Source organism: Beta vulgaris, chromosome 6 (genome assembly GCF_026745355.1).
Source record: "Beta vulgaris subsp. vulgaris cultivar EL10 chromosome 6, EL10.2, whole genome shotgun sequence".
Taxonomy (NCBI): Eukaryota; Viridiplantae; Streptophyta; class Magnoliopsida; order Caryophyllales; family Amaranthaceae; genus Beta; species Beta vulgaris.
Window position 1 is genome coordinate 54192047 of NC_079207.1, and position 67926 is coordinate 54259972.

Genomic DNA, 67926 nt, shown 5'->3' on the forward strand with positions numbered 1-67926 from the left:
TATAAAATTAGTATTAGACTAGCACAAAAGAAAAAAAGAGAAGAGCAGAAATTCCTGCAAAGGATCAAGTAGGAACAAAGACCTCATTTGGCTTATTGAAGAAGATCACAAGATATAAAGACACCAAAACTTAGTTCACATGTATACCAACACCTCATAAAAATTTCAGCACAATACAACAAGAAAATCTTGCTGCCTAGAACCAAACATCTTATTCTCTCTCACTCGCTAGTTCTTGCGAGATTGCAGGGCTTGGCTTCTTCTTCGTTTTTCTTAAATTTTTCTCTTTAAAACCTTGCATGTAAAGCCTGATTCATATTCTATACATAAAGGTGCATACTGGGAAGGTAAAAGTTCGAGCTTTAAGAGTCGGGAAGTTCAAGAAGTAAGGCCATTTCCTTCAACCAAAGAAACAGTAAGTATAGTGAATGTTTGGGTTGATTTAAGGTACTTCCTTTAGGCATTTTCTTATGAAATTTGGTGTGAATGTTCCTTTGTGTTTTAGGAACAAAAAGAAGCAAGAATCGTCCCTTGGGGAGAAGGAGAAGTCGAGTTATTGCTGTTAGAAGTGAAGGTACACATAAAACAACCCCTTTGGAGTACTAGTTAGATACAAAATTTGGGAAACCTATTGATAACGATTTTAAGGACGATTTTCTTGGTTTTTGGTGATTAGTATCTACTGTATATTAGTATTAGATAATAATTAGTCATTGCATGTTTATAAATTAAGTGGAAAATTTGTTCTTTTACTACACTAGAACTAGTTATGTGATTTTTGATGTTTTTCATGGAATTTTGTGTGTGATTGGAATTTGAAGTATTTTGGGATGATGTTGGTTGATGAAACAATAGGTTAATTGATGATTAAGAGGTTGCATGTTAGTATTCATGATTAAAAAGACATCTTATTTGATAGTTGATTTTTACATTAAAAAGGTGACTAAACTACCTTAATTTTCCATGTTCTTATGAGATTATGTTTAGCAAATGATAAGTAGAAGTTTTAAGGGATTATTTCAAAGGTTTTTATCACTAAGCTACTGTATTTTAGTATTGGAACTTGTTTAAAGTTCTTTCTTATTCAATAACACACCAAAGTAGGAGAATTATACTTTAAAACCGCATTTTAGAAACGAACGTATGTTAGTTTGTTTGAGAATTTGGATAAATAATTTTCTTTACAATTGATGAAATTTCCAGTAGGTTTAAGGTTGAAGAACTTAGATTATTAAGTTAATGTTCAAATTGGGATTCAAGCTAAGTACATCCTTGTTTCCGAAATCTAAAACATCCTTTTTACTTAAGATAACTCAAGTTCTTTACTAGAGGGACTGTATGATCAAGTCTTAATTTTGATAAGTGTTGTTGTACCTCCAATTTATCATTTAACTACTGTCATAACCACCTTCAACCATTCCTATTGAAGTAATAAACAGTTTTCTTGTTTCGAAATTGTGATAAATGGTTTTGAATTCCTTTTTGCGTATAGAAGAGGAATGTGTGTATATGTGTGAGGACATGTCCTATAAAAGTTTGCAAGCGAGTAAAAAGTAGGAGTTTAACTCCGAATTGTGTGGAGGTTTGCATTTTGATGCACCTCAATGTGTGAACTCTTCTTCTTACGCATTACTAGAAAAACCATTTTAATCTTGTGTTGTATTGAGAAATCGGTGATTAACTTGTGAACATTTGGAATGCGTAAATTATTAATATGTGGTGTTTCAAAACCATGTATTTGCAAAAGAAATCTTGGAGTGTGAATACAAATTATTTTCAGCCACCATAATTAGTTTTTGGAGTTGATATGTGTACCAGCGTAAGCTGCTTTTGTTCTGTGAACCTGTCCTGGTGGGGGCAGACTTTTGTGCAGGAAATAGCAAGCTAAGGTAGGCTAATGGAAGACTGTTGTGAAGTCATGTCTCGACAATCATATGGGAATCAAGCTTGAACATGATCATATTTTTGCAACTACAACTCTGTTTATGTGATAAATATTTGAGAGTATATTATGATATTACTTTGGACCTGTAATAACTAACTTATCTTTTGGTGTGATGAATGTTTCTTTTAAGATTAGCTCATAGAGTCAATTCATCCTTATTAATGGGTTGACTCCCGCAAGTGACAGCCTCCGTATCGTTGATTATGATTTTAGCTTCCGCGAATGCTAGAAAATATAGTTCTTAATTAATTTAAGGTCGGTTATGAAGGGGGCTGTTACATGAACCACCTAAATTCATATAATTTCCTTTAATTTGAGGAGAATCATAAGATGGAGACGCACTATTATTAGATGTTGGAGTACCACTATCTACCGGTGGCGTTGAAGTACATGAATTATCTTAAGATCGATTTCATTTTCTTGAATATATATAAATTGTCGAAGATCGGGTTCTTTTTTCATTGCCTTTGATTTTTTTGATCTAGGTGTATCACTCATCATTTCCTATATTCATTATTTAATACAAATTAACACATATAAACTAACTATTAAACTATATGAAAATCAATCAATAAATTACCATCATAAAGAAACTAAATCATCATAGAAAAATATAAATTAATTAACACTACCTAAATTATACAAATTCACATTTCACAAATTCAACATTCACAAAAAAAACTTAACAACAAACAAAGTGCATCAATCATTTATCACACTTCACAAATTCGAAAATTCACGTATGTATGCAAATATTACAATTAATATCAACCAAATAAGATTTTAAATATGCATTTTAGAAATTAGAAAATAAATAATGTAAAATAATTAAAATTTAAACTTTGTTAATACTTGATGGCTGGTCGGAGGAGCGGTGCGGGATTGTGTGCCTGCGGCGCGGTGGACCATGGTGACCTGGTCGGCGTGCGGCCCGTGGTCGACGGACTCTGGCGTGGCGGCGTCTGAACTCGTGGATGTGAAGGCTGCCTGAAGCAGTGAAGCTTGAACTGGGTAGTGGAAAATTATAATTTTTTTTTTTGTAGTGTGAGATAGGTGTGTTGAGAAAGGAAGGAGAAAGTGATAGTTTTAAGAATTAAATGATTTTTAATTTTTAATTTGACTAAAAATCTGATGAGAATTGGGAGTTAGGAGTTAGGACCACTGCAATTGATAAAAAAAATAAAGTGTGCAAGTGGACCAAAAGTGACAGACAATTAGACTGACAAGAATACAGGTGATAGAACCCATTCATTTTTAATAGCGTAACTTGCTAGTTGCTTCGCTAATTTATTTATATATTTCTTTTTTTTTTTACGAAAAATCCTTAATTTTTTTTCCAATTCGAGGGGTCACGTGACCCTACTTGACCCATATTAGCTCCGCCGCTGATAGTAGATATATGTAAATTGCAATAATGAAAATAATAATCCAACTTCATGGATGGAGGAAGGGGATGACGACCACTATTAATACATATAACGGGTTTTGTGGATATGAGAATCAATAAAAACATATTAGATGAAATGGCAAATATATATACTCAATTTTTATCAAAAGGTTAGGGGTTCGATTCAAGACACCATCATGTTTTTTTTCTGAAAAATCCTGAGGGATGTTTCACATAGCGCAAATTTTTTGCACACCTTTTAATATATTTGTACAGATTAATTAGTATTCTTCAGTTATTGCCACGCATAATTTACTTTCTCTATTATTGAAATTATTTTTCTAAATTACGTATTTTGTGATTCATTTTACATTTAGCCTTTTTTTGGGAACGATAGATAAGAATGAAAATATACATATTGAAGGTTTCGAAAATAAATTTGTGAAATTGAACAAGGAGAAGACATGTGGAATAAAATTTTCCTTGATATAAAATATAAAAATTATTGTCAACTATTCCAAATATATACTATTAACCATTTTTAGAATTAATTACTTTCTCCGTTCTTTGTTACAATTCTATTAGAACAAATATTTTTACATATAGATCAAGGAAAAGTGCAAAAAGTAGAGAGAGAAAGTAAGGAAAAAATGTAACAAAAAAATTGAAAGAAAAAAGTAAAAGTAAGAGAGAGAGTTAACTAATCCATCCTATGAGCAATGATACTCCCATATATGATATTGGGCAGATTGTCCAATACCATGGAATTTCAGTAATTATTATGAAAAAAATTAATATTGAAAAATTATAAATTAATAAAAAAATACATATATTTTTATTTGGAGATTGTTAGTTGAAATCTACTTGATTTATTATATGTCGAGTATATCATATTATAATACCATTTTATCATATTAGTTAGCTATTATATCATATCATGGTTGCATCTAATCATATCAAGTGAATGTTATATTATATTGTATTGTATCAAGTTGCTAGCAAAATTATCAAAATAACATGGTATGGGATAAATTGTCCAATATCAGGTATGGGAAAATACTTTCTCTCTATCCTATAAGTAAAAAAGGACTCAATGTCCCCATTAAAAAATAACCCTAAATGGCATAATGTCCCAATTAAAGAGAGTGGAGGGAAAACCTTGGAGCATGTACAATGGGATGGTTTTAGCTTGATCTAGCAAATAGTAAAACTAGCTTCACTTAGTTTTGTTATTGGGACACTTAGCCCTTTGGGTTGGTTTGTCTTGATTTCCAGACCATATGCACCTAGGATGGAGTGCACAAGACAAATGAGGAACAGATGCGTGGCAAAGCAACTGGGTAAAAAAATTTGTTGGGCCCTTGTGAAACGCAACGCTTGGGAGAAAAAGGAGAAAGAGAGACGGAAATCTTCCCTTGAAACGTTGCACTTAGCAACACACTAAGCCCAAGGCATCAGCTTGCTGTCAGTGGCCCTGACGCGCGTCACAATCCCACCGACTAGCAAGTGGTAGCGCGCCACGTGTTTGTTCTCTGCAACACTCTTCCAATTAATATTTCAACGGTAATTTTGTAACGTTATAAATTTTGTAACGTTAAGAAAATGAGGTTATAATTTAAATAATAATTACAATAACCGCTATAAAATATCTATACTAATATATTAAAAGGCGTTCCTAACAATGTTTATGTGCCATGTGGCACTCTCCTCTAAGTTCGAATGCAAATGCTCTATTTTCATGTCAAACCCTTCAACTAATTAAAAAAATAACTTTGTGTAGTTACAAGGTATCGAACACGTGACCTTTGAAATGAAAAGTGAGAGGTTAAACCATTGATCCAACATAAAATCATTATTTACTATTTCAAAATAAAATATAATAAGGTCTTGTAATTATATCTCATTAAGAGACTTACACAAGTAGTTAGATACCTAACAAATGAATGGTAATGATAATAGATTATTGTAGACACAAACTCTACTCCAATTTCTTGTATTCTTCAAATTATGGCGTTAAATTTTTTCTTCAGAAGACAAAAATTTACGGAAAGAAAGAACCCGAGGCATCGCCCGGGACACTCACTAGTTTTTATCTTTAAATTGCGCCCAAATTTCATATACTTTACCAAATTTCTTCCCAACCTTTTTTTTTCTAATTAGTCTCTCCTACCTAATATTACTTATACGAAGCCAATATTATGGATTGAAATAATCCTAATTACTCTCAAAATAATCCAAACCACCCACAAAATTCCCAAAATAATTTCCAAATCGATCCAAGTGTGCTACAAAATCCGGAATTCCAAAGAATGTTTATGATTTTTCAAAGCCAATCGAATTACCAGCATTCTCAACAAGCTACACAACAATCTCCTCAAAGTTCTAATCATCTATCCCAACAACAAGCTCAACCATCTTTTCCTATATCCCAACATATTTCACAACAACATGAACAACCTCATGCAAACAACGATGTAGTTGAAATCCAATCACAAGAAATTCAAAAGACTCCTTCTTCAAAAAAAAGATACAACACCAAAGTTTCAATGGCATGCAGATGAAGATCATGCACTCATTTCGGCGTATCTAGAGTGCGGAGGAGATGTGTTGAAGGGAACCGACTAAAACGGTGATGGTTTATGGGGTTCAATATTTGAGAGTGTGGAAAAGTCATGACGACTCAATAATCCAACTTTACGCCCAAGGACATTCAAAGCTCTTACTAGTCGTTGGAAAAAAATCAATGAAGATGTGAATGCATGGGTCGGGATATATACCGAGGCAAAAAGGAAGAGGGGTTTCGACTACAATGAATAAGACATCCTGACTGAAGCCCGTGAGATGTGGATAAAAGTCCATGGGCCCTGATTCACATTGGAGCATGCATGGAATGTTATAAAACACTACTACAAATGGGCAGATGGCACCCAAATGAGCGACGGAAGCTCAAAATGGTCTGGTCCAGACGAAAGTGTGAGCTCAAAACGTCATAATGGCGTCAATAAAGTAAAGAGTAGGAGAAAATCCCCAATATCCAGTTTTCCATCTCCATCCTCTTCAGAATTTACGAGGATAAGTTTGGGAGAAGACTTGCTTGAGTATCAAAAGGAGAGTGATGCCTTAAGATAATCAACGAAAAAGGAAGATAGATATTTCAAAATTTGGAATACATTAATGGCTAAGTCTTCACTTGATTCGGATGAGATAGAGATGTAAGAAAAACTTAAGCTACAATTTACGGATAAACACTAGGGGAAAAAACATAAAGGGCTGCGCAGGAAGGGCTGCGCTTTTCGTAAAAGCGCAGCCCTACTAGTGAAGGGCTGCGCTTTTTTAAAAAAGCGCAGCCCTACTAAGCAGAAGGGCTGCGCTTTTTTAAAAAAGCGCAGCCCTTCACTAGTAGGGCTGCGCTTTTTTAATAAAGCGCAGCCCTTCTGTAGGTAAGAAGGGCTGCGCTTTTCAAAAAAGCGCAGCCCTACTAAGTGAAGGGCTGCGCTTTTTTAAAAGCGCAGCCCTTCTGCTTAGTAGGGCTGCGCTTTTTTAAAAAAGCGCAGCCCTTCCTGAAAAAATTTGAAATTTCGGAATCGCGGGCTTTGAAATATTGAGCGGGGATTCATCAAATATATTATCCCTCATTCTCTCTCCTCTCTCACGTCCCTCATTATTCCTTTCCTCCTTCTCTCTCATCCTCTCTTCTCTCTCATCCTCTCTTCTCTCTCAAAAACTCCCATATACATTTGCGACAAAAACCTTGAAATGATTTGCACTAAACATGGCGACGGAGTCCGATTGCCTATTGTGATACCTTTTCGGAAGCGGAACGGGCCAACGAGTCAAACTCACCGCTACGCTGTGATGTTTAGGCTTTTTAAGCCATCCGAGTTCGTTTAAGCCTCCAAATAGCCATTTTAAGTTTTTCCGAAATTTTTTTTTCCCCTTAAATTATGTATTTGGGTTTTGTTTTATGTATTTAAACATTATTAGGTTGTAGTTCTTGTATTTTCAGATCTATAATGTTCTTGTATACTTCTCTTTGTTTTGATTAATGTTCTTGTATACTTCTCTTTGTTTTGATTAATGTTCTTGTATACTTCTCTTTGTTTATTTTGATTAATGTTATTCTTGTATACTTCTCTTTGTTTATTTTGATTAATGTCCTTGTATACTTCTCTTTGTATATAATTTCTTGTATTTTCATCTTTGTTTTGATTAATGTTCTTGTATACTTCTTGTATACTTATTGTATACTTCTCTTTGTATATTAGTTTTTGTTCCTTTTTTTCATTTTCGTTTCATTCTTTTTATTGTTTTGGGTTTAGTATTTTCGTTTCGTTTCGTTTCGTTTCTCTTCTCTTCTGTTTAATTTCAGAAAATGTGAGATTATGAGTAAAAAAATGACAAAAAAAATTTTTTTTTTATTTTTTTTTTTGGTAGGAAGGGCTGCGCTAGTTAGGAAAAAGCGCAGCCCTTCTAGCCCAGAAGGGCTGCGCTATCCTAACTAGCGCAGCCCTTCTGGGCTAGAAGGGCTGCGCTTTTTCCTAACTAGCGCAGCCCTTCTAGCTTAAGGGCTGCGCTTTTCTAGCGCAGCCCTACTTAAAAAGTGAAGGGCTGCTACTGAAAGGGCTGCTGTCAAAAAGCGCAGCCCTACATGCCTTTTTTAGCGCAGCCCTTCTTCATTTTTCCACTAGTGAAATATGTTTAGTTAGTGTTCATGTTTTTAATTGGTTTTAGTTTGCAATTTAGTTGTATCGTATTTTAATTATGAATGTGTATGTGTCGTAACTTTTGATTATGAATGTATCATTATCATTATTATTATCATATCATCATCGTTTTCATTATTATTCTACTTATTATTGTTGTTGTTGTTGTTGTTGTTATTATTATTATTATTATCATTATTATTATTATTATTATTATTATTATTATTATTCTACTTTTTATTATCATCATTATTATTCTTCTTTTTTTAATTATTAATTATTATTATTATTATTATTATTATTATTATTATTATTCTACTTTTTATTATCATCATTATTATTCTTCTTTTTTTAATTATTAATTATTATTATTATTATTATTATTATTATTATTATTATTATTATTATTGCATTGAATTGTCTACTTAATTACCTGACATTGAATAGTATGACACATAGTGTCGCAATGAATTGTCTACTCCTACATTGCATTAAATTGTCTAATTACTATTTTTATGTACATATGATGGAGTTTTCCTATATAATAGACTATAGAGCATAACTTCAACCATAACATCACAACTCCATCCACGTTTTCTTCTCAATCTCTTATTTTCTAGAAAAAAACACCACTTCAATCATCATATCTCCAAAATGAACTATGATTCAAGTTATTCTAGTTCAGGTTTTGAATTTTTTAATTACATGGTTCAATATTATATATAATGGAGTCAGTATGTTGATGCTGAGCAACAAAACGAACAGGAATATGATTGATGAAGATGAGCGTGATACTTATGAAAATTACCGAGATCCGAACGAATATGAACAAGTTCCAGCTCAAAATAATGAGGGGTCATCTAACCAAGCCGGAGAAAACTCATTCATTGTGCACAACGGAAGACTCGAGGCGCGAAATTCAGGTGCATACATGGAGAGAAGACCCGAGATGCGAGACGGGGAAAATCACATCTCACTAAAAAATAACTTGGTTGAAAACATATGGTGTAAGTTTGGACCTAATCGTCAAGTTTATTAACTAACTTTTATTTAACTGTTTATGGTTTAAGTATTTCAAGTTTCATGTATTTGTGTGCTTTAAATTATCTATCTTTATGTATCAAATTTCATGTATATGTGTTTCTTAAATTATCTATCTTTATGTATCAAATTTGATGCATCTGTGTTTCTTAAATTATCTATCTTATGTCATGTGTTCGCTGTTTTTAATTTATAATGTCAAGTGAGCGTAATTTAATTTCACATAAGCTAATTAGCACATGGTTACTATAATCTCAAGTTAACGCTAATAAAATTTAACGTACGCTATTTAGCTTGTAACGTAATTTAATTTAACATAATCTAATGAGCTTTTATTAATTTAAATCATCTATTTCATAGAAATATTTAAACATTGAATAAGAGAGAGAGTATATGGTGGGGTATGGTAAAAATAGGAGAGAGAAATAGAAAAACCAAGTAAGACCAACCAAAACATTATGAGAAAAAAAAATGACTTGTGGGAGTTTTAGTGTGGTGTGAAGTGTAAGAAGGAGGAAAGGAGAGAGAAAGAAAACGAACTCAAAGACCAACCAACTCACTGCTCATGCTCTTAGAGCATGAGCAATGGGGTTGGTTTTGGTTGGTCTAGCAAAAAATAAAGTTAGCTTTACTTAGTTTTACTATTGGAGCAATTAGAGCAATTGGCGCTTGGAGTTGGTAGGTCTGGAATGATACACCAACTATGCCTTGGATGGTGTGCATAGCAACGAATGGGGTGACGCCATGTATATCAATATTGTTTTATTGTTACCGTTTATTTTTTGTACAAGATTGCTTTTTTTTTTAAATAAATTAAAAAATCAGCTTATAGTTCTTTTAGAAAAATTACATTACAACTATAAAAAAAAAAATTATCTATAAACCGAGCCTAAATTTGATATATTTTACCATATATTTTCACAATCTACTTTTCTTTTTAATAACTTTCTCCTACTTAAAATTATTAAAATGTATATAAATTGATTAATATATCACTAATTAAAACATGAATAAAAATTATCTACTCTATATAAGAATAAAAACATTTTGGAAAGGAAAGAGAGTATATGATGGAGTATACCAAAAGTAAGAGAGAGAATTCGAAAAGAAAAATAGGACTAGTCCACCCATTGTAAGAAAAAAAAAAGTTGGTGGGAAGTTAGTGGGATGTGACTTGTAAGGTGTAAGAAGGAGGAAAGGAGAGAGAATGGAAAAATAAGGCTATGTTCAGTTCATCTTATTTTTGCTTATTTCAGATCTAATCAGATTAGATCAGATCAGAAAAAATAAGTTCATATCAGATCAGATCAGACCAGATCAGTTCAGATCAGATCATGCTTATATTTAAAAACTCATTATACTATTAAATATCTTTCATTACATATTAGTAAAAATTATACTAATTGAATATTAATAAAATACTCATTGAGACGAATCAAACAACACCCCACATGACTATATTTTTTCTTATATATTGAGAAAAATCTAAAAGATTCTCTCTAATTGTGAATAGTGTCAAGATTCTAAGTGAGAAAGATAAAAAAAAAATACAAAGGGAGTATTACTATTTACTAGTACATTTGTTCAGAAGGATTATTATTGTTGTTGTTGTACTTATTAATTATTAATATTGGTAATTATTATTAATCTTGTTGTTACCATTATAAATGTCATTGTTATCATTATATTAAGTTATTTTGTTGTTATTAAATAATAGAAAATTAAAAGCCACGTGTTAAGAACATAAGATTGATGCAAAATAAGAAATATATATAATATGATAGCTCAAATCCATGACAACGAAACCACTATGTTTGGATTACATTTCCAAATAATCTAAATGTGAGATACAAATTATAAATTTAGATTCGGTACACCTCTTCCTACCGAATTCCAAATCTCTCTAGTTATTTGAAGTTGCACGCTATTTATTTCTTTTATGCACAAGTCATAGTTGTTTGTATATCTTATTTTATTTTATATGAAAAAAAAAAGAGTTGAGTCTGCCGAGTTCCAAGTGTGAAACATTTTTTTTAAGGGAAAGTGTGGAACATTGTATAAGTGCTCTTATAAATTAATGACTTGAGTTATATAATTATTTTTAGTAATAATAATTATTATGATTATAATTATTATTGTTGTTCTTATAATAATAATATAATAATTATTATTATTATCTATACAAATATATTAAAAGGCGTGCGAAAACAAGAAACTATGCCACATGGCGCTCTCCCTAGGGAGTTTTAGTTCATGTAATCCATGTACAATAAAAAATTAAGAAATTGCGTAGTATAGGGTTTGATCCCAAGACCTCAAGTACATATACTAAAGTTCTAACCACTAGGCTAAGTTGTATTTAGTGTTATTATCATAAAGTATTATATTAATAAATGAAATTTTTTCTTACCCGGAGCATAGCCCGGGCCTAATAACTAGTTATTATTAATAAAAGTTGTGTAAAAGTTGTAATAGAAATAAAATGATAATAATAGTAATACTATAAAGAAGATCTTATAATGTATTGCATAATAATGAATTACAAAGTAATAATATATTTTATAAAAGATAAGATCTTGTAAATCAGATCAGTTCAGATCAGATCAGATCAATTCAGATCAGATCAGATCAGAAAAAATAAGTTCAGATCAGATCAGATCAGAAAAAATAAGTTCAGATTAGATCAGATAAGTTCAGATCAGAAAATTTCAGGTGAATTAAACATAGCCTAAGACCAACAAAAACTCAGTCACCCATTATACATACTCTTAGGGGTGATTACTCTTGCTTGTAGTGTCACACAATAAATACATGTGTCCGGGCGTTGGGTTTTGGGGCCAAAATATATAAAATAATTAGTTTCCACCCATGTTTTGACTTTGTGTTGGAAGCCTTTCTTATAGACATTTGGGAACATGTTGCCTACAGTGGATATATGTGCATTTGGCCTCTTCCAGGGAGTTCATTAAAGATTCGCCTATAACTCTTAAGAATAAGAAAAATTCTCGATATCACAACGCATGATGACAATTCAGTTGAATTTTAAAAAGTATGGGGATGAGGGTGCGAATTAACCCGAAATCTCAGACTTTCGGATTATTGGTGTATATTTAAGATAATTCATATTGATTTTATGATAATAAATAACCATCAAAACTTGTTTGACCACCCTAAAATAAGTAAATCTCTGTTTGATTGTTCAATATATTTGGAGTTGTGATAGTGGTACTGAAACAAAGAGTGTAAATAAGATAATTAAAAAAAAAAATTGAGACACTATTTGATTGCAAGTGGGAATTTTTCAATAATTTTCTACATTATAGTTCTTTCAATTTGTATTTTTATAATATAATGTATCTTTATAATTCTACTAGTCGATAATTATATATATTAATGGTCAACATTTTGCATTATTATGTAAAAAAAAAATCAATTGTAGCAACTAAATAAAAACAGAGGGAGAATATAGATAGTGCCAAAAGTGAAATTGAAACAAGTAGTTTTTCCTTTTTTTAAAAAAATAGGGAATTTTTTTTCACTTGAACTTGCAGACATTAAACTAAATGTAGAGAGAAAGAGAATAAAAGTGAGGAAAAATTGAAAAAAAAAAGTGGAGAAAAAGAGAATAAACATACGAGAGGTGGTGCATTAATTACGGAGACCAACCTACCACTTAAAGACAAGAAAGGTCAAATATCGCTTTAAAAAAACACGAATAAATGACAAAAAATTCCAAACTTTTATATAGTTGTTCCAATTAACGATTTTGCACAATAAAGCCAATTTGACCTGATATTTTTGTTACTAATATTTAGAGATAAGTATTATCATGTAAGATGATATTGAATTTGCTTCTATGTATATGTACGTAATATAAACTTATTTTAACTAATCTATACTTATAGACATACCAAAACTTTGATACAACCACACAATTTTCATATTGGGAATTGTTGAGATAACAAGGAAATCCACTGTTGAGATGATAGTGAAGTCCACCGAAATGGACTTTCACCCTAATTGCAATATTCACCTGGTACAACTTGTGTTTTTCGATATTCACCAGGTACCCTTGTGGTTTTGAAAAATTCCTAACGTGACCCTACCGTCAACTGTACGTTAACTATCACCTAAAAAAACTGAAACTAATTCTACTCTTACTTAATTTTTCTCTCCTTCCACATCCACCCACAATAGCACCAAAACCACCACCCCTACTTCCCACTAAGATCGCCCCCTTCCCCTTCCCCACCGCCAAAAACCTCCCCCCTCCTTTTCCAGCCCCGAAAACTCCCCTTCCCTAGCCCCAAAAACCTCCCTTCCCCTTCCCCATCGCTGAAAACTGCCCCCTTATGTTGCTTTTGTTGACAGCTGAAGCGTCCCTGCCCCTCCCCTTCGATTTTCGAAATACACGCGATCGAAAGAGGTAAGTTATGCACAAATACAACCAAAAACGATTCGAAGGGGGTGGTGGGAGGAGTGGGGATGGGTAGTCTGCAGGATGGGGGTATGTGGGAATGGTGTCGGTGCTGGCAGGAGAGTGCGGGGTTATTGGCAATGCTGGGAGGAGGTGCATGTGGTTGTTTGAGGTGCTAGCGGGGGTGCGTGGCTTGGTGATGATGCTGGCAGGGGGCGTGGGATTGGTGGAGGTGCTGATAGCGGATTCGCGGGGTTGTGGCGGTGATGTTGCTGCTGGGGGGGATAGAGAGATGGGGTGGGGGGGTTGGTTGGTGGTAGGTTTATGGTTGGTACATTAGGGTTAGGGTTTAGGTAGGCTAATTAGGGCTTAATTAGAGTTAGTTAGGTTTAATTAGAGTTAATTATTATAAATTAGGTTTGTTAGGGGTTGATTTAGCTTTACTGACTAACGAAGTTAACAGTCGTTAATCATTAAGGGTATTCTAATAATTTTTCAAATCCACAGGGGCCACCTAGAGAATTTTAGAAAACACGAGGGTACCAAGTGAATATTGAAAAACCTCAGGGAACCTGGTGAAAAATCTGTTCTTTCATTTACCTCATTTGTTGAACTTGTGCAAATATATACAGTGAAAAATTTGCCTATAAATACCGTCATTGTAAGAAGTTAATTTGCTCATTCAAGTATAATACATTATATTGATATATTTCTATCAATACATTCTCTCTATATTTCTCACAACACATTATCAACACAAATTTGCTATCAAAAAGAATATAAAAAGTATCTTTAAAATCTTTGCATCCATCTTGTTTCAAGTTCTAATATTTATTCTCCAAACCCAACCCTTTACTACCCGAACATGGATCAACAAAGTAACAGGATTAACATTGTTTTACACAATGTTTCCATCTCGGGTGTTTATTTTTGGATAGAGCGAAACAATGTGCCATTCACTACCAATCCAGCGACGGGGATTGTAAGACAACCCCGACCCAGTAACCTCAACGACGGTACAAATACCCATGCTAGAGAGAACACATAAACCCTAGTTCCAACACCAATAATAACCCTCCTATACAACAACTGAAAATCAACCTCCACCAAGTAATAAAAGAGATAGGGATGAATAGGAAGGAACTAGTAGTAAATGTCACAATGCTACTAACTTAGAAAATGAATAATTTGATAATAACGCCACCTTCATGGAGGGAAGAGACATTTTATTTTATGGTTTTTTTATTGTTCTTGAACCGCCTCTATGGATATGTTAATCTTTTTTTTAACTTACCGTCTATATAGACAGCCTAGTGAAGTAATAAAATTGTTAGCTATTATATGTGTAATAATGTTCTACGTATGCAGGAAACAATCATCGAGAGCACTATTATATATTACTATCTTCTTTTTTTTTGCATTTGTATTTACATACTAACCTTTGTTTCTAAATAAATGCAACATTTTGACTTTCACGCTTGCTAACGCACAACTTTGACCATTAATATATCTAATTATGTATTTGTAAAAGTTATAAAAAGTTAATTTTGTTGAAAATATTCATTGAAAGAAATCCAATAATTTTTTATATGATCATATTTATTTTTATATATTAGTAAAAAAATATGGTCAAAATGAGGTGTGTGAATAGTGCAAAAGTCAAAATGTTGCACTTATTATTAAATAGAGTAAGTATATTATATCACCATTTAACTAACATGTATAATAGTCGACCAATTTAGCATATATAAATTGCTCTAACATATCTTTGCCAATTAAGAGATCTTACAATTTTATTACATTGCATATTTTTAACTATAGATGAACTGCATATTTAGGGATAACCCTTTATAAAAGCGAATTACCAATCCTCATTTTCACCACATATCTCCTATCTTCTTCCAACTTTTATCTAAACTAAGGAATTTCTTTTTTCTTCATCAATCTTTCGGCCACCATGTTCGACGCCAAAGACAACCGTCCTCCACCCTCATCTTCTTTTTTTTTTTGAGGAGGATTTTAGGAAAATAAGGCTCTACTTATTCCTTATAGCCGGTTTATTTTTCTTTTGATGGCATTTATGATATATCTCCTAATACGCAATTAAGAGAAAAAAAATCTATCTTCCGGGTAAAATAACGAAAAATGCACATGAATATCATTTTTTGTATCTTAAAGTGCATTTTAGGAAGTTCTTTTTCTCTCACTCATTCTATTTTTTTTTTCATTTTTGACATTTTTTTATATTTATTTGACTCCATAAATGTTGTATGCTATTTTAGTATTTTTTTTTGTATGTTTATATATTATTATAATGATATAAATCAGGGGAAGATGATATATATGATTTATTATCATTTACTAATTCAAATATTTACATGTTTATAGTAAAAAAAATGAGAGATATAGTGAAAAGACAATTTAACATACTAGATCTATGTGGGCAAAAGAGTTTAGAACGGACGGTGGACGCCCAAATGAATTTAAAGGCCCAAGGACTAGAAATTACGATTAAAGGTGTGACCCAAACAAAGGGGTGTAACTACATCAGCGACAATAATTAAAATATCGGCTGAAAAAGAAAATGCAAAAGCCTTATTATTCATTCTCGGGCATCATTTACATAGTTTAAAAATTAAATATCTACTTGTGGAGGATACCAAAAAATTATGGGATAGCCTAAATGAAATATATGGGCATCATAAAAAAATGCTACTCCTAGAGGCACATTTTGACTGGACCAATCTAAGGTTCCAAGATTTTAAAACACTCAGTGATAACAATTAAACATTGTTTAGAATTGTATCATTGTTAATATATTGTGATCGTCCCATTACAGAAGTGTATATGATAAATAACACGCTCTCCACTTTCCATGCTAATGATATAACATTGGCACAATAATTATACAGATTCGAAGCTTTCAAAAAAATACTATAAGCTAATCTCAGTACTACTTATGACTAAAAAAAATAATGATATTTTGCTGAAAAATCATAGACATACGGGGTCTTGAGGCACCCATGAATAAATGCAATAGAAAGGTGTGATCCGCTGAAAGCGAGTGTTATACATAGAGGTAGACGCGTTGATTACAACGGTCGTGGGAGAGTACATGGTAATTACTGTGGTCGAGGGCGTGGACGTAGCAGAGGCCGATTTTCCCCAAGAAACAACAATTTTATAAGTTCTGATAAACATTGGAGATAATCATCTAGAGAACAAAGAAAGACATCCTATAAAGGAAAAGACACATGCCACAGATGTGGCATGACTGGGAATTGGGGTCGCAGATATCGTACTGCCAAATACTTGCTAGAACTATATCAAGCTTCAATAAAGAAAAAAGGAAAAAATGTTGAAGCTAACTTTGTTAATGAAGCTAATACAACCCATGCCCAGCCTTGATGCTTCAGATCTTTTCATGAATGATGTTGAAACTGAAAACTTTGTCCTTGGAGAAAGTAGTAATGCATGAATATGCTTAGTTTGTTTAAATTGCTTCAATATTCACTTAATGTATTCCCTCTTTGATGATTAATAAAATATGCATTTTCTTATACTGATCATCATATTTATTATTTATGAAGATATGAATTTATTAGAAGTTGGAACCGAAGAACAACATCTTCCCGACAGTGGGACAACACACACCGTTTTGAAAAATAAAGAGTATTTTTTAGAACTTACAATATTTCAAACAAATGTCAGCACAATCTCTGGGACATCCAAGCTAATTGAAGGCTCTAGGAAAGCCTGCATTATATTTTCAAATGGACAAAATTGATAATCAATGATGCATTATCGAAGAAACCTCACAAGTTTCAAAGATGTACGTCAAAATGGTTACCATTTCGAAATGTGATAGTGCACCAAGAGCAATTTATATGCCTCACTACAGGAAATGCAGCAAGAAATACATTTATGAAAAATTGTCAGCAATTTCCTCGGTACTATATCGCATAGATTTACGTCCGACTGAAATTAATATGATATCTAACCAGAGGTTAGATAACAGAAAATCATTTACTCTATGACATGACAGATTAGGCCACTCCATAAAGAATGTCAAAATTCCTCGGTCAAATGAATTATCATGCTATGCATGCTCACTTGGCAAACTGATAAGCAAACCATCTATATATAAGATTGTCACTGAATCTCCAACGTTTTTAGAAAGAATACAAGAAAATATTTGTGGGCCTATACACCCTGCATGCTGACCATTCCGCTACTTCATGGTATTCATCAAGAAATCAATTCTGGACCACACAATAAAGAGAATAAGATTAGACAATGTTGGAGAATTTACATCCCAAACTTTTAATGACTATAGTTAATTACAAGACCATTAATAATGACATCAAAATTGTCCTTCTTCTGCTTCGGGTCATGCTATATTACATGCAGCAACATTGATAAGATTAAGGCCGACAACCTATCAGAAATTCTCACCAATACAATTAGTATCATGCCGAGAACCGAATGTCTCACATTTGAGAATTTTTGGGTGTGATATACATGTACTCATAAATCCGCCTCAACGTACAAAAATGGGTGCAGAAAAAAGGATGAGAATATATGTTGGATTTGATTCCCCATCAATTATCAAATATTTAGAGCCAACTGGCGACATGTTTACTGCTCGATTTGCCGACTGTCATTCTAATGAATCAGTATTCCCACCGTTAAGGGGAGAGAATAAAAACATGAAATGCATCACAATTGTCAAATTTGGACCCGAGAATAACTGCATGTGGACAAGAAGTCAAGAAAAGTATTCATTTGCAAAGTATTGTAAACCAATTGCTGGATGCATTCACAGATACTAAGAAAGTCACAAGGTCACATGTATCTAGGGGTGTTCGCGGTTTGGGTTGGTGCGGTTTGGGATGTAACCCAACTCAAACCGCAAATATACGGTTTGGCATTTTCCCAACCCGAACCGCACCGCACTTTTGCCCAAACCAACCCAAACCAAACCGCGCAAAACGGTTTGGTGCGGTTTGGTTTGCGGTTTAACCATTTTTTCCTCCGTGACATTAATTTTTTTAATCTAAGAGTAAAAAAAATGTTAATAAATATAAAGAGTCCAAATAAATAGGAAGTTTCATAATTAAACATAAATAATAATTTATCAAAAGTGTCTAATTTATTTACCTCAAACTTATTTTTTTTTAGTTGTATGCCACCTTCTCAAGTGTATTTAAAAAAATTAAAATAGATAATTTTTTTTTATAAAAAAAAGATCATATAAGATTGCGGTTTATGGTGCGGTTTCGGTTTACAAAAATTAAAACCCAACCCAAACCGCAAACCGCGGTTTGCTTGAAATCATAACCGAAACTGCAATTTTGAAACCGCAAACCAACCCAAACCGCGAAAAAACGGTTTGGTTGCGGTTTGGTGCGGTCCAGACCGCACACTGAACAGCCCTACATGTATCTGATGAGAATGCCCCGACACGAATTGAAATTCATAGTGACAATAAGGTCATTGAAAATGAGTCAATAGCATGTCAAAAACGTGGTAGACCACCCGATTCTAAAGGCTCAAAACCGAGAAAAATAAAAGGCAAGGCAAAACAAAACACAAAATCGATATAAATCCTCCAACGGAGCATGGTGAAAAAAAAACAAAGATAAGCATGTTCTAGAAGAAAAGGAACATGAAAATATAGACAACAATGAAACTTCAATAATTATGTTTCTACAAAGAAACAATGGAGTCAATGAGATTTTGTCTAGAATGAAATCTTTGCTTACTCAATAACGATCGAAATGACATACGATGAAAATGATATAGAGCCAAATACAATAGATGAATGTCGTCGTAGAAAAGATTGGCCAAAACGGAAAGAAGCAATTCAAACAATATTGAAATCACTTGAAAAACGTGAGGTATTCTGACAAATAACCCAAATACCAAGAGGTGTGAAAGCAGTTGAGTATAAATGGCTATATTTGAGAAATAGAAAAGAGAAAATTGAGTTTAGTAGATACAAGGCAAGGCTAGTAGCCCAAGGTTTCTTGAAAATGCAAGGGATCGATTATGATGAGACATATTCTCCTGTAGTTGATGCAACTACACTAAGATTTTTGGTAAGTTTATCAGTTTCAAAAAGATTGCAAATGAGGTTAATAGATGTAGTTACTACATACTTATATGGGTCACTTGATGCATATATTAATATGAGAAGTCCGTGATAGACTAAAGATACGAGAAAATCACATGCCCAAAAATATGTTTTCAATAAAATTGAAAAAGTCACTCTATAGGTTAAAACAATCTGGAAGAATATGGTATAATCGTCTTAGTGAATACCTATTAAAAAATGACTCAAAAATAATCAAATTAGTCCATGTATATTCATTACTATCTAAATCATGATTCGCCATCATTGAGTCTATGTCGCTGATTTGAATATTATAGGAACTCCTAGAGAACTTGAAGTAACTACAAAGTACTTGATAAAAGAATTCGAGATCAAAGGTCTTGGGAGGAATAAATTTTTCCTTAGCTTGCAAATGGAACACACTAGTGGAAAAACCCCCACCTGATGCAGTCAAAACTGGCCTTTCGGATGCAGTTTTGGTCCGCATCAGGTGGTGGCGCAGAAAGTCAGTAAGTCAAAATACTGATGCAGTTCTTAAAATGACTGCATCAGAAAGTCAATTGTTGGTGTTAAAAAAAAGCACAGTACTGTGCTTTGTATAAAGTGCTTTTTTTTAACACCAACAATTGACATTATGATGCAGTCATTTTAAGAACCGCATTAGTAAAGCACTTTTTTGTGTGCTTTGTGTCCTCTTAGATCCGGTCCATATAATAAAGAAAATTACACAAAATGAAAATCAGATTTAACAATTACAACTCCATTTACAACAATATAGTACGATAATCACACAAAAATTCCAACTTATAGCACGGTAATTACAATAATATATGTACGATAATTAAAAAAACACAGAGGAACAACATGAACACGGACTATTATTATATATAAAATTACAAAAAATATGTGTACAGAAAATTAACAAACATACCATCCAAATTTATATATGTATAAAAAATTACAATACATATCCAAAACCAACAACTACAAAAAAAAACCAATATAAAGCGAAGCGAAAATGACGAGGCTAAAAACGAAAAAGATAAAAAAATTAAGACCTAAAACAAAACTAAACCAGATAAAAAAAACGAAAAAATTAAGAGCCTTTAACCAAGAAAATCGAAACGAAAATTGAAAACAAAAAAAAAACTCAAACAGATAAATGAAAAAATCTAGTAAAAGAACGAAAAAATGAAAAAACGAAGAAATCTTGTAAAAGAAAAACGAAAAAATCAAAAACGAAAAAACGAAGAAAAAAGACAAAAACGAAGAAATCTCGTAAAAGAACAAAAAAATCTGGAAAAACAAAACAAAAAAACGAAGAAAAAAGACAAAAACAAAATCCTAGCATCAAAACTCAAACGAACCACTTTCGTTCTTCGATTCTTCGTCTCTTCATTTCTTCATTTCGTTCTTCGTTTCTTCATTACCCATTTTGGCTCTTCATTTCTTCGTTCATCTTCGTTCTTCGTTTCACTCTTAATTAGGGATGCATAATAGTAGAGAGGAAAGAGGAATGAGGAGAGAGGAGACGACGTGGATGATGAGGAGTAGAGAGTATAGAGGAGAGAGAGAGAGGGGGGAGAGGCAGAAAATTAGGGTTTGGGTCTAAGAGTGGTGATTGGGGGTTATGAGGGACGAGAGAGAGTTTGGGTCATATTTTTTCGTGTATGGGCAGTAATGTGTTCGCGTGTTGGGCCGTAATTTTTCGCATGTTGGGCCATAATTTAGTGTTGGTCCAAAGGCTACAAATGTGGGTTCGTTTGCGAAAAATAACGAAAATCTGATGCGGTCCACTAAACCGCATCAGATTTTAAATAAACGGCATCAGATTATTTAATCTGATGCGGTCCACAAGAGGACCACATCAAATTGTATTCTCAACATTCCTTCCCATTTTTAATGTATATTTTCGGATACGGTTTTACAAAAATCGCCACTGTTACTAAGTGACATATAAGGCTTTTTCCACTAGTGACAATTGAGAAATGAGATTTTTGTGAAATCTGAAATTGTATTCTCAACTATATAGAAAAATCTGAAACGGTTTTTCATGGACAATGCCCACCCAACAAGTTTCCCAATGATAGTGTATTCCCTGAATGTGAAAGATGATCCATTCAGACCACGACAAGTAAACAAAGAAATTCTTGGTCTTGAAGTACCATATTAGTGCAATATGTGCCTTAATGTAATTGGCTAACAATACTCGACTTGAAATAGCTTTTTCAGTAAACTTGTTAGCTAGATATAACAATGCACCAACAAAGAGACATTGGAGTGGAGTTAGGCACTTATAGCGTTATCTTTGAGGAACACAAGATTACCAGTCGAAACCAATGCGTCAGCCATCGAATATACAAATGTTGGGTACCTATCAGATCCAAAAAAGGCTAAGTCTCAATCCAGATATATGTTCACTTATGTAGGTACTGCAATATCTTAGAAATTTATGAATCAGACTTTGATTGCTACATCATCAAATCATGCACAACTAATTACTATTTTTGAATCTGGAAGGGAATGTGTATGGTTAAAGTCAATGATCAAGAATATCCAAGAAGAATATGTAATGGAAACAATAACAACTCCAACTATCATTTACGAAGACAATACTGCATGTATTACCCAAGTAACCGAAAAGGTATATCAAAGGAGACAAAACTAAACATTTATCACCAAAGTTCTTCTTAACTCATTACCTCTGAAAGGTAGGGAAGATAAACATCCAATAGATCCAATCATGCGATAATCTTGCAGATATATTTACCAAATCCCTAATGGGGAAGAAATATGAAGAATTAGTTCAAAAATTGGAATGCGTCAACTTCGTAATATATGCTAGACTAAGGGAGAGTATTATATGCACTGCACTCTTTTTCCCTCCGATCAGATTTTTATCCCACTGGGTTTTTCCTGAAAAGGTTTTTAATGAGGCGATTAATTTTAAGCATATAGGATACATAGAAGTTGTACTCTTTTCCCTAGTTATGAATTTTTCCCACTGGGTTTTTCCTAACAAGGTTCTTAATGAGACAACATCTATTATGAGTAAAGGTGGGCATGGGTCGGGCCAGCACGCGGGCCGGCACGATTTGGGTCCGGCCCGGCATAAGCGGGCCCGTTGTCCACTACATGGGTCGCGGGCCTGTCACGGTCAAGAAATTTTATTTCAGGCCCGCACCGGCATGAGCCCGCGTGGGCCGGCCCGCGGGTCGAACGCTCCTTTTCTTTGTTTAGCCTTAAACTATCAAAAATACAAAAAAATAACATAAAACACGGGCCAGGCCCGCAGCAGGCACGAGCTCGGCCTGCGAGCCTCTGGGCCTGGGCCGGGTCGTGGACAAAATTTTGAAATTCCAAGCCCGGCCTGACATTTCCCCAACCCCGCGGGGCGAGCCCGTGAACAGGCCCACCCTTGCCCAGGTTTAATTATGAGTTATCGGTGAACATTCAAGGGGGAGTGTTGAGATGACAGTGAAATCCACTGTTGAGATAATAGGAAGTCCTCCGAAATGGACTTTCACCCCGACATGCATTTAATGCATGTTGGGAAAGTTTCTTTCATTTGCCTTGAGCTTGTGCAAATGTAAACATTGAAAATTTTGCCTATAGATTCCGTCATTGTAAAAAGTGAATTTGCTCATTCAAGTATAATACATTCTACTGATATGTTTATATCAATACCTTCTCTCTATTATATATTTCTCACAACAAAAATATCTATTTGTGTAGGCCTAAACGTGGGATATGTAATATCAAGTTTTCCTCATAAGTGAAGGGATGGACCAATTTTAATTCATAATTAGGATCGATTTGCTCCTTATTAAATACTCCCTCCCATTTCTTAATCCCACGTTTGCCCAATGTATATTTGGTATTATCATTAATATCTTTAATTACGTACTATTAAGAATTATAAAAGTTTGATTTTGGTAATGTACACAATGAGACGAATCAACAAGATCCTCATATGACTATGTATTTTCTTATATATTGGAAAAAATTTAGAAGATTTGCTTTATTTATGAATAGTGATAAAATTAGAAACGAAAATTTTATTGAGGGAAAGAGGGAGTACATTTTTACTATTTTGATCTCATTGTTAGGCTCTCTAGTCTTGTTTTTAGGTTCTTTGATTTTTGTGTAAATGAGCGACTTAGAGTAATGATATAGATGGGATTCGATCCCAGGTCATGGTACCACCCCCAAAAGACTTCATCAAATAAGCCAGATGACATCCACTTTATATTCTTTGAATTTATTTTTAACATCTCACCATTTCATTTTAAGTAATAAAGTTTAGAATGTTCCAAAATCCAAATGTAACACCCCGATATTTCTCTATTTCTCAGATACTTTTTTTAATATAAAACTTAGAGATTATCAAAGCATTATCGCCCGTGTGATAGTATATCGACTTGTTCAGAATTTTGAAGCGGAAATAATAAATACTTTGGAAACTTCATAACCTAGTCAACCATAAAGTCAACTCCAAAACCAGACCAAATGTCAAACCAACATAAAGTCAAATAGTCAAACCATAATTAGAATCAAACTATAAAAGTATTTAAGACTAAACACAAGCTCTCCACAAATCCCAAACCCATGATGCATCATCTTAAAACTTGCAATGGAAGATGCATATATTATTATTGATCTTGAGAGACTGCTCACCATATGGGTCATCACAGGATCAATAAGGCACAATCATGATCGACATACACACTAAAAGCACGTAATCAGCAAAGTTGAATACTGCATCGTAAATAAATGTAAATCCTAACATGATATTAATAAACATTAAAGTAGAGATAAATAATAATACAATATCATGACAGACTAACTATACTGAACTTGACTTCACAACCAATAAGTTAATGGAAAAATTAATTTTAATAAGTTAACCTTTGCGAGTTTTTCTTAAAATAAGTCAACCTTTCGATTAACTATAAATAAGTTAACGTTGTATCTACTTTTGCTACAAATGAGTTAAATCACAATGTCATCCTATTAAAATGTGACCCGTATTATAATTTCGACGTCATTAACTCGTTTACAGTAGAATTAAATACAAGGTTAACTTATTCTAAGGTAATCAAAAGATTGACTTATTTTGATGAGATCCAGCAAAGGTTGACTTATTAAAAATAATTTTTCCTACACTAATTCAATTTAGATTGAATAGGCAATGGAAAGAGTTTGTGCAGACCAAACCAGTCTTCATTTTAGAAGACAAAGTACGAGCGCGACTTTATACTACCATGACGAACAATATCGAGGTACTAATTAAATAAAATAGGACATGGTGATCAATCTGGTCCTAAGAAATCCATGGGATACCACCATGTACTCCAACTCATACTAGTCCAACAATTCAGACCTGTAGAAGTTTAAAGCTTATTGCTATTTGCTTTCCACTTTATGTGATTAATACACTAGTGGAAAAAACCTCATATGTCACTTAGTAACAGATGTGTTTTTTTATAAAACCGCATCAGAAATTCAATTAAAAAATGAGAAGGAAATCTAGAAGGAAAATCTGATGCGGTCCTCTTGTGGACTGCATCAGATTAATAAAACTGATGCGGTTTTTTAAGAATAGGATGCGGTTCCTAAGATTGCATCAGATTTTCTTAAAAAAATGTGCGGCCCATTTCCCTCACTTACAACCCTAGCCCACATAACTATCCTCACTCAACCCTAATCTCCCTCCTCCTCACTCAACCCTAATCCCCCTCCTCCTCACTCATGGTGCCCTCACTCCTCTCTCCTCTCTCGTTCTCTCGTTTCCTCGTTCTTAAACACCACCACCTTCGTTTCCTGGTTCTCAAACACCACCACCAACGCCAAGCCACGACGCACCGCCAACGCCAAGCCACGACACAACGCCAACGCCAAGGCACGAAACCGCCAATGCCACCAACCACGAAGGGAAACGACCGCGTCCTAGTCTTCAACAGCGCCCATATCTAGTCTTCACCTCCTCGAAACGCAGACCACCACCTACTCATCGCGATTTTTTTTTCATTTTTTAGTTGATTTTGTTAATTGTTGTGGTGATTAATCATGTAATTTCATGTTATTGTAGACCTAGGTTTAATTTCGTTTAATTCTCGTTTAATTCTCATTTTTCGTTTCTTATTTTTCAGTTAATTAGTTTATACTTTGTAATTCTAGATTTGATTGACTTTATTTTTTTCGTTTAATTTCATTTGTATAAATTAAAACCACTAACTTCGTTTGTATAAGTTTCATTTAATTAGTTTCTTATTTTTCATTTGTATAATTTCATTTACTTTATTTTAGATTTTCGTTGCTAAATTACCCCATATTTTTTCTGCTGTAATGGCCCCATGTTTTCGTTGCTGTGAACGGAAGCTGTTGAACTTTTTTTTATTTTTTGAAAAATACACAATCTGATGCAGTCATTCTTGAAAACCGCATCAGATTCTTACCATACTGATGCGGTTTTGGACCGCATCAGTTTTTTTGTTAGCTGCTGCGGGTCCATCTGATGGCCAACCCAAAATCGCATTCGTAAACTGGATTTTGACTGTATCAGATGGGGTTTTTTCCACTAGTGATAAATTATTTACTTGTTATGACTCACAAAGTAAACAATCAATATAATCATCAAGGATACATGAACTTATGTTTTTATCTTAGGATTAGATAAGGTGATCAAAACTCAACAATCCAAGAATAAATCCATTATTGGTCTCATAACATTATTTATTTGTAGATTTAAATCAAAAATCAACCAATATTTCATAGGTGAATAACAACCTTACCAAATAAGACCCTCGGTCCTCATAAAGTAAATAAAATAATCTAAAAGGAATAACATGATCCAATAACAACATAATTATTAATCCATTATGTGAATTAATAAGATAAAGTTCTCAATCCCATATGCTTGCATCAATCATCCATACAAACATAATACAAACAACATATGCTTCACACAACGATATAAAACATGTAATTTTACTTGAATACGAAACATATATGATTTAGAAATAGTTTATTTTCTATACATGATACTACATCAATCTTAATGTTAGGACATGATACTAGTCTACTAACACATAGGTATGTAAGTACCTTATTTAGACAATATGCGAGGCCACTTTAACAACCTTATAGTTTGCCTAAAGAGAATTTTCCGCCTACCAAATAGTAATAGAACCACTAATCAATACTCAAATAAAATTTCAGCAAATTTAAAATATTCTAAACCTTCTTTAAAAGTGTTTAAAATCCTTTTTAGTCATTAAAATTTCAACTATTGATGTCTCCTAGTATAGTACTACTATAGTAGTCATTGAAACTCCCAAAAAAACAAACAAAACTCCATCATAAGGATACTAATAAAAATTCTAGTAACTTATAATATGTTTGAAACCCTTTAAAACATATTTAAACATAATCATAAACATAATAGTAATCAATTTTTATAAATTATAATATAATACTATAATTTTTAACTCATAAAACCTTAAAAATCCATGTTTTGATGCTTAAAACCTTTACTTAAACAAGATTAAGAAATTTAAAATTTAATTACTTTACTACTCAAATCATATAATTTGAAATTTATATTTAAATCACCAAAACTACAAACTTTAATCATGAAAACATTAATCAATTCTTAATATATAAACTTAACATTACATAAAATAGAGGAGGAAGAGAAATAACCAAAGAGAGAGGAGAGAGGAAGGATGACGCTAAGGAGGAGGGAGAAGAGCGTCGGTTGGCTGATGCTGGCGGCGAATCATGGCTGCCGGTGGTGGTCTGGTGGCCGGTGGTGCTGTTGGGCCGAAAGAGGAGAAAATCGAAGGGGAGGGGGAGCGCATGGGAGAAGAGAGAGAGAGAAAAAAAAGAGAGGAGAGAAATTAGAGTGAACGATTATTTGTGTGGGAAAATTTGGGTTTAGTTGGGTTTATATAGGTCACCCCTTGTGGGCTTAAGAAAATATTTATGGACTTTTAAAATAATTAATTGGGTGCTTAAGTGGAGTTAAGCTCCTCTAACCCATTTTAAAATCCTTTACAATATAGCTCAAAGATGTTTAGACTATTAAATAATTTTCAAAGTATGACTAAATAAAATATTTGATTATTTAAAATTATTAAATAATCCCTTTGACTTTCAAATAGTCAATCCTATAAGAAATTAATTATTTAAATACTAAAATATATATATAAATTACATTAAAATATAGTTATAAAATTCATAAGATTGTAGGGGATTGCACCAAAAATGCAGATTTCTAGCTCATTTTAAAGTCCTCATATATCTGTTTTTAGGTATGACAATCCATTTAAAAGAATGCATAATGTATAATTTGTTATGTTTTTAAACTTCAAAGTTTCGTTTTTTTATTTGAGAGATTTAATACTTTGATTTCTTTATCAAGTATTCTAATTTTACTAATTATTCTTTGATTTCATTCTTAACATCTATGAGTTTACTTTAGGGATATTATTTCAGATGATCCTAACATTTAGATCAGATAATCTTGACATTTTCACATCTATCGCAAATAATCTTGAACTTATATTTTGTTATTAAACTTGAAGGAATGTTGGACTACGTTCAATTATTTGACATTTATAATTAAAACCCCCTTTTTAAAAGAAAAAAGCAAAAAAAAATTGTGCTCTCATCTTATCTCTCTTTTGTAGTAAATTGTGGTAGAAAAAATATCCAAAATTTTCTAACAATACATTTTTATTTAAATTATAATCTTAAATTACAAACATCTTTGTTATCTCAAATTATATAAACAAACTAGTTATTGACCCGAGTCATGCCCTAAATCATTTAACAGCGTGAACTTGAAGTGTTAAATCAAATACTTGAGAGAAGCGGAATAAAAGAGTTATAATCATTGAATTATGCTCGTAAAGTAATCTTCCAGTTCCTTTTTAATTTTCTACATAGTAAACTATAATATGAATTATGATCGATATAACCCGCGGATTCAAGAGAGTACATATATATAAATATATACTTTATTACAAAGATTATGATACAATCTAGTTTTTGAAATTTAGGTTAATGTGTAAAAATATGACCGCTGCATTTAAATAATGTAGTGGTGTTAATTAGGGAGTGGGACGTTATAATTTTTTTTGAGAGCTTTATCTTTTAAAATATAATAGTACTGAGAGGTCGAACACGCTATTATTAGCATTGAATTAATCAGTATTAATATATACATTTAGTATTTAATTGTTTCAAAGAGAGAAATATTATAGGATAATATGGATTTTAATAATCCAACCTTTAAGGGGTCTTCTTAAAATAGTCCCACTTATGAGTTACTAGTCTTACATGCACGCAATGCGTGCGATCATGTGTGATAACAAATGAAGTAAAAATAAAATTAATTGGGTAAAAAACTGTTTTTATATTTTTCTTTCTCAAAAAACTAATGTTCAATTTGAATGTCTTACTTCCCCCCTTTTCCATTCAAATGAAACAGTTAGTTATCTTCTTTTCTTCTTCTTTTATTCCTTTTTTTTTTAATTTTTTGGTGTCCCCCATGTCTTGCCTTATATAGTAGAGATTTTTTTAATAATCCAATCTTTTGGGGATCTCATAATTGTCTTAGGTGACTGGTGACCTGAACTTTAGGTAGTTTTTTTTCCTCCTCTTACACACTTCTCTACCCTCCTCCTTCTCCCACTGACCACCACTGTTTGGCCACCAGAACAACACCCTTCCACCCCAAACTACCAGCTCACCACACTCCACCACCCAAAAAAAACCTCACCTCTCCTGGACGAAAACAACCCACCTGTAACACCCCCAAATTTCTCTCTTTTGGAAAACATATTTTAATATAAAAATGTTGAGAAACTTGAGAGTATTAGCGCCACGTGATAATGTTAAAGACTTTAATACTAACTACTAACTGAACTTTAACTAATGCAGTTGAATTAACTAAAATAACTTATTTTTATTGAAATAACTTTAGTGTGCAACTATATAACAATTGAAATAAAGAAAATAAAATAACAACTCATTGACTAATTATGATTCCTCACTAGCTCCCCCACATGAAGTATGCATCCAAGCAACTTGTAATTTTGCTCGCCAGAATGGGATCATCACAGGGACAAAGCCATAAAACAAAACAAAAACTTGCCAGTAAAAATACTGAGTAGATATATATGTGGTATATTAAATACTTTATTAAATTAAACGTTTGAAATATTTAATTTCGAAAAACCTTTCTGGATACTTGATAACATAAAGTGTATAACCTTGATAAAGATCCTTTTTCCTTGCTTAGGTAACTTTCCTAAAGTGTACACACCCCTTAAGTTTAGTATTCCTTACTGAGTTTATTACGAAGGGTTACTACCTTGTCCACATGACTTATATACATGGGTAAATAATATAATATCTACCGTTCTTGTTAATAAATAACAAGCCGTTTCCTGGGTAAATAATAATAATAATAATAATAATAATAATAATAATAATAATAATAATAATAATAATAATAATAATAATAATAATAATAACCGTTCTTGCTAATAACTAACAAGTCGTTGCCTCTATATAATTGCAATCATAAAAGATCATATATCTAATAAAAATCCTTCTCAAATAATCCTCCTTTAAAAAGAATTGTACTACTATAGATTTATAAAGACATAAATAAAATAACTTGCTTAAGAGGTAACTTTTGAAAAATATTAATAATTTAAAACAACTCCTTTTTAAATATTTAAACATGAATATAAAGATCAATCTCCTTCTAAAATATTTGAATATAAATTCAAAGATCAAATTTTATAATTATATTAAACGAAAGACGTAATTAAAATTTCATAAATAAGATTTGTAAACATTCAAATACGTTCATATAATACAGATGTAGTCCATAATAACACTCATAAAAACATATATTTCAATCCACAATATTTTCCTAAAAACATGATACTACGCTTGCAAAACAATTATCAAAGATATACACATACACGCACCTTGAAAATTAGTAACTACTAGGATAGAAGAGTAACAGTAGGCTAAGAGAGAGAGTTTAAACTTGAGAAAAGAGATGTATTTCTCAAATTTGGTGTGAAGAATATGATGGGTGGAGACCCTATTTATACTAGTTGGATAGGTACAAATTAGAATCGGAATAGGATTAGGAAACTAAAAGATGAATTTAGGGAAAAAGATAAACTAATTTAGCTAAGATCTAACTAATATATATGATTATCCAACTAAGATTTGAAAAAGATATAAATTATCTCATAATACATAGGAAAATTTGCACAAAACCACCTTAAGTTTTCACTTATTTAGAAACTCCCACCTTTATGTTTTTTTTCCCTAAATTTCCACCTAAACTTTACAAAATCTTTATAAACTCCCACCACTTAATGGATTTTGCCAAATTCCGTTAATGGTGGGACCCACATCACTTTTTTTTTTTTTTGTTTTTCCCTCCAAACAACTCACTCCCCCCCTTCTTAAAGAGAATTTCCCTCCTACACAAGCAACAAAGGGGGTAGACCTCATTCTGATAAGATGTAGGTGAAGGATCAAAGGGTGAAAAGAGAAATTCTCTCATATAAAAAGGGGGAAGTGAGTAGTTTGGAGGGGAAAACAAAAGAAATAACTGATGTGGGTCCCATCACTAACGGAGTTTGGCAAAGTATGTTAAGTGGTGGGAGTTTATAAAGGTTTTGTAAAGTTTAGGTAGAAATTTAGGAAAAAAAACATAAAAGTGGGAGTTTCTAAATAAGTGAAAACTTAAGTGGTTTTGTGCAAATTTTTAAAATAACTAAAAGATGAGAGAAAAAAGAAAAAAAATAACCAAAATCTTATTAAACCACTTAATGAGAGATGTGCGCCAGAATTTTTTTTTTCTTTTTTTTTTTAAAAATCTTTTGCAAACCTTTTTTTTTTCTTCTTTTTTTTTTTCTAAACCTTTTTAGATTTCTTTAAAATATTTTTAAATTTTGTTATCAAAGTACTTGAGATTTAAAACTAGTAAGCTTATGTCCAACATCTATTTGAGTTACAATTTATTTTTAAATACTCAATTTTTTTTATAAAAGTCTATTTTAAAAACCTTTTTAGTAAATAACAATCATTTTTTAGTAAATACCAAGTCTTTTTAATAACCATAAAATTTCTAAAAGTATAAATATTAACTTACCAAAAATACGGAGTGTTACACCATCTTTACCCATTCCACCAATGCAGTAATTTCTTGGTGGTGGAATGGGATCAGGGAGAAAGTGGGTCGTGGTGAGTTGGTGACCAGTGGGGAGGAGAGAGGGGAGTTTTTTTTTTTTGAAATTAAAAAAAATGGACGGACTAATTAGAGCAGGACATGTATCCACTTTACCTGTTACGTTGATCACAAACAGGTCAAATACCATTATGAGAAGACACCTCCAAAATGTTGAATTATTTAAAAATAATTCATAAATGATATTGTTTTAAGAAGATGGCTTAAAAATTGGATTATTAAAATGCAATTTTTCAATAGTATACTCCTTACATCCCACAATATAGTTCTTATTTCCTTTTTGCATGGTCTCTGGGATATACCTTTGACCTTCCATATCTTCACTTCTGTATTAATAAAAAAATATAAAAAGTTGATATTATGAAAGTAAACATTGAGGCGAACCTAAAAAGATCCTACATGATTTTTTTTTTTTTTGGTATTTAATGAGAATATTTGGTCAAAATTTTTAAAATGGGATATTTGAAGAGAGAAACAAACACTATATTAAGAGACAGAGGTAGTATTGTTCTAAATAATTTCTTTCCCATAAATATCAATGCGAGATAGTCGATTAATTAATAGTGTAATTCTATTATAAATAAGAGATTAGGAGTTCGAGTCAACACACATACTCAAAGTTGTTCATTGACCAATATGAAAATTAAGGTTGAACCATAAATAAAAAACAAAGAAGTAGTTTACTAAAGATGTATCGGACTTCAATTCTGTGCATGCTTTGCTTGACGCTAGGCTCTCCAACTCCTTCTTTCTCAATTTTCCTTCCGCCATATTCTTTGCTTCACTCACTCACGTTCATCAGAAACCCACTTCATCCTGCAACAAATATTCCCCAATATATATCAATCATCGAATTTTCTTCAAATGGAAACCATTTTTAAGCACACAACTTTAGAAATTGGTACGAATTATTTTAAATGGCAGAAGAAGAGTCAGATGATTTGGAGTTTACACCCACTTGGGTAGTTGCCCTTGTTTGCCTCGTTATCGTTCTCATTTCTCTTGCTGCTGAACGAGGCCTTCATTATCTTGGCAAGGTTAGTTTTCAGTCCACTTATAACTGTTTAGAGTAATACTATCAAATCTTTTTGTTTTTTAATTGCCTATGATATTTTCTGAAGAGTGTAGTAGTTTATTTCATGATTGAAGAGAAGAGATTGTTTTATTACTGTGAGGTTAAGTTATTTATACATCCCCCATTCTCCTTTATAAAGATTTACTTTGACCGTGATTGTATGACAAATTAAATTTATACCATTAGATTTGCCTTGAAAAGTACTTAAATGGTAATATATTCTTATAACTTTTTATCATCATCAATTGAGAGTAATTAACGATGAAGGTTTGATTTCGAATATCGTTTGTGCCTACCTTATACTTCCTCTGTTCGTTAATAAGCCAAAACCAAGCTAAGTATAGGACTTGTCTGTAGGCAGAATAGAGTAAGTAGGTTGTTGGGACTATGATAAAGTAAGGTAATTCAAGGGGTGAAATTCGAAAGTACTATACTCTATTGCTTTTTAGTGGCATATTTGTAGTCAAAAAGATTTGTTTTTTTTTTTCTATTTCAAGTCTAGTGTTAGTTATTGTGACATTTCCATATAACAGAAATGTATCATTTTTTTTGCCCTCCTTTCAGAAACTCGTAGTAAGATGAATTTCCTCTGGGCTGTCGTCGCAAAGGGCCACTCACCCAGAGGTCCAACAAGCCTCAAACGCCACCCCCCTCCCCAACAATATTGAATTTTTATCGAGGGCCTGTTTTCTTTTTCTATTTCAATATTAGAAACTTTTTTCTACTTGGAGAGAACTTCTTTATAGTTTATATACCATCATGACTGTTGTGGTAAATTCTTGAAAAATATAGGTACTTATGAGATAGTAGTCATTGACTTTATGATAGCTCGATAGGATGAAGTGTAATTTCGTATGCTAGTAGACCAAGAATATGCTCAAATGTAAATGTAAGGAATTCAGAACATAAAGAGGAATGACGAAAATGTCGTTGAAGATACTATAGTGAAACACCTATTCTGTAGAGCTCTGTACCATTTTTTCGAGCCATATGACGGATAGTACATTCTGAGCAGCTTGCTGCTGATTGATTTTCATTCCCCCAAGCATATTTAAGGTACCTTGATAATGCTAGATCCCACGACCCAGAGATAGTAGGAATATGCAGGAGAGTCAAGCATGTGTCTACCCGTCTATAAATTCAGAGATATAACATTTAATTAAAAGAAGCAAAAAAAAAAAAAGAGATGCTGAATACTTGCATTTGTAGCCCTGTACATCTTATTGCAAAATGCAAATGTACGCCTTTAGTGAGCCTAACTTAAGACACTCCGTAGGCTAGCTTCATTGTCACAAATTAACTTCAGCTAACTTAAGAAAACCCGGCCTTTATCTTAGTCATTTCCTTGGTCTTACCTCGTACTTTGTCGCTTTCCCAGCGTGCGCTATCTATTCCTGTAGCTTGTGACTCATCAAATTATCCAAAAGGTAGTATAACACAACAAAAGTGTAAAACCACTAGGCATCATTAACATCTAATACATAAATGAATGACTAGAAGTGCTTTTTTTTTATGACCCTTGTGACTCATGGACCAAATTGGAGCTTATGAGAGTATGATACTACTAACCCTGCTACTGATTAAAGAAAGACTGGTATTAGTAGAGTATTCTTGTACCTTGACCCTTCAAATGTTAATTATGTATGTTATGGAATTTGAAAATGGTAGTGGAGATATTACTTTTGGTGTTCAAGTATCATGCTTTACAAACCATAAACCATTGGTCATCATTTTTTTTTTTTTTTTTTTGTGACATAGTGCTTGAAGAAAAACCAAGAATCATTATATGAGGCCTTGCAAAAGATCAAGGAAGGTTAGTTGCGTACATTATTTTCGTTTGCTTTTGGGTTGCAATGTTATTATGAACAAGGCTTTCTTTCTTTAAGTTATGGTCCTTACTTGTCCTTCGACAACAGTAGATCAGTTAATGTCAAGATAACAAGTTGCTTGTGGTGCTCTATTGATGTTATGTGTAGACTGTAGAGCTTTGTAATATAATACATGAAAATGATGCTACATTCTTTTTAGCTTCCGACCAAACAACGTCATAGACTGCGACACATTTTTCAATATTTATAATATGGGGATGCAAAAAGTCTTCCCCTGGCGTTAGCTGTAAATAAGGCTTGTCTGAAAATGGTGGGGATCTGGCAATGAAATAGCACGTAGATGTGCTGTGCAATCTAACGTGGCTATTACATGAAGGTAATAGATATAATTTTTATATCGCGGTATGATGCTTAAACAAAGATGAATCTTAGATATCAAAGTTCAGTTCAGTTCATGTTACTTAAAATTGCTTCTGGATCGGAATGAGGCTTTCTTTTGTTCAAGAGGTTCAGCGAGCAACTTTGACTCTATGGGGATAATCTTTTGAGAATAACTGCCGATGACTTGTTAATGCAGATCAAGTGGGTGAACATTATAAACATTTACCTGTTGGTGCCATGCAAATTAGATGCGATAACTATGTCTTCCTGGTTGCATCTTGCTGCTCCATAAACAGTTCTAATGTTTTCATGCTTCTTGACAATGTTTACATCTCATGAAATATCACATTCTTCAACATATTATACTAATTTTTATCCATAGCAAAATAGACATGTTCAGATAATTTTCTCTATCTTGATCTATTATCAGCTTTTTAGACTTTTAGTGCCTTTCCTATGTCGTTCATATATTTTTGTAATCATGGACAAACAGTTGACATATTAACATATTCACATCTAGTTGTCAACTGTCGAGTGCTTTTCTCCTAATTCGGTTTTGGGTCTCTAGCCTTTTAGCGTGATTGGCATGCTTGTTTGTAATTTTTTTCTCTTCTAACGGACACGCCTTTTTTTTTTTGATAGAGCTGTCATATGATCTTGTATCACTAAAAGCTCAAGGAAAAAATTTTGTGAGGAAATTTTTCTGTGAAAAGAGTTAGATGATGTAATTCTTGAAACAACATATGAATCACCTGTGCAAAATTATATCAGTGTCGATAAAAGTTTTTAGTGTGATCTTTGATTATTTTATCGATGTAATATATTCAAAGTGGCATTGTCTTTGCTGGTCTTAGTATCTGTGATACGCAATTCTGATCTTTTCATATGTTTATGGGAGCCTCTTTTTATTGAATTGTGTATGTCTTTCTGATATATGCAGAGCTGATGCTGTTGGGATTCATCTCTCTACTTCTTACAGTCTTCCAAGGATTCATCAGTGAAATATGCGTTCCAACACATGTTACATCCTTTATGCTTCCCTGCAAGAAGGAAACTGATGCTCCTGAGGGCAATACCCATAACAAATATGCTTTTCAACCTTCACAAAGACGTCTACTTGCTGAAGGTGCTCATCGCTGTGTTCAAAAGGTACTAGAGAATTATTTTCATCTTCATCAAATGCAATTGTTCTAGGACTGAGTTCATGCCATGCTCTATTATATATCTTCATGATTCTTGATAAATGGAGGAAACTTCTCTAAAGTTGATGACATGATAAAGATTTGTAATCTTTAAAAAAGCCTAAAGAATAACATACTCAAAAAGACATATTGCTTCATGGGGGCTAAACTCTTAACAACAAAAGTAAGTACAATTCTAAAGAACCATTACTTTTCCTAATAATTATGGAAAGCAGTATTTATGTCACTAAAAGGTAAAAACATCTCCTAAGAATGTTCATGCATAATGTAAATTTTTATTTGTAATTGCACTTCATATCTAAAACAATATTGTCCCCTAAGAGTCTTGGACCCATCACATCAATACTTTCCTCGCTCTATATCAACACTTATCTTGTACTTTCTTTTCTCTCTGCGTTCAAGTCCGTTTTAATTTACTCTCATTTGTGTAAGAAGCCAAACTCCTCTTGGGAAGGGGGCACTACCAAATGTGCAATTGGCACCAACAAATACCCCTGTAAACCAACAATACTCTGTTCAGCACACTGTGTTCTCGTTTGTGTGCACCTTTAGAAACTTCTTAGGTTACCCAATTAAAGAATACTTCCAACTATTAAGCTCAGGATTATCTTAACATGTAAGAAAGGAACACGCACCTTGCTGACATAGGTAGTAACAATAAATCCTCTTAAATAATTGTGGGTGTTAGAACTACACATGTTACCGGACCCATGTGTGAAGAAGATTAAGGGGCGGAGGAAATAATAAATACTAAATTTAATTTAATTTGAAAAAGTACCATTTAGGGGAATCATGATATATCTGACCAATCTGCTGAAATCCCAAGGTTCAAAGGAGGCTTCGTAGTGTTAAATAACTTCTGACTTATTCAACCTCCAGAAAAAACATTTCTCGATACCATATTATGCTATAGTAGATACTGTAAGTGGTATTCAACCGTTTAAAAAACTTCCTAATTTAATCAGTTTAAAATTGTACTCCATTTGGTTTTTATTAGTTTACCCACTTATTTGGGCACAAAGTTTCAGGAGAAATAGATATGTGGGTAGAAGGGGAGATAAAGAATTAATTTATTGCATATTGTATTGAAGTTGATGGTGTGGTCGAAGAGAAGTAGAGTGAGAAAAACTTCATTGTAAGAATAATAATATAATAATTGTAGGACCATTCCAAAAACAGAAAAGAAAGAAGTGAGTAAATTGATAAATGACACCCAAAAGGAAAGTGAGTGAACTAATAAAAGTTGGTGGTAGTATTAATCAAATTTGTTAGATATAGTAAGACATTGTGAGTTCTACCAAACATGGTGAAATAGTGGTTAAATAGAAATAGAGGATTGTTAACTAGAAGAAGTTTCCATAGATCCTGGACTTGCACTCATTGAGCTATCAGAATGGTGAGTGGATTGTGGAATAATTCATAAATGATCACTTTCAAAGATCATAAGATAAGTTAATCAACAACAAAATTACAATTTCTATTATAGAATAAGTTACTCAATAACTTTTGAAGCAAACCTCATCAAAGAATATAGAATAAAGAAGAAAGGAGAGGAAAAAGAATGGTTCTAAGTGTAACACATAGATGGATAGATATATTACAATTTGTATTATACAACTAGGTGTGTCACGTGCCTACACTCAAGGTTAAGGCTCTTTTTTTTCCTTATTTGAAACCCTGCAAGTGTCAAATGAGCCATGAGCAAAAATATAGTGCTTGGTACTATAGGTACAGCCGAGTCTATGTTTAATTACAGTCAGTAAAACAACAAGAGAACTACAATTATATTAAAATTCTTTAAAGCGAGTTGTGCCATTTGAATCAAGTAGAATGAAGTTAAGTTTTTTTTTTTTTTAAAAAAAGATGAAGTTAAGTCACAGATATAGTTTCAAGAGCTGGGGTTGTTCTGTATGCTAAGGGAGACTCTGTTTGTTAGTTAATAAAGCTAACAGTTGAGCTGGCAGTTAGTTAATACAAAGTTAGTTAGTTCAGCTAACTCCTTGGTTGTATAAAATGTAGTTGAATGTAATCATTTCAGTTTATGATTCATAATAACAAATACCTCCTCTCCTTCTATCTTCTAATTCTCTCCCTCTATTCTCTCTATTCTCAGCTAATATTCTGCAGATAACTTGTATCCTTCTGCAACACTGTAGTAATGGCACCTTTTATTAACTTAAAAGACCACCTTTTACTTCCTAATTGCTGGGCAAATTATATCAACGTTTTTGTATTAAACCTGACAATAATTTCCCATAATACAATCTAATCACAATACTGAACTGTAAAACAATATAAACCCAAACATGAAGATTGATTACATTGATAGCCTCGAGTCGATAAAAGGATTGCGATTACGTTTGCTTCTAGCCTTTTAGCCATGATAAAGTAGGACTTTTTTTAGTATTTTATTTTTCTGAAAAAAAAGATATCAAAGTTATTTTTTGCTTCAGGATCCTTTAGATGTATTGTAAATGGATCTTATTGTATATTTAGAGCTGAATTTAGTGATTTGAAAATTACAATTTTCAGAGACCTGTAGCATTGTAACTAAAATTATGGTTGATTTGTATGGTATGATATATATTGTTGTTTATTGAGAACCAAACTCTATCTTCTGTTTCCGTCTACTTTTATTATTCTAATTCTTATATATTATGCTTACGTGGTGCTCTCTACGCTCTTCTTCAAAAGTTCATCTTTTATATAGATAGTTAAATTGGTATATAGTTCTATTCCTACTGAAATCTTTCTTTTTCTGATTGTACAGGGAAAGGCTCAATTTTTATCATTGGAAGGGTTACATCACCTACATATCTTCATCTTTGTCTTGGCAGTTGTTTATGTCTTCTTCTGTGCAGCAACCATGATTCTTGGAGGTTTGAAGGTATGTTTTTGGAGCTATGTTGGCCTACAGATTGTAGATCTTTATATAATGTATACTCCCTTTGTCCCCTCTTTTATGTTTTTTTTGTGAGGAGTTATATTGAGTTAGTAGATAGTTTTGTCCTTTTGCATGTGGGGAGAAAAACAACATAGAGCGATTGTGGGAACCATGATACTTTAAAAGGAAATTGAGCAATTTTTAAGGACAAACCGAAATGGTAAGTGGAGGAATCGTGATGAAAGGAGTATAACTTGTGGGTTAAAGCCTGATCCCCTACCAGTTTCTCCTGCCAGAAATAGGATTTTTCCAATTCAGGAATCGGGTTTGAAAGACGGCTTTCTTCAAAAAATTTACGTAGCTATGAAATATAATATATAATGTCAACTAAAACAATGGAATAACATAGCGAAGTGGATCAAAATATATGGAATGTTAATTTTGTGTTAAAAGTAAATAGCATATAAGTACATGCAGGAGCATTAGTTAGGACATTTCAAAAAGATGAGGAAGAATATCTATGTGATGGAAGAAGTACTAATCGAAATATTATGAACCCGAAAAGTCTAACTAGGTAATGATGAAATGTGCATTGATTAATAATGTCCCAAGTATTGAATCACGTGCCTTCCTTGCGTCACCACTAATCCTACCAAACACGCAAATAAGTACATGCACCCAAGTGCACGTAGAGCATGGTGCACCCTTTTCTAAACTACGTCGTTTTATCATTTTTAGAATCTATAATTTTTATAAATTATTGTTATTTGCTTCCTTAATTTTGCAACTAAAGATTCCTTTTTCAAATTTAAATTTAAAAGGTATATGTTTTTTTACCTTAAGTGTAGATGTTCATCTACTATATGTTCTTTTCATTATAACCTTTGTTCTTTTATAAATACAAATTTACACGTTCTTTAATTTTAAGTCGTGTGTTCTTTTTCAAAGTAAAAAAGTTGTTGAAAAAGGTTCATGTTCTTTTATATAAATGGTATGTTCTTTTTGGGTGCACAATGCTACCCTAGTGCATAATCCACGCTTTGTACCAAACAACATGATCAAGAGTTGCGGAAAAAGTTTTCCTAGTTAATTTTCATTGATTACATTGTTCCAAATTGCAGTTCACTAATGATACGTTGTGATGGGGAGTAACTTATGAAATTTAATTATTGGTTTTGAATATCCATGCTCCTTAGTGCTATGTACAAGTATTATACTTATATGGCAAGTGGTTCTAAGTTGGGAATATATAAAAAATAAGTCACATATTGTTCAGTGTTATTTAACGTTTAGTATTTTTGGTGTTAGCTCTTTATCTATGGCCCTTAGGACTATGTTTAACATTTTCAAAAAATAGTTTATAATCTATCTTAATAGGTTTCAGAGAAGAAAAGGATTATGTAGTTAATAATTTCAAATAACTTAAATTGAATTATATTCTTGTAGCCTCTAGCTAGATCAAATGACAACTAACTACTTTTTAACAATGGAATAGTTTCAATAGTTCATTTTAAGGTCCGTGATTACATATTCCTTGAGGATAAGCATGCTTTATTCTCATCGACTTCTATAGCTTTCCTATAGCTTTCCTGATATTTTCAAGCAAAACTAAGATGATGTACCCATATTCGCCAGATTTTTGAGATTCATTTTGAAATTTTACCATTTTCACACCTTAGTATATTTTGTAACGAACTTGGTCTTGGGAGAGTTGGGAGCCCCTCGAATGCTCACCACTATCTTGTAATTACTTTTTTCTTTTTGGTTATACACAAAAACCTTCCTCTGTCCATTTCTTCTCTCTCTAAACTTATTTCATACTGTTTTCTGGTTACATTCGTCTTGCTTGAGAAGGTTGTGAAGTGGTGAAATCCTTCTAAATTCATCAAAAGTAAAATCACCTTTCGGGAGGGCTATGGCACCACCAACGACCAACCAAAGGTTGGATAATTTGTAAGCTTAGATGACTCACCTTCAAACCACCATTGCTGAACGAGTTACTAGCTCAGTGGGCATCGCGCTTGAAGCTGTGAGAGCCTCCATTGCTGAGCAAATCTCGGCCAGTATGGAGCAAGCTCTAAAAAAGCAATGAAGATAAGGAGATCGTGAGGTTTCAGTTGGAGGGGAGGATCACTCGCACCAAGGAGAATCTCAATGGGCTCATTATGTTGATGAGAAACGATCATGCCAAGTTTCAGTCGCAGATGCGATCTACCATCGCGAGTTTGTAGACGAGCCATGCTCCAAGAACGAGATGCTATACTTGAGTATGTATTGCATTTTTCAAGTTTCATCCACTCATCAAAAATAAAATTTGAATCCTTCCAAGCGAAGTCTCCAAATAATAGGCATTATTTATTGCCTATGTGGGATGAGCGTGGATTTGACTATCACATTGTAAAGGGTTTTTAGTTTTAGAATTGTTTTGAAAAAGAAGTCGCAAACAAGTCTTTAAAGGAAGACTCATAAGCCTAATTGGATTTTGGGAAACTATAGAGACAAGTTAAAGACTTATTAGTCTTACATGCAAGCAATGCGCGCGATAACGTGTGATAACAAATGAAGTAGAAAATAAAATTAATTGGGTAGAAAAACTGTCTTTATATTTTGTTTTCTCAAAAAACTAATGTTCAATTTAAATGTCCTACTTTCCCTTCTTTTTTCATTCAAATGAAACAGTTAGTTAGCCTCTATTTTTTTTCTTTTATTCCTTTTTCTATTTTTTGGTGTCCCCCATGTGTTGCCTTATATAATAGAGATCCAATATAGATTTCCCCCATCACGACTTCATAATTGGTCAATAAATTAAAGATTAAGTTTGGGGGTAACGGTACATGAATCAAATTCGCCCATTGTTGACATCTACTTAATACGATTCATGTCTAGTTTTATGCAAATAAACAACCAAACATATTTTTATGCATTTTAAAAATTAATCTACGTTGATTAAACAAGCAAAAGACTAATTTTTGTGATATGTTCATTAGCAATCAAAATTGCTAGGAACCTAATGGGTTATCCAAAACTTTAATACCGGAGCATTTATTTAGGTCTTAATTATCAAAAATAATCATGAGGGCGATGAAAGCATTAAGTATGAGCCGTGGTTTCCATGGAAGGAGATGCATTGAAGTGCTTTCAATGGTAGAACAAAAGATACCCTATCTCATCTTGGTTGGGGGTTGAAGGAGTTTGTCCTAAAACAATTTAGGCCCACCAACGCCGGATCTCTATATGGGCAGTGTTTGGCCACCTCGCAGACCACCATTGTGCTAGAGTATTTTGATGGGTATTCATGGAAAAGGCGGCACCGTTGGAATTCGTGCCTTAGAGTATTTTGATAGGCAAGTTTATACATGGGTTAAAGGAAGAAATTCAAAATGAGATCCGAATTTTGAACCTTTACACTTTAGAACAATTCATGGACCTGACTCTCAGACTTAACGAGCACAATTGGGTTGCAAGGGTGAAACAGGCCGACCCAACTTCAGTTAGGCCATTGCAAGTGTGGATCGAAATTGGGCCTCTAATGCAAGTGAATCACAAGGATCCATTTCTTCCCCTAAAGCCACGCTGGGATCTTAAAAGACTTTAGGTGAAATGCGAAGGCTGACATAGAAAGAACTCCAAGAGAAACGTGCGAAGGGAGTGCTTCAAATGTGACGAGAAGTGGGGTGCCGGTCACTGGTGCCCTAGGAAGGAACTCAAGGTCTTGCTCATGGAAGACAATGACGGGGAGGAACTGATGCAGATTTCGGCGGTAGTGAACAACTCACCTCGCTGGTCATGGAGATTTACCACGAGGTATCTCTAAACTCCGTAATTGGGTCAACTAATCCCAAAACCATGAATTTATCGGGTAAAATTGGTGGTTGTGAGGTTATGGTGATGATTGACCACGCTGCGACCCATAATTTCTTGTCACTAGTTACGTGGAGAATTAGCTATTCCAATTTATGAGTTGGCATGTTTTGGGGTTTCTTTGGGAGATGGACAAGTTGTAAAGGGAAGTGGTCTATTTATAAAGGGGTGATGTTGAGTTTGAATGATGGAGTTGAAATAACAACAAATTTCCTTTCATTGGGACTTGGCAATTCTGATGTGATTTAAGGGATACAATAAAACCAAACAATGAGTTTTGAGTTAGGGAGTGACATATACACATTGCATGGTGACCCGACCTTGGCTTGTTCTCGCATCTCACTTAAAGCGATGATTCGTACTTTGAGGATAGAGGGCGAGGGTCTATGGCTCGAATTAAATTAGGTTGAATATGGTCACGAGACAACAAGTTCACAAACTCACCGCGCCATTCTAGCATTTTTTACGGGGTTTTTTGCCACACCACAAGTTTTACCAGAGGTCACATGAACATGCTATAGTGCTCAAAGAAGGGAGTAACCCAGTTGGGGTGAAACCTTATTGGTATCCTTAGTTTTAAAAGGATGAGATAAAAAGGCTTATCGAGGAGATGTAGCGGCCGATGTCATCAAACCTTCAACAAGTCCCTTCTCGAGCCCGGTCATTTTAGTGAAGGACGACTCACGGAGATTTTGTGTTGATTACTGAGCCCTCAACAAGGAAACGGTTCCAGATAAGTATCCGATTCCCGTTATTGATGAGGTGTTGATGAGCTTCACGAGGCCACCCTTTTCCCCAAACTCGACCTAAGGGTCGGGTATCATCAAATTCGAGTTAAACTCGAAGACACTCACAAGCCGACGATGGAAAACTTGTTTTACACCCTTACCAAACCAAACAACAGAAAATGAGATGAAAAAGAAAACTCATTTTCATGGAAAACATTTTACACCCTACCAACCGGAGCCTACGTCATCCATTTACCGCTCTTTCGGTGGCCAATTTGTTCGTTAAAGAGGTGGTTTGTTTACATGGGTTTCCTTCCTCCAATGTTTCAGATCGGGATCATATTTTTATGAGTATATTTTGGCGGGAATTATTTCGTTTACATGACACCACACTCAAACGGAGCACTGCGTATCATCCCCAAATTGACGGTCATTCTGAAATTGTGGATCGGGCTCTAGAGACTTGCGTTGCTTTGTGGGTGAACACCCGAGGATCTGGGCTCAGTGGCTGCTGTGGGCAGAATTTTCATATAATACTTCTCATCTCTCTACCAAAATGACCTTATTCAAGGTCCTTCATGATAGAGATCCTCCCACTGTGGTACGGGTTAACAAGGGAGCCTCACCTGTGGAAAGCTTAGAAGCCATGCTCCAAGAACGAGATGCTATATTAGATGCTTTGCAGATTAACTTGGTTAAAGCTCACTACAGATGAAGCGTAGTGCTGATGCTACAAAAAGAGAGGTGCACTTTAATGTGGGAGATAGTGTGTATTTAAGGTTACAACCCTATCGAGAACAATCTTTGGCTAAATTCCCCCATGAGAAGTTAGGTACACACTTCTACGGACCTTTTACTATTTTACAGAAGATTGGGCCAGGCCCCCACAAGTTAACGTGCATCCGGTGTTTCATGTTTCTCAACTGAAACCGGCTGCTGGTCCCATTCCCATTCTGTCTAATATTCCAGAGCATGTCTCCTAACCTGGAATTATTGGTGGAACCTGCTGAACTCTTTGATGTCCGTAGGGTTACTAGTGGCTATCACACCTACTTGGATTACCACCCTTTGAAGTTAGGTGGGAAGATTTTGCTGCTATCCACCACTGCTTTCCATCTTTCCACCTCGAGGACAAGATGAGACTTTGGGGTTGAGGTAATGTGATGCACCAAACCACCACTCCACTACTAACCTATCAGAGGCGCAAGAAGAGGGCCAATCAGGAATAAGCTACAAGGATATTATAAACCCCCTTGGAAACCAATCCACCTCATCTACTTATGATCCAACAAGGGAGTGGATCACCTCCATATTCTTCGCCTTTTAATCAGAAAGTGTACCGCATAAAAGACCATCCACATTACACCATTTATACACATAATACAAGATTAGGAGACAAAAATCTAGTTGGCTGTCAAACTTGTAAATTTGAGTGTGTAACATTTTTAGATTTTGTATCCGGTGCAGAACACCTTAACCTATTTACTTGTAATTATGAGTGTGTAACATTTTTAGATTTGGTATCTGTGCACAACACCTTAACCTATTCACAGGGACGTATTTGCATTATGGGATTTGGTAAACTTTGGTGAGTGTTTTCAAAAGTATGGTATTCAAGAGTTATGATATCGAGGCCATACCAGATACCACCCAATTCCCTCTCTAGAGTATTTCGTCAAATATGGAGGTTCAAGAAAAACAGTGACGTTCGTGGACATAAATGAACTGTGAAGTAGGAAGATGGGAAAAATGAGTAAAGAAAAGGATGCACTTCTGTGCAAAATCACCTCACATCATCTGAGATTCTGAGGAACCATTTGACTCAGAACTTGACCAGTAAACAAAGAGAGTTCCTTCTGGACAAAGTTACATAGGCCTAGACGCAAATCTCCAGCACCAGCAAAATATTATAACGACTTGCGTGAAGGCGGCATTTTCTCTTGATCATTCTGTGCAAAAACTGACTTAATTTCATAGGAAACTCCAATATCACTTTCTTACTAAGGATGAGAGGAGAGAAAGCGAACAAGTTGGAGTTTTGAGGAGAAATAATGAGTGTTATTTTTCTTCTACCAGTTGACCACATTAAATTTCCAGTGTCAACTATCAACTCTTTAATCTTAAACATACTCTGACTTTAGCCGCATCTAAAAAAACATTAAGGTAACTGATGAAAATACATAATTAGCCTTCCTTTTTTGTCTTTCTATGGTGTATATTGTAAATATAAGCATTGCTTTTGATGTACCAAAGTAATATGGAAAGAGATGTATTTTTAGTTTTGTAGTCAACTCCAACCCTTTTGTATGTTTTTGTGCTTAGTTCTTTTATTTCTTTTATAGGTACGGAGATGGAAGCATTGGGAGGACGCACTACGACGTGAGATTCTAAAGTCACAAAGCGGTATGAACCTGAGTAAACAAATTTTTAAATTTCTGCCTCTTTACTTAGATGATCTAAATGCCTATGAAAAGATCTGATTGAAAGATATGCTCTCTTCAAGGTGATAGGATAAAAAAAATTAACGCTCAACACCGTCGTGAGTTTTTTAAGCAGCGAAAAGGATATTCAACTATTTTAGGCGTTACGGTGAGTTCACACTCATTGATTGAGCATTCAAGATGCTCAATAGTTCTTTTACATTTTGTTTTGCTTTTAGTTAAGTTCAACTATTTTTGGCTTTATGGTGAGTTCACACTTATTGATTGAACTTTCATTATGCTCAAAGTTATTAAAATCGCGATTCAAATCTTAAAATCTTACGATTTTACGATTCAAAATATGATAGATGATTCGATTCGCTATTCTAGATGATTCTATACATTTCTGTTGACTAGCGAAAACCTCGCAAGTTTAAATCATGCTAACAAAGAAAATAAGAGATATATATTGTTAGTTATTGTCAATATAGTGGGTAAACAACTATTTTTTCCAATTTTTAGGTCTTTTAACTTATAATTTTAGCATATTCAATGAAGATTGAGTGCAATATCTTGATTATATATTTTTGTAGAATCTTACGATTCTACGATTCGATTCTAAAGGTTGTTTTCGATTCAAAGTAGAATCTCGATTTTAACAACATTGATTATGCTCAATAGTTCTTATAATTTTCATTCAGCTTTAGGTCTGAGTTCAAATTTAGTGAATGATATGGCCTTCAAGTTTCGGGAGGTAGTATGATCTTGTTGATGTAGCTTGGAGTGATTCCAACATACAAAATGTGACCTCATGAGCCGTTTGGTTGGTGGATGGGGGCTATGGTCGTGGATCTGGATGTATTTTTGCAAGAAAATTCTCGTACCAATCGCTATGGGAATGCAAGTCTACTTCCATGTGTTTTTCTTTGTGAATATCTATTCCCACTAATTAGCACCTGTAGAGATGGTAATGAATGGTAATAGCCTAATAGGAATTTTTGAAGAAAGTTTCAGAGTTGTGGAGAAGCATTATCATGGACATTGTCTTGAGATTTTCCTTGCAGAATTACAAATAAGCTCATCACAGCTATCGTCCTATATTGACGAGGTTGGGGTTTAATAATTGTAGTATATGAATTGTCAGTACTCGTGTACTTAAAGGCTGCATGAATAACCTTTTCGTTCTCTGTTGAAAATGAATTATTTATCGGAATATATCGCATTACTTTAATTTCACTAACCTAATAGTGCAGAGTTGTTTCGGTCCTAAGTTCTAGCCATTTAGATTCAGGTGTCAAGTTAGACCCATGATTGTTCATTTGATGGACTGCACTTCACATTAGCATGAAGGGTTATACTGTCATCAGAAAGAGTTAAGAGTTTGTTCTTAATTAAGTATATGAGTTTTGTATTCATGCTCTGAATGGCTGGCCGAACCTCTACATTCTTTAGTGTTTCCTCAACAGTCAACACAGCCCCCTTTGCTCAAAGGTGTTTTTTGCAATGTGGTTCTTTTCCTAAGTTTGCCTTATGCTCCAGATCCTTTTAAGATCACATCAAAATGAAGTTCTTTAAACTCAATATTTCCACTATTACAATTGAGATGGATTATGGGAGCACAATTGTTAATGTGGATTTTATATAAGAATATTAACAAAGTTAGTGGCTATAGAAACTTGACATATATCAATATTAGTGTTTGTCATCTGTGGAAGTATTGGTTTGTTCGCCTTCTGCTAATGCTAGCACATGTTGAGTGGTGATGATTATAATTTATCCTTTGCTTGAGACTTCAGTCAATTCTCTCCCCAGTCTCCACCCACAAATCAACGTCCTCCTAGGCTTTTGCATGTGTATGAAGAGTAGAAAGTAGGGGAACGTAAGCTTTTTTTGGTACGCTGTGTAAAAGTAGAATAAAAATTGATTGAAACTTGAAAGCAAGAGAGAGAGTTTGTGGAGGTCCTCATTTTACACGGATATCAAGAAGAAGAGTGATAGTAAGTGGAGGAGGTCCACTTCGGTTTGCGTAGGTTGAGTAGGGTAGATTTTTCATTGAAGTTTAGAGGTTGTTTATTTGTGGACTGACCAAAAAAATATGCATGATGTTTATCAGTGGACGGTGTTAGTAATATTTAATTTTATTCTAATGTTATATTTTTCTTGCTGCGCCTTGCTAGATGTCATTTTTCAAACAGTTCTACGGCTCTGTCACGAAGTTTGACTACGTTGCCTTGCGACATGGATTCATCATGGTAACCTTGTTGTATTCTTCTTTCGCATTTAGTACTTGCTGAAAATATGTTTGGGGGAGGGGGCTTAAGAGGAAAAAGGTTTCATGAAAAATTGGCATGTACTTGAGACACTTTTGATTTATAAATTAGGAGAATAATGCATCACTCCATCTTTCAGACTCACTGCCGTTCAAATCTCAGTTATGATTTCCATAAGTATATGCTACGGACTTTGGAATATGATTTTAACAAAATTGTTGGCATAAGGTTAGTGCCTACATGCTCATTCTGGGTTCTATTGAAGTTATAGTTCCAATCTTAATAACAAAGCACTGCTTTCTGTGCAGCTGGTACTTATGGGCATTTGTTGTGCTCTTTCTGCTGCTCAACCTGGCAGGTATTACCCTTGAGTCATTGGTGCTCTCACTATCTGCTTACATGTTAATGTTACTCCCGGGGTGATGCCTCTCAGATGCTCAGCCTGCAGGGCCCATCACTACACAAACCCACTATCCTTTTGCTGGGGGCTGCCCCGGCCCCTAGGTGATGGAGAAACACGGGAGATACCAGCAGACCACTGTCACTCTTTGTGATTACCAATGCCTCTCTATATTGTCTCCTAGTATGATGAATAATGTGATGCTTGGTAATTGCAGGATGGAATGCATATTTCTGGTTATCATTTCTACCTCTCATTGTGAGTTATCCCTGCATCTTTGGAGAGAAATATTGAAATAATTGCATGTTTCACTTGCTGTATTTTTGCTAATTAAACTTGAGTTGAGAACAGATTCTGCTTATTGTGGGTACAAAACTAGAACATATTATAATCTGTCTGGCTGATGAGATTGAGGAGAAAGAGAAGGAGCAAGAGCACGTCCAGAACAAGCCAGAGGACACAGTTGAGAAAGCGCCTTGGGTGAAGCCATCTGACAAACACTTTTGGTTTGGACGTCCCGGCATTTTTCTGTATATGATCCACTTCATTTTGTTTCAGAATTCATTTGAGATTGCGTTTTTCCTGTGGGTCTTGGTGAGCAGCAAACAACAAGTTACTTGCACTGTCCTGATGGAAAGTTTGACTCTTCTGACAGTTGCATATTTTTTGTTGTCCAGTTTACATATGGTGTCCATTCATGTATCCTTGAAGAAGTAGGCCTCATCATTCCCAGGCTTCTTGTTGGGTAACTATGATACAGTTCTCCTTTGAACTGTTATTTTTTCTATGCAAATCTTGCCAAGTTGTCTTTAAAATGCATGATGAAATTGCTGACAGCTTGTAAGTTTCTGAACTGTACAGTAAAGAACTTTTTGTTCAGTAGACCTATATTTAGGAGAGCACGTGTAACATTAAATATCAGGACTCAAGCATTATTTTGCTGTCCCCAATATGCACATATAATTTGATCGCTTGAACCCCTATATTACCTTATTTCATATTGCAGAAGTTTATTGATATCCTAGATATTTCGTGGTTCATAAGCATCCCTGGGACATACGAAGATACAGGTAAGGTCAATGATAATCTAGGAAGGTTAGAAAGACTGCCATTCATTTTATGACCTAGGTTTTTCGTTTTGAGCTTATATTGGAATGCTTATTATGAGGAATGGTAGATTTTTTTTGGATGCTTAAGTTTTTATTTGAGCGTGAGTATCAGAGAGTATACATGGGCCTACGGAAGAAATATTGCTGGCTACGTCCTTCCGTTACCTGGCTTGCAGTATGCATAGGTTTTATCTACAGCTAGCTTAATACCAAGGGTATTCCTGAAGATCCTAGATGTGTCTTTTGTGTAGAGTTTCCTTAGAATGTGCGGCATCCATGTGAGCATCTTGCTTGCCACAGCCATTCTTTTGTTGCCTGGCTTGCAATAGCCATATATAATCCACAGGTGGGATGTTCAATACCAAGGCTATTCCAATGGAGAATAGATTTTTTTTCTGTTGAGAATGTTCAGCATCTATTCTTTGAATTTTTCTAGAGTTGTCATATTAAATTGTGAGTTTTTGCATGGCTCAAGATCCAAGAGAGGAGTACTCTTCATGAAATATGTTATTGAAGAAAGTGAATGGAAAAGACCTGATAAACGGAGCCGGAAGAGCTGCCTTGGCTGCCACCATATAGTCCCACGGTCCAGAATTAGTGGTCACATAGTTCCAATACCACAAATTTATATAATCTATATATTTGACACGCAAACACTTGGAGGCAATTCTTTTGAACAAGAAAGTAGATGTCTGTAATAGGGTATCACATCAGAGTTATATAACTAGAACTCCTGTTTGCAATAGTGCACCAACTCCTCTTTTGCGAATTCCATTCTCAGTTGAGGGCTTGAGGTAGCAGGTGCAGGTAATAGTTATTCCCCCAATTAAATTTTGATGCAAGGAGTACAAGCAGCAGGGGTAATTTCAGTTCTACCTTATAGTTCATAACTCTTCTAGGAGATATGAAACTTTTTCCAGACATCCAAAAACAGTATACCTGGCTGTCATATCCGGATGGAAGGAGTATAAAATATGGTGGGAAAAAAATCGTCATATATTTGGGTAGCCTTCTTGATGTATGATTGTTGTGATGGCCAAAATAAAATTCAAATTTGTGCTCATGTTGCTGATAGGATTTCACGGAGTTGGTGTGTATTTCTTCTGTTCTAGGTTTGGAATGTGTTTGTTGTAATGCTATTTGTTCTTTCTTATGCTGTTCCCCTCCTTAGGGGAAAGTTTTTTCAGTTGTGTTTGTGCAAGTAGGATATGCCTTCTCATATGATCTTCTCTCGATGGTGGATCGCCGTCTAGTGGAAAATGGTTTTGCTTTGAACATAGTGTATTGTTTTCTCAAAAAATCTTCTTATATTTCTCGATTGTCAGTTTTCTTATATTAATCACCATCTCTACAGGGTAATTGTCCAAGTGCTCTGCAGTTACAGTACATTACCTCTGTACACTATTGTTACCCAGGTAAGCAGCTACCAGTGCCTAGCATGTTATTAGGCCAGGTAAACGATTTTTGGGCTAAACACTTTCTCACATGACTCTACCTATTGTATGAAGATGGGAAGTAAGTTCAAGCAAGGTCTTTTTCATGCGAATGTCGATGAGTTCTTGAGGAACTGGGCTAAAGATGCAAGAGAAGCCGGTGGGGGTGAGGCCAGATCAAACAGAATTGAGATGCAGAATTTGGCTCCAGAATTGCGGGAAATTATTTCTGCTGCTGAAGAGATGACTGTCAGCGTTGAAGGATTTACAGAACCTCAAGATGCTGGCCGATCGTGTTCAACTTAATATAGGCAAGCCATTTGCTCGAGTGTTTCACTGGAACCTCCTATTATCCTTTATCTTCCTATATGATATAGTTAACTAACACCTGTTGTCTATTTTAGAATTGAGATTATTTTTTATGCAATTTTGATTTTAGCAAACTGAATTATTTTTCCTTTTTGATTTAAACTGAGATAACTGAAAATTTGATTAACCGAAGTTTCGGTGAAATCCCAAGACGAAGGGAAATTTAGAGATTTATGGCTTGCTCTATCTCATTATACTATTTAACTTTTGACAGTTTAATCATTGTTATATTGATGCTGCCAATATTATTACAACAAACACATTCCAATATCAGCAATATAAATTCGTTGATAACATCATAAGCTGCCAAATTCGTTGACAAGTAATATAAATTGCAATAACCTCTCCTTCATCTCATATCTCCTCATTTACTCTGCTTTTGTTCTCACTTTATTTCTGTGTTTCCAAGTATACATAAATAATTGCTTGATTTATGTTGTTTGATCTTTCACTTGCATTCCAAAGTTTTGGTGCCACACTACATTAGTTTGATCTCATAGTAGTAGAACAAATTCTCAAGCAAATTGATCTGGCAATGAATTGATTGTTGAACCTGAAACTTCAATTCAAATCGACCTCTTACCTCAATACTTCTCTTTTTTTTTTTTTTTGTGTTTGCACCCGGTTCACCTTCGGGCTACATCCGGATCGAGGTCAAGTTCGGGGTGGTTAGGTTCCATTCCTCTCACAAGGGTGTTGCGGGGATTCAACACGGGTCCGTCCTACCAAAACCAGTCCCCATCACCACTCGACCAACACTTACTTGGTACCAATACTTCTCTAATTGATAGTAGAATCATTGATGAACTTGTAACTTACATGCTCATCTAAACTTTGCAAATCTTATAAAGAGGTCTGTTACTGAACCAAATAACAATATTATCGGCCTTTGCAAATCTTATAAACCTGTCAACATAGAAACCCTAGCCAATATTATCCAAAAGTTCCCTAATTCAATTTCGTGAGTCTTGCTGTCATCGAAATTACTATAACCTTCCTGGTTATTTCTACCATTTGTCTCCTATCTTTAGTTCTTGTGATTAATGGAACCCAGTTCCCAAATTTGTTTACAATACAACACAAAAGTTCCCCTCAATTGATTTTCCAAATTTCTCAAAGAAAAATCTCTGATGCTCAAAAGAAATTCTCAGTTGCTGAAATTTTTTTTATCTCATCTTCGGTATATTCTTCAAGTAATTTTTCATTTAGATATGGGTCTTATGTATGAATTTCATTCCATTCTTTAGATTGAATTAAAGGGTTCTTGTTTCTTCCTTTCAAGTTCAAATTAGGCTTCTTGGCTAGGGTTTGTAGGGTGTGTTCTTTCGTTTTTGTCTGTTGGATTCGTGGTGTTGTTCATTTGTTGGCTTTGAGTCCTCCTGATTCTTCGTTTTCCTTTAAAAATCTTCTTCTTGGTGGTGTTGCTGCTCTATTTTTCTCAGAGTTATTCGCACTATTATTGGCCTTCTTCCAATGTTGGGAGTTCAAATATTTTTTTATGGGGTGTGATTATGTGGTCAACTAATCACTCCCTCCCGTTGCAGTACCTTCTAAGCCAATTTGCAAATCTAAGAAGTGGATGTTGTTGTAACACCCCGATAATTCTCTCTTTTCAGAAATATCTTTATAATATAAAACTTAGAGAATTACCAAAGCATTATCGCCCGTGTGATAACGTATCGGCGGCTTATTCAGAATTTTGCAGCGGAAAACAATTAATTAAACTTTAACTTTATTATAACTCAATAAGTAAATAAACAAGTGTTTGGGACGTAAACAAACCAACTTAAACAACTCAAACAAACTTAAGGGCCCGTTCGTTATCGTTTTTGGTTTTCAGTTTTCAATTTTTTTGAAAACTAAAAACCAAAAATCGGAAACCAGAAAAAGTGATTTTCACTTTTCAGTTGTTAGTTTTCAAAATCATCATGTTTCCAATAAAATTGACTAATTTTTTTATTCATTATAGGACATATATAATATGACTTTGAAAATCAAAAAACAGAAAACCACGATAATACCGAACGGGCCCTAAATAAAATATGTTCTTAACAATGCAGAAAATAAACTATACTAGTTACACATTCTCTCCATTCCAGATTCCCAATGATGCACATCTGCAAACCTGTAATGTCAATGTTATACTGAATCTGCTCACCATAAAGGATCATCACAGGTTCAATAAGGCAAAGTCATGATCATACACACAAACAAAACACGTAATCAGCAAAGCTGAGTACTACATACTAAACATAAGCATTCCTAACATGATACTAATAAATAATATGCAGGGATAAATAATAATATAATCATATAACATTCTGCAGATAACTTTTACTGAATTAAACTCTAAACATCTTTTTATTACTTTAATGGAATAATTATTGGAACGAGTTGACTTATCTACTAATGCCTTCATTAAGAAGACGAAATACGGGAGCTACCACGTATTCCAGAAATGACCTGCGATATCGAGGAACATTTGAAATAAAAGAGGGATGGTGATCAATCCATTCCTAGAAAAACCATGGCTTACCACCATGTACTCCAACCCTTAATGTCCAACTCTATACGTGCACTAGTCTAAAGTCTATAAATATTCTCGTTACACTTTACCTTAATTTTCAATTATCACTTGTTATGACTCACATACAAGCAACACATAAATAATAATCAACCAGTCATAATTGAACTTTTTTTTATCTTAGAATTTAATAAGTGATCACAACTTATAATCCAAGACTTACTTTTCTTTTTGATCTGAAATTTCTTATTTGTCGAACCTAGCCAACAGTATTCTTACCTTTACAAAGGCAAAATTTATCAACTTACCAAATAAGGCCCACAGTGCTCATAAGATAGTGAAAATAATACTTGTCAGGGAATACATAAATAACATGATTCAATCTCTATAACATATATTAATTCCTCATGCGAATTACTCCTTCCGTTTCCTAAAGATCTTCCCACTTACTGTTCCTACAAATACCAAGGAAAATCAAGTTGTGTGGGGCATGGTGTGAGTAAAGTAGGAGAGAGAAAGGGGTTAAGATAAATAAACAAATAAAAAGGGGTTAAAGTAGGAGAGAGAAAGGGAGTAAAATTGAATTAATAATGTAATGGTGGATCATATGATAGTGACATGAGAGGGTAAATAGGGAAATTTGTTTTGCCAAATAAGGAATAAAGCAAAAGAGGGAAGATCTTTTGGAAACACCCTTAAACGGAAAGAGGGAAGATCGTTAGGAAACGGTGGGAGTAATAAATAAAACTCCATTTTCATGCTTGTATCAAATATTCCATACAAACATACAATTCAATACTCATAATAAATCTCAAATCACATGCTTGCACACAGGCATAAAACATGTAACAATTAAATACTATAAATCATATATGAACATAATAAGTTCCTATACATGATACTAAAATTTCTTTCTCCTTAAATCATGATACTAATCACATAGCTAGCACACAGGTATGTACGTTAGCCTTTAGGCCACTTTTAATTCTTTAAAAGTCCCCTAAGAGATATTCTCTGCCTAGAAATCAATATAACCGAAATTAATAACTTTAAATAAAAATTACAGCAGCCTTAAAGTACTTAAAACCCCCTTTAAAAACGTTTAAAAGTTGATTTTAATATCAAAACTTGAATTATTTTTAATTCCTAACATAGTACTACCATACTAGTAATTAAAAACTCTTAAAAACTCTATAACCAAACCCTTTTTGAAATTACAGCAACTTTAAAAATTAATAAACCTCCTTAAAACATATATAACATATTTAAAATTATATTCTAAGTTAATCTCATAGTATCTAGTATACTACTATGATTTTCTAACAATTTAAAACTCTAAAAATTCATGTTTTCATGACAAAAACTAAAAATCTAATCATAATAACAAATCTGAAATTTTCTTATGATGAATCGAAATTACTTATTAAAACAGTAATTTAAACTAATAAATATGATTAAGAATAATAGAAAACATAAAAAAATATATATAGTCTTTAATGGAATCTTAAGAAGGAAGAAAATAAAACAACCAACAAAGAGGAGAACAAAGAGGCGCCGATAACAGCAGACCACGACAGCAGCAAGGCGGCAGGCGGCAGCAACTCAGCGACTTTAGGAAGGCTTGTGACGTTTCTTGTTGAAGAAGAAACGTTACATGAAGAAGAAGAAAGGACTTTGGAAGAGAAAAGAAGAAAGCCATGGAAGAGAAAAGAGAGAGAAGGCCGTGTGGGTGAGAAGGAGGAGAGAGAAAATTTTTCTTTTGTGTGGGATAAAATAATTGAGTAATAAGGTATTTATAAGGCTCCCCCTTTTTGGGCTTAGGAAAAGAGATAAAGTTTAATGAAAATTGATGATGAACGAGATAATTAATTCGAGACGTTAATCATACTAGGACTCTTTTCCTTTTTATCTTTTAGGATTTTCAATTCCATTAGACTTCTTTTTCAATATAAATATTTTCAACTTTATTACATCATGAAAATAATTTCATTTGACTTTTAAAAGTAGTCAACCTTTTTAAATAGTCAAATCATTTTAAAACTCATTTGTGTTTAAATATAAATATATAAATACTTAAATATATTTATAAAATCCTTTAAAATTATGGAGGATTACAGTTGTGGCTTGAAATTCACTCATAAGTTTGCATTTAATACAAGCAGCAACTTGGTAAGCTTGCTTCATTATTCCTTCACTTTAGATATTATTTCAAGAGTAGAATTGATGTTAGACACTAATGAGATAATTATATATCATATTTATGTTCTTTGACCTTATGTTAGTCACTTAATCACAAAAGTTCCTAACTTTTGTGATATATTATTAAAGGTGGTTACTTTGAAAGAATTTGTATTCCTCTTGAAAGGTATCCTCATAGACTATTGCCCCTTTTTTTCAGTATGTTGTCATTCTCATACTTTTGAATTGGCTAGAAATATGTTTTTTATCTATGGTTGTAGTGCCCAATTGTTATGGTTATTTCAAAATGATATGCACTGAATTTGGAATGGTTGGCTATGTAATGATAAACTCAATAAAATCCAATCTAGACTACAGAAGTTATTGGAGTGGATTTTGTTGGGTGTATAGCAATTGCTTTTCTATAAAAACTCCTCTTTAGGCTATAGAAGCTATTGGATTGGAGATTTTTCAAGTTCTTTCTTCAAATATTTTTGCCAAAACTTAGTCCTTTTCAATAGATCCATGAATTTCATTAGTCATAAGTTATCAAGCAAGCATCTACTGAATATTCCTTATAAGTGTTTGTATATTATTGTTGAGGATGTCATTCAAGATAGTAGTTTATTAATTATTATTCTCCCCATCATGTTAATAGGGTGGTGGCACCCTATAAGAGTTTTATTGCTCAATGAGTATTTGCAGGTATTAATGGATTTTGGATGGCACCCTACTCTTGTTGAGCTTTCATTCTCTTGGAAGATAATGTGGAAGCTTTCCATTTCAAGATATCTGATAATGTTGTTAGTATTGTCATGTTTGACTATAGATGTTTGGGAACTAATCTGCTCCCTCTTATGATGCATGGTGGCCAACTTTCCACCCTTTTGTGATTCAATAATGTTTATTGCATGTTGGAATATTAGAGGCAGTGCTAGAAAGAACGCTTTGGTAGAAACTCGAGATGTTTGTCTGCATAAAATGTTGGAATTTTGATGCTTTGCGAAGTGAAATCTCAATCCCCACCCTCTCAAGCTATGATTAACCAATGTGGATTCCACGCTTTTGACTTTATCCCAACTATAAGCTATTCTGGTGGATTATGGTTAATGTGAAAAACTTGTAATATCCAACCATTTCATCTCTCTATTATATGTAAAGCTGCTAGATTTATGTCTTGTTTAATTCATATTGCAAGTTTTAATATTAGTTATGTTGCCATTTTCATTTATGCACCTGCCAAGAAAGAATTCTGGTCTGAACTTATTGCATATGCCTTGTCTCCTCAACTCCCTTATGTAATACTAGCAATTTATGCACGCGATGCGTGCCTCACTTTTTTAGAACATAATTTATAACTTTTTGGGACATAACAAATGTAAAATTTGAACATTAGTCATGTATTTTGGGCTAGTTAATTTTGTTGATTAAGCCCATATCACTTAACCAAACCCGTCTTTTATTATTTATTTTATTTATACCTTTTTAAGATTTTTAAAATTAAAACTAATGAGCGATGAAAGAATGTTACGCAGATTTATTAAGAATTTCTTATATTTTTGTCAACAAAGTATTTTGTTTTAATTAAATCATTTTACTTAGTTAATTGATTGTATTTTTCTTTTTATTTTACTACTTGATTGTGCATTGATTGATCAAATATTTGTTTGATATAATTTTCTTTGTTAATTTTTTTATGCTAAATTTGAGTTTTACTTTCTTTCATATTTTTTTGGTAGAGTAATTGATTTAATAAGGGGTAATTAAGTGAATTTATTGGGGGATACCATAGCTCCCCCCTTCCCTTATATAATAGAGATTAGGGGATTTTAATGAAATTTCAAACGCAAATGATAAAAAAAAGGGGTGCTATTATATGTGCTTCTAGATTCATTAGCATGAATAATATTTTGAGTAATCTCCCTTGTATAGAACTTTCCTTTTCAGGCCCTCAGTTCACATGGAGGAAAAAAAATCGGGTGATAACAACATTTATGAAAGACTTCATAGAGGTCTAGCATCAACTTCGTGGGTTTCTTTATTTCCACAAGCTAGATTAATTCACCATGTCTTCACTTCATAAGACCATTGTCAGATTGTCCTTAATTATTCCCGTCCCTTCTAATAATTCAAAGGCTCCTCCTTTTCGATTTGAAAAAATGTGGTGCGCCCTTGTAAAGAAAACTTGGTGCAACCATTTTGATGATTCACATATGTTTAGACTAGTTAAATATGTATTAGAAGATAAGTCCAAAAATTGGAGCAAATCTCAATTTGGTAACATTTTTCGTCAATTAAGGAAAGTTGACGAACGTTTACAGGAGATCCAATCTTCCCTCCTCGCTAACCCTTCTAATCTCATCTATCAAACTAAACAAAATCTGTTTCTTAAAAAACGTTCCAGTTTATTATCTTTTAGCAACGAATTTTGGAAGCAGAAGAGTAAAACTGATTATATTTTATTGGGAGATTCTAACTCATCTTACTATTATACTCATGCGTCCATTAGACGTAATAGGAATCAAATTAAAGAAATAGTTTCTTCAACAGGTGAATCACGAATCCTGATGCTATTTCTCAAGAATTATCTAATTCTTTCAAAGCGAGATTCTCCGCTGATAGCTTAGTTTATTTTCATCCTGACTATGATTCTTCTCTTTTGGATAATATCATCTCTGAAGAAAATAATGCTTTCCTAACTTCGTCAGTCTCTGGAGACGAAATTAAAGCTGCTACATTTGATCTAGCCCTTGATAAATCCCTGGGACCATATGGTTTTCCACCATTCTTTTTTCAAAAATACTGGACCCTAGTAGGTAATAGTGTAATAAGAGTTGTTCAAGCTTTTTTCCCTTCTGGAAAAATCCTTAAACAAATAAATCAAACTTTTTTGGCCCTAATTCCTAAAATTGATAATCCTTCCTCTGCCAACCATTTTCGACCCATTAGCCTATGTTCAACCATCTAAAACAATTTCAAAAATCATCACTAATAGATTAAAGGAAGTCATGAGTCAGATTATCCATCCCCTTCAAGGTACTTTCATTCCTGATAGGTTAATTCAGGATAATATTCTTATTGCACATGAAATCTTTCAATCTTTTAAAACTAAATCGGGTTCTAATGGTTGGATAACCATTAAACTGGATATGGAGAAAGCTTATGATAGATTACAGTGGAATTATATCTTTTCTACTCTTGACAAATTGGATTTTTGTCCGCAATGGATAGGTTCGATCAAGGAATGTGTATCTTCTACATCCTTTTCTGTCTTAGTAAATGGGGTCCCAGGTGATAAATTCTTATCTTCTCGAGGGATTAGACAAGGTGACCCTCTTTCTCCTTATTTATTTATTTTGTGTGTTGAGCTTCTCGCTAGATTACTTTATTCAGCTGCTTCTGGCCGTACTAAACTAATTGGAGTTCCCATTGGTAAAACAGGTATGCGAATTCCTTTTTTTACCTTTGCAGATGACACCATGATTTTTGCTAAAGCCACTAATTATAGTTGTCTGATCATCCGTCAAATTTTGGAAAAGTATTGTTCAATGTCTGGTGATCAACTAGTCAATTACCATAAATCTTCTTTCCAATGTACTGCTAATATCCCAGAGGCAGAAAAATGTAATTTTGCTTATATCCTTTAAATGCAGGAAACTAATGATCTAGGGGATTATTTGGGCTGTCCTATTATTCATTCTAAGGTGACAAAAGAAACCTTTAGTTTTGTAGTTAGTAATAGCCAACTCCCTAAATGGAAAGCCAATACTCTTTCCCAAGTAGGTAGGTCAGTTCTTCTTCAATCAAATCTTGCTGCCAAGGCTAGTTATCAAATGCAAAGCTTTTTGTTGCCAAAATCTATTCTGGTGAATCTGGATAGAACATATAGAAATTTTTTTTGGAACAAGGAAACCACTAATAAATCCCCCAACCTTATTGGTTGGGATTGAATTTGCAATCGATGGGTGGATTGGGCTTCCGTAAGGCTGAAGCTGACAACCAAGCTCTCCAAATGAAGCTATTGTGAAGGATTGTAAAAAATGATAACAATTTGTGGGTCAAATTAGTTCAAAAAAGGTACATAAAAAATAATAGTATATTTTTTGTTAAAGCTTCTAAATCGGCTTTTTGGCAATGGTGTAACCTACTAAGTTTACGTGATATTTTTAAAAAAGGTTTACGTTGGCGGATTGTTGATGGTAAAAGTATTAACTTCTGGATGGATAATTGGGTTTTCCAATACTCTCTTAAGTCTATCATCTCTCCTATCCCTGGTACTGAAAATCTGACTGTCAATAGATGTATCTTGCCTTCGTGACAATGGGACTCTCATATGCTTCTTTCCCTTGTTCCTCCTTACATTATTTCGCATATATGTTCTATTTATATTCCCTCTGAGTCCCAACCAGATAATCTCATCTAGGTTTTTACAGCTGATGGTGAGTACTCGGTTAAGAGTGGGGCTCTTCTTGCTCAAAGGATGCTTCCCTCCTCTTTAGAAAAAGTTGAGTTTTATTGGACTTGGAAGCTTAATATTCCTCCTAAAATTTAAAACTTTCTTTGGAAAGCTTGTAATGATGGTATCCCAACTAAATTGCGTCTTGAGAAAAGTCATATTTTCTTGCCGCAGCAATGTGTGTTCTGTAATAATGCAGGTGAATCTATAGGCCATCTTTGTTTTGTCTGCCTTTTTACTTTAGATATTTATTCACATCTTAAGGCCTCGTTTGATTGGCCGAGCCCACTTCTTGTTTAGCAAATATAGATCTTACTTCTTTCCGTTCTATTTTGGAAGCTTGTCTCTCGTTGTCGTCTAAATCAGAAATATCTCTTTTTTCCTTTGTTTGGTGGTTTGTGTGGTTTTTCAGGAATAAGCTTGTCTTTAATGATGAAGTGGTTTCCTCTAGAAAGGCTAGTTTTATTATTAGTAATTTTGCTACCTCGTGGTCAAAAGCTCTTGATTCGCAAGAAATGGGCTCGAAGCCTAATCTAGTTGCCAACACCAAGAGAGATAAATCTCACACAAGTCCTGATTTGGCCTGGTCTCCCCTGCGTATAACACCCCGATAATTCTCTCTTTCTAGAAAATACTTTTATAACAAATCTAGAGAATTACCCAGGCATTATCGCCCGTGTGATAACGTTTCGGCTTACTCAGAATTTTGCAGCGGAAAACTTATTAAAACAAAACCCAACTTTTATTACTTTAATGGAATAGTTATTGGACGAGTTGACCAACCAAAAATAGGAAATACGGTCATGACTCCGTAAACCAGAATGACCTACGATATCGATGAACCTTTGAACTAAAGAGGAATGGTGATCAATCCAACCCTCGAAGATACATATCACGGCGGACTATGTACCCCAACCCTTAGTGTCCAACTCTAGACGTGCACCAGTCTAAAGTCTATAACTTATTCTCGTTTCACTTTACGTTAAATATATTTATTACTTGTGTTGACACCACAACAACCAAATAACACATAATTCATAATCACATAATCATAACAACATTCTTTTTATCTTTGAATTAACAAGTGATTCATAACTTATCAATCAAGACTCCTTTTATTTCTTTTTATCCTTTGTTGAACCTAGCCAACATAAATCCGTACCTTTATATAGGTATAACATACTTACCAAATAAGATCCACGGTTCTTATAAGATAAATTAATAATCTCCAAGAATCTATGTAACACATGATTTCAACTTACTTAAATTAATCCACTTACGAATTAATACCAAAACTGAAATTATTTGTTGCATCAAACTTCCATACACAAATCATACTCATACATATTCTCATTTACATGTAGCACACAGGCAAGTAACATGTAAAGCAATTATAGTAAATCATATACATGAACAACAGGTCCTATACATGATACTAATAAATAAAATCATCCCTAAGGCATGTTTCTAAACCATATAGCACGTAGACTATGTACGTACCTTGTATAAACGCAACGGTAGGCCACTTTTAGCTCTAAAAGTCCCCTACATGAATTCTCCGCCTAGAACAATAAATAATCAAGTAAATACTTGAACTAAAAAAAATACAGCAACTTTAAAAACGTCCCAAACCCTTTTAAACTTCTTTAAAAATCGTTTTTATAATTTAAACTCTCGTTATTTTTAATCCCTAGTATAGATCAACTATTCTAGTGATTAAAAACCATTAAAAACCTTAAAATACAACTTTCTGAATTTCCAGCATTTATAAAATTTTCTAAACCTTCTGAAAATATTTTAAATGCATATAAAAATCATATTCCAATCAAAATTCATATTCATACTTTAAATATACGATTTCTAGTGATTTAAAACCCTAAAAATCACATCTTTCATGATTAAAACTAAAAATAATAAATCTGAAAATTTTTCTTTTATCATATGAAACCGAAACTATTTTTCATAATAAATAATAATTCAACTTATAATCATGTAAATAAAATAAAATAACAATAAAAATTAGGACTTTAATGGAATCTTAAAGGAGAAGTAAAGAAAACAACCGAAACAAAAGGAGGAAAGCAGCGCCGGACTGAGACAGCAGCAAGGACCGGCGGGCAGCAGGTTTTCGGCTTCAAGAAAATATTGTGACGTTTCTTGTTCAACAAGAAACGTTACTTAGCGAAGAAGAAACGATTTTTGAGAGAAAATAGAACTCACGCCAAAAAAGGAGGAGAGAGAAAATGTCGAGTGGAGGAGAGATTTCGGAAGTCACGTGCAAGGGAGGAGAGAGAAAATAGAGTGTAGGGCAAAATATTTGGGTTTTTAGGATATTTAAATAGGCTAATCCTATTGGGCTTAGGAAAAGGAATTTCAATAATTAAAACTTTGATGACTAACAAGATGGGCTTATTAGGACTTTAGTCATCAAATCATCCTTTCCCTTTTTATTACTTTTGGGCTTTCGATTCCATTAAGTTTCTTTTCAAAATGTGCTTTTAATAATTAAACTCTTATTTAAAACACGCTTAATTAAAATATTACAAATTTTATTAAGCTAAGAAAAATATTTTTAGTTGACTTTTAAAATAGTCAACCCTTTTTAAAAGTCAAATCATTTTCCAAACTCATTTGGATTTAAATATAATTACATAAATACTTAAATATATTTATGAAAATCCTTTAAAAATGTGGGGGATTACACTGCGCCTGGCTTCTGCAAACTTAATTTTGATGGCTCCAAATTAAATAATGGTAATGCTGCTCTGGGTTTTGTTATCCGGGACTCTTCAGGTGATGCTCTTATGGTTAGAGCACGCTCGTTTGGTCCTAACATTTCTATCCTGGAAGCTGAAGCGTGGGTTCTTAAGGAAGGCCTTAATGCGGCTTTGTCGATTAATATTTCTAATCTAGAGATTGAAGGCGATAATCTCGCTGTTATTAATGATGTTAGGAAAATCTGGAAAGTCCCCTGGGAAATTGATAATATCATTTTAGATGTCAATGCTAATCTGTTTAAATTTGATATTTTTCAGGTTCATCATTGTTTTCGGGAAGCAAACAAGACAGCGGACCTTATGGCGCATCGTGGACACTCTCACTCGGATCTCGTCTATAATTATCCTCCTTATGATATTGATTTTTATCTTTTCGTCCACAAGGATGTTTTAGGTTGGTCCCCTAATTGAAGGGTCTTCCTAAGTTTTCTATCCTTATCAAAAAAAAAAAAAATTCATGTTGGCTCCATCTTTTTTATGGTACAATATCATAACAAGGGTGGGACTGATGAGATTAGAACTCAAGTAGAGGGTGAGGAAGGTGAAGTCCACACCCACCTCAACTAGTTTCTTATCTCACAAATGATTATAGAATGAAATAAATTAAAATATCATTAATGGACCTCAAAAGATACACCGTATGTGCTTGTGGGTAAATCATTCATATGCGAAATTCACTCCAGAGTAATATAATTTGGTAAAATTTTATTGGGTTCAACACAATATATTTCCAACTCAAAAACAAAAGTATAAACACCTGATATAAAAGGTTTTGAAGAAGGACACATAAAAATGATGTAACATCCCGATAATTCTCTCTTTTCCAAAATATTTTTTAATATAAAACTTAGAGAATCATCAAATTAAAGCATTATCACCCGTGTGATAACGCATCAGCTTATTCAGAATTTCGCAGCGAAAAACACATAATAAATAACTTTAGAATTAAAATTTAATCAACTACGAAGTCAACTCCAAAAGTCAAATAACAAAGTCAACTCAAAACCAAATCCAACTATAAAATGTATAAGATCCAAATACGATAATTAAACTACACAAGCTCTCCAATTCCAAACCCAATGATGCATCATCTTCAATCTTGTAGATGGACAATGCATTATTGATCCCTAGAGATTGCTCACCAAAATGGATCATCACATGATCAATAAGGCATAGCCATGATCAACATACACAAACAAAAACACGTAATCAGCAAACTGTGACTACATAATAAATAGAGGAACAAACCTAACATGATATTACTATATAAGAACAGTAATGAATATTAATATAACTTGTAGATAACTCTTACTGAACTAAACTTTACAACCAATAATTCAATTACTTTAAATGGAATAGTCAATGGAACGAGTTGTCTGACTACAAACCAGCCTTCCCTTTGGAAGACGAGATACGGGTGCGACTCCGTACATGACCTACGATATCGAGGAACCTTTAAAATAAAAAGGGGAACGGTGATCAATCTGATCCCGTGAAAGCCATGGGCTACCCATGTACTCTAATTCTCTACTAGTCCAACACTTCAGACGTGCACAAGTCTAAATCTATTGCTATCCACATTTCACTTTACATGATTTACCATTTATTACTTGTTATGACCCATAAGCAAGATAGATAATACAATGATCAAACAATCACAACTTTCATTTTTATCTTAGGATTAGATAAGTAATTACACAACTTAACAACCCAAGATTAATTCAATCTTTAATCCAATGTTCCTTATATGTTGAACTTAGCCAACAACCAAACTACCTTTCAAAGGTATAAAATATCAACTTACCAGATAAGGCCATCGGTCCTCATTAAGTAGTGAAATAATAAAAGGGGACAACATGATTCAATCATGATCCATACCAATATATATACATATTAATTCCCCCATATGAATTAATAAAATAAAGTTCTCAACCATATGTTTGCATCAATCTTCCATACAAACATAATATAATCTCATAATCAACATGTTTCCCACAATGGCACAAAACATGCAAATTCAATACAATAAAAATCATATATGAACTCAAAATAGTTCTTATAAATGATACTACATGATTTCATCCTTAGAATCATGATACTAAGCACATCAACACATAAGTAATTAGGTATGTACGTACCTTGTTTAGACAAATTGGGTGACCACTTTCACAACCTTAAAAATCGCCTAAGGAATATTCTCCGCCTACTAAATACAAAAATAACCAAGAATATACTCAAATAATTTCCAGCAACTTTAAAATATTTTAAACCCACTTTAAAAGTGTTTAAAATTCTTTTCCATCATTAAAACTTCGATTATTAATACTTCCTAATAGTACTACTATACTAGTCATTAAAAACCCTTAAAACTCCAACAACAATACCCTTTTTATATTTCTAAAAACATATAATATATTAAAACTCCTTTTAAACATGCTTAAATATATTTAAACTTATAAGAATAATTTATTTCATAAATTATAACATATACTATGAATTTCCAATCTTTAAAACCCTAAAAATCCATGCTTTAATAATTAAAAATCCAATCTAAACATCATAAGTAAATCTGAATTTTTATTTCTTCAATACATAAATTATATAATCTTAGATTCATACTTAAATCATCAAACTAAAAATTTTAAACATAATCAAACTAAAAACAAATCTTAGAAACATAAACTTTAAATGTAAAAACTTGAGGAGGAAGAAAAGTAATCAAACCAAGAAAGAAATGAATGAGACAACACGCCGGCAAGGGCAGACGGTGGTTGGCAACCGGTGTTGACGGCAACTGGCAAGGGGAGCAGGGCACGGTTGTCGAGGAGCAGGAGTAACGTGTGGAAGAAGAAAGGAAAAAATGAGAGAGAAGAAAGAATGAGGGGCCGAAAATTTGAAGGAAAGAGGAGAGAGAAAATAATTGTGTGGGAAAATATGAGATTTATGGGGTTTATATATGTTTCCTTTGTGGGCTTAGGAAAAGGTGATTGGACTCAAATAGAGTTTAATGATGAATAAAATTAGTTTTTGGGTCCCCATACCCAACTAGGAGTACTTTTCCTAATCTAAATAGTATTTAGGGTTCCTGAAGCCCACTTAGAATCCTTTTCTAGAATCCAAAAAGTATTCCAAATATTTTCCATAGCATGCCTAAACAAAATATTTTAACTTGTTTAAATCCTTAAAATAATTTCTTTGGCTTTCAAATAGTCAAAACCTTTTAAAGGAATAAATCATGTCAATAATAAATAGTATTTAAAAATAAATATCTATACATTAAAATATATTTATAAAATTCATAAATTTACGGGGTATTAGAAATGATGCAACATTTTATAAATATAAGGCTCATAAATAATAGTAAAAGATGTTATGCAGGAAGTTATAAAAATCAGACATACTTTAATGTAAATGAGATTCTTAAAATGAGACAGAATGTTACACAAATGAGACTCATAAAAATGACATCATAACATAGATGAGAAAAAAATATAGTACAAAAGATCATTCTTTTTTTTTTTTTTTTTGACGGGCAAAAGATCATTCTTATTCATGAGTAAAAAATAACTTTGAAAGTACAATCTTAGATTTTGGACCCTTAATTATGAATAATAGATCATGAAATTATGGGATGATTGGGGAAGAAATTTGGGTTGAGATGATTGAACTGACGATCAGGCGTGAGCGGGGCCTACTGCCTGATCTGTCAACTTAAATAAAATTGATCGCTCTCGAGTCAAAACAACGCCCTTTTGATTGGATATGTAAGACAACTACAGCCAAAACGACACATTTTGGCTGGAAGGAAATCAAATAATAGCACACTACAACTGGCAGCTGACACAAATGTCAACGTCAATTGCAGCGTGCCATTTGTCACGCTGTGGTTGGTTCAAAAAATATAATCGTTGTAAATTTTGCAACACTTGTATTTGAAAAAAAAAACAAAAAACCCAACGACTATTTTTCTGAACTCTACAAATAGAGAACCATTTTTGCAATATTTTGAACACGCTCAATTTTCTCTATGTTCACTTATTTCTTCTATTTGTTCTATTTTATTCATTACTTTTATGTTGCTCTTTGTTTAAAAATTACTAATAATTATGGATTCCATTAATCTTAATCATATA

The 67926-nt window shown here is 33.5% G+C and overlaps 1 protein-coding gene across 3 annotated transcripts; it reads left to right on the plus strand.

Moving 5' to 3' along the window:
• Positions 1–32559: 32559 nt before the first annotated feature.
• On the plus strand, positions 32560–52037 carry LOC104897085 (MLO-like protein 13). 3 transcript variants are annotated; one of them, XM_019250368.3, is made up of 14 exons: positions 32560–32934; positions 34731–34785; positions 36162–36331; positions 39155–39271; positions 46200–46260; positions 46361–46446; positions 48455–48529; positions 48687–48775; positions 48856–48905; positions 49165–49205; positions 49299–49541; positions 49625–49692; positions 51411–51471; positions 51565–52037. In XM_019250368.3, exons 1-14 carry the CDS (start codon positions 32815–32817, stop codon positions 51793–51795), a joined length of 1467 nt encoding a protein of 488 aa, XP_019105913.2. In that variant the 5' UTR covers positions 32560–32814; the 3' UTR covers positions 51796–52037. The 3 variants fall into 3 exon arrangements, with proteins under 3 accessions (XP_019105913.2, XP_010682204.2, XP_048502435.1); XM_010683902.4 differs by having other exon boundaries at positions 32561–32934; positions 36123–36331; XM_048646478.2 differs by lacking the exon at positions 48455–48529 and having other exon boundaries at positions 32561–32934; positions 36123–36331.
• Positions 52038–67926: the final 15889 nt, after the last annotated feature.

Bases quoted from the DNA above. Each gene is read 5' to 3' on its own strand.
- LOC104897085 (XM_010683902.4), top strand. From the start codon at position 32,815: ATGGCAGAAGAAGAGTCAGATGATTTGGAGTTTACACCCACTTGGGTA. The intron at 32,935-34,730 runs GTTAGTTTTCAG...TTTGTGACATAG, and splicing joins GCCTTCATTATCTTGGCAAG to TGCTTGAAGAAAAACCAAGA. The intron at 46,261-46,360 runs GTATGAACCTGA...GCTCTCTTCAAG, and splicing joins GATTCTAAAGTCACAAAGCG to GTGATAGGATAAAAAAAATT.